At 50.5% G+C, this 69,106-nt stretch overlaps 4 protein-coding genes and 1 long non-coding RNA gene across 9 annotated transcripts in view; 3 read left to right on the forward strand and 2 right to left on the reverse strand.

Annotated features, from left to right (window-relative positions):
- Positions 1–3,552, forward strand: part of LOC139829416 (coiled-coil domain-containing protein 81-like) — a 6,050-nt gene extending 2,498 nt beyond the window's left edge. The window contains exons 2-6 of the mRNA XM_071816906.1: positions 122–545; positions 1,216–1,277; positions 1,777–1,933; positions 2,796–3,052; positions 3,457–3,552. Coding sequence (XP_071673007.1) covers positions 482–545; positions 1,216–1,277; positions 1,777–1,933; positions 2,796–3,052; positions 3,457–3,552 — 636 coding nt within the window. The 5' untranslated portion in view covers positions 122–481. The remainder of the gene's footprint in view (positions 1–121; positions 546–1,215; positions 1,278–1,776; positions 1,934–2,795; positions 3,053–3,456) is intronic.
- Positions 3,553–11,712: 8,160 nt separating this feature from the next.
- On the reverse strand, positions 11,713–19,862 carry LOC139829449 (S-adenosyl-L-methionine-dependent tRNA 4-demethylwyosine synthase TYW1-like). The gene is made up of 4 exons (XM_071816995.1): positions 19,511–19,862; positions 18,875–18,959; positions 17,894–18,088; positions 11,713–13,057 (listed from the first exon to the last, which is right to left on the reverse strand). Exons 1-4 carry the CDS (start codon positions 19,534–19,536, stop codon positions 12,995–12,997), a joined length of 369 nt encoding a protein of 122 aa, XP_071673096.1. The 5' UTR covers positions 19,537–19,862; the 3' UTR covers positions 11,713–12,994.
- A 9,760-nt stretch (positions 19,863–29,622) lies between these two features.
- LOC139829442 (coiled-coil domain-containing protein 81-like) lies at positions 29,623–42,435 on the forward strand. Of its 3 annotated transcripts, XM_071816974.1 has the most exons (7): positions 36,902–37,150; positions 37,821–37,882; positions 38,382–38,538; positions 39,401–39,657; positions 40,062–40,147; positions 40,619–41,585; positions 42,321–42,435. In XM_071816974.1, the coding sequence occupies exons 1-6, from the start codon at positions 37,087–37,089 to the stop codon at positions 40,779–40,781; spliced, it is 789 nt and encodes a 262-aa protein (XP_071673075.1). In that variant the 5' UTR covers positions 36,902–37,086; the 3' UTR covers positions 40,782–41,585; positions 42,321–42,435. The 3 variants fall into 3 exon arrangements, 1 of the variants encoding a protein (XP_071673075.1); XR_011741912.1 differs by lacking the exons at positions 36,902–37,150; positions 38,382–38,538; positions 39,401–39,657; ... (1 more) ...; positions 40,619–41,585; positions 42,321–42,435 and adding exons at positions 29,623–29,873; positions 30,429–30,593; positions 33,503–33,662; positions 34,748–34,916 and having other exon boundaries at positions 37,821–37,885; XR_011741911.1 differs by lacking the exons at positions 36,902–37,150; positions 37,821–37,882; positions 38,382–38,538; ... (2 more) ...; positions 40,619–41,585; positions 42,321–42,435 and adding exons at positions 29,658–29,873; positions 30,429–30,593; positions 33,503–33,662; positions 34,002–34,739.
- Positions 42,436–56,248: 13,813 nt separating this feature from the next.
- LOC139829477 (uncharacterized) lies at positions 56,249–58,210 on the reverse strand. Its single transcript, XR_011741953.1, has 3 exons — positions 57,859–58,210; positions 57,224–57,308; positions 56,249–56,437 (listed from the first exon to the last, which is right to left on the reverse strand). It is a non-coding gene; the product is annotated as an uncharacterized lncRNA (long non-coding RNA).
- A 7,339-nt stretch (positions 58,211–65,549) lies between these two features.
- The window catches only part of LOC139829440 (coiled-coil domain-containing protein 81-like), a 15,316-nt gene continuing 11,759 nt past the window's right edge, over positions 65,550–69,106 (forward strand). For 2 of the 3 annotated variants that reach the window (XM_071816967.1, XM_071816970.1), the window contains exons 1-2: positions 67,013–68,276; positions 68,832–68,996. The gene's annotated coding sequence lies outside the window, so the exon portion shown is untranslated. Of the gene's footprint in view, positions 65,706–67,012; positions 68,277–68,831; positions 68,997–69,106 lie in introns of those variants that run through there. The other variant, XM_071816969.1, reaches the window with a different exon arrangement.

Genomic DNA, 69,106 nt, shown 5'->3' on the forward strand with positions numbered 1-69,106 from the left:
AGAGCCCCTGGCAGGGCCTGGGGGGCAGGTGTGTGCAGCCCCTCTGTGACACGGTCCGAGGTCACAGTGGGACAGCCAGACGTCACAGTGGTGACAGTCCCCCTTTCCCTGTCGTGACCAGCATCTGCCCCACTCACCCCGGTGAGGCCGAGTCGACTCCAAGTGCTGAGAGCTGCTCTCGCCACCGCTCTGCTCTGGAGTAGCTGCTCTGCAGTGAGGAGGAGAAGGCGGAGAGAGGGAGCACGACAGCACCAAGGAGTGTGAAAGGTGGAGAAGGAGAAGGAGGAGGAGGAGGAGAAGGAGAAGGAGAAGGAGGAGGAGGAGGAGAAGGAGAAGGAGGAGGAGGAGGAGAAGAGAAAAAGAAGGAGGAGGAGGAGGAGGAGAAGGAGGAGGAGGAGAAGGAGGAGGACAAGGAGAAGCAGTAAAGCCATTGTCCAGCCACTTGCTGCAGTTGTTGACTTGAAGCAGCAGTGGAACTAAGATGGCAAGACAGCTCTTCTTGCAGCCTCACCTGAGCCCAACTATTGAGAAGCTCGAGCGTTATGGTAAGGCCTTCAGGCCCAATTTCACATGTGTGTCTGGGTCAAGGACATCTCTGAAATCAGGATGGAAACCCAAGGACTGTGGGGGGTGGTTGCTCAGGAGTGGTGACTGCAAGGAGGGACCTGCTTGACCATCCCAAAGGGCTGAGGGGCTGATGTGGCAGCCAGGGCTCCTGGTTCCCTTCCTGACGTGGCCCCTGCCTTCCTGGGGCAGCCCAGGCAGAAACCCCTGACCCCAAAGGGCTGCCCTTGCCTGGCGCTGGGCATTGCCCACGCTGAGCTCATGTCTGAATGGAAGAGCTGAAGGTGCTCGTGGGCCACGTGGGCTCTGTGTGTTCAGAGATGTGACCCGGCAAAACTGGCCCCTGCTGGGGAGACACCAGGGCCTGCCCTGAGCCTCCGAGAGCCGCGTGGAGCACAGCCCCGTGCCCCCGCGGGCATGGCAAAGCACTGCCGGCTTCCCGTGGGAGTGGGTCACACCCTGGAGAGCTGCACCTGCAAGGAAAGGAGCCCCTTGGAGGCAGCATGAGGTGTCCTTTGGTTCTTGCCGGGCTGGAGAGAGACCACCTGAAATGCCTGAGTGAAAGATGCATCGCTCCTTGGACAGGAGTGGGCCGAATGGTCTTGAGCTTGCTGCCTCAGAGCATGACAGGTCTTTCCCTTGTTTTTCCAGAGTTCGCTAAGATTTGGGCCAGCACATCGTATCACCTCAGCCTGCAGCTGGCTCTCCACCAGGTGGGCCTTACCTCCTTCTCCCCTCACACCCTGATGAACGCTGATCAAGTCCTGACAGCCCTTTGCCATGGGGTGCAGCTGTTCTTCCCCTGCGTTGAAAGCGGGAGCAACGCCCCAGCACGACACTGCAATGCACACAGTGACATGGACACCTTCTCTGTCCATTCAGATGTACAAGAAGGTCCCCCCGTCAGAGTTGCATGTGAAAACCTGGAAGCCTGGGACACATCTGGATTTATTCCAAGCGTGGGAATCCCCTGCCTTCTATCTGATTGAGCCAGAGGGTGTTTGTCAGCTTTCCCTCACCTATTTGGTTCTTCGTAGCTGAAGGGGGGTGAGAGGGAAAAGCGCAGCCCCTGTTTGTGTTCTCCCAAGGAGCCCATCTTGCTCCTTTGTGCCTCAGGCCAGGGCAGGGCACTAAACGCCATCAGCCTCCTCTGACAAGTCACCCGTCTGCCCCTCCAAGACTTCTTCCCATCCGCCATCTCCTCTGTTCCAGGCTGTCCGCATTCCCGGAATCGGGACTTTTGCGGTTGTCAGAAAGCGAGTAGCCCTCAGCGAGCAGGATCTGGTGATCGTGGAGAGACCCGTGTTTCGACCTGAAAAGGCTGTTGTGCAGGACCATGAGCTCCGCTATGGTTGCAAAGACTTCCCTGGTAAGCAGCGTGAAAGCGGCGCTGGCCCTTGAGCAGGGTGGGGAGGGGTGCTCTGCTCCCCAGAGGTGACTGAGGGGAGTACCAGCCACCCACCGCGGTCCTGCCAAGAGCTTCACTCGACAAAACCAGCCGGCTGTGAAAGGACCCTGCCTAGCTGTTTGTTTTAAAGAATCACCAGCGGACAATACAGCTAAGAGCGCACTCTCTTTGTCCTGCTTCAACAACAGGTTCCCTCACAGCTTCCTTGGTGTGGTGTCTTCTGGTTCCGTGATGCTTCAACTCTTGCTCCCCCTTTCCGCTGCACTAGACCTCCTCCAGGCAAATGCCGGGGCTCTTCCCAGCTCCCTCAGCCTCCTTGCACGGGGGAAAAGCAGGGGAAACCCAGGGGGGTAAGATGGTTCCTTCCAAAAGCCAGTGACGGCGACACCTGCGCCTTCTAGTCACTACTGCCTTTGGGGCAGCTGTTGTGGGACCCTGGGGAGCACCCAGAGCTTGGGGCTGTGTTTGGGGTGCGTTTCTCTCTAAAGACAAAGACAGCACCGAGTGTGGGCTGGCACCCTCCAGCTTGCCCTGGGACCTGGTGCCTATCTCCCCACTTTGTCCCGCAGTCACTCTTCTTCCCACCAAGTGCCTAAGACTCTTTGTTTCCCTTTCTGTATCAGAGAAACCACAGCTGTCTGCTCCGCACCTCACTGTCCACTTTAAGAGGAAAGGACAAGCCGAGCGTCTCCTCAGAGGCGCTGGCCCAGCCAGACAGCCCAGTACCAAAGTGTTGCCCGAGGGCCTGGAGGCTGCAGACCTTTGATTGTAGCCTGCCCAGCAGGTCTGCAAGCTCATGTGTTCCTCTTCTCTTGTCTTTCAGGCCATCAAGATTTCGAACAACTGCCGTATGCTGAGATAGCCTCAGAGAACGCTGTCTCTGAGGGCACCGTGCAGCTCTACATGGAAAGGACCACGCACCTTTTCCATGCCTGCCTAGAGAACAGGAAGAACGTTGCCATCATCTGGAGGGACGTGGGCATGCTGATTGCCGAGGGAAAAGAGATAAAAAAGAGATTTTACTTACACTTTTTGGAAAGGCTGAATGGCACTGGCAAGATGCTGCAAGCTCTTCTCGAGGTAGGATTTTCACTTTCCCAGCCCCACTCCTGCTGCTTCTGAAATGCTTTCTGGGGGCTGCTTTCCCCTGGCCGACCATGCCTTGTTCAGTCACCTGGGCTCCTGGAGCTCTAGAGCACAGCAGGCTCTCTGCAGAGCACCTCCCTGGCGTGCAATGGCCTGGCTTTGCAAGAGCCACCCCCAGAGGAGCTGCACTTTGCGAGAAAAGGCCGGCGTTGATGGCGCGGAGCGCTGCGTGCCCCACTCTGGGGGCCGGGAGCAGAGGCACAGGCAGAGCAAGGCTTGCTGAGCCCAGAGCCCTTGGGCGGCTCTGGCTCTTTGCTGGCGCTGGGCTGAGGCGGAGCGAGCAGCCGGCCCTTCCCAGTGTCCGCTCCTCCCGTCATCCGTCTCTGTCCTCGTTGCAGATGCCGGAGATGAGGGACTCAGTCATCTCACGCCATGACACCGCTGCTTCCCAGACCTCCTCTGGACGTGTTATCGTCCTGCCATGGTATGTTTGACTTCACTTGGAGGAACGTGGGACAGTGGCACGGCTTATGCATCTGTCCTACTGTGGAGCTAGAGACGCATTTAGGCAACATTTCCCACTACGTTTCTCCTGCTCCTTTTCTTTCCTCTGTGGGAGAGACTGCTCTTAGGTCCGGAAACGTTAATCTGCAAGGCTCTACAAGGAACTTGGAGGGCAAGATCAGAATTCGAAAGGGTGTTAGAAAATCAGAGCACTAGATAATATTCTGCTCTCCATGTGCACTGTGAGCAGGATCATTTCCCCAGAAGCAGCAAGGGGGTTTTGTGGGAGGACGGCCATTCTCACGGGAAGGATGGAAAAAAGTGGGCACAGGCTGACGGGGTCTCACCTAGCCCTCCCGGCACTGGAGTTTCTACTGCAGCCCTCCGGGTTGGGCTGCCTTGGGAAACAATGTGGTGTCCTTTCTTCAGCCTGGTACCTTCTTGCTCTTCCAGGTACCAACTTGAGACCGTGCCGAAAATGCCAGCGCTGATAGACCTGAAAGGATGTGTGAAGGGAAAAGGTGATGGCCTGTGGTGTGAACCTGCCCCAGCAGCAAATCTGTGTGCACGGGACCAGTGCAGAAACCCCAGAGCCGGATTCCCTTGAGATAAATGATTCCCCTCCCCAGAATGGCTCCTGGACAGCACGAGTATCTCCCATGGAACCCCCCGTTTCAGCACACCGATGAGAGAAAGCCATGCAAACAGTCTTCCCCAGGGAATAACGGTGCACTGTAGGCATGGGGCGTTGGATGTTAAAACAGTGTCAGAAAAGGCCTAAGACCTCCCAGGAAACATGGCTTTCCCCCAAAGGGATGAAAAGGACCACCTTCCCCAGTGTTACCACAGCCCTGAGCAGACCCGCACGTCACTCTCCTTGGAACTGGCACACAAGTGGCACCCGGTTCCCAGAACAACACCGAGATGCTGTTCTGAAGAACCGTCTCCTTTCCCGTTTCTAGAGGATGCTGCCGAGAAGCGCCTCCTCCGTCGAGCAAGGCTTCCTCCAAATCGGTTACCTGCCCTGACTGTGAAGCCGGAGCAGGGTCAGAAAGCTGAGGGGAGTGAGCCTCGCGCCAGGTGAGACACTCGCATAAATGGGTGAGCGTGACCCCCTGCTCCGGCCTCTGTGGGAGCGAGACGTTTCTCCTGGAAACACCCCAAGTGCGCTTTTCCCATGTCCCACTAACTCATGGTTTCTTGGTCATGGCAGTGTCTTGTAGCTTCTTGGCAGACTCTGCTGGCACCACTATTTCTTTCTTCCCTTCCGATGTGCAGATCTCTTGAGTAACCAAGTGCAAAGGTTGATTCCAGGAGCAGAAGGTCATTTTGGCTTTCCCTTCAGGTTGAAATGAGCCTGGCCTTTCTGTTTGCTGAGAACAGAGTTCTGCAGTTAGTTACTGCAGAGGATTGCCCTGAGCAACCAGGAGCCTCTTCTACGCTGACGCCTGTCTTACGCAGAGCCCAGTGGCAGGATGGCCCTTCTCGTGGGGTCGTGTCCTCCTCCCTTTGACACTGTGTCCCCAGCGCCCAACCTGCCCGTACAGGGCATAGCGCTATCTCCGGGCACAGGACCCTGTTCCTCTGGTTGCTCCAGCAAGAGAGGGCCGAGACCTGGGCATCCTGGGTTGCAGGGGGGGCTGTTGGGCACATCCGAGGCTGACAGCTTGGGGTCTTCTCTGTGCCTGGGGACTTGATCACAAGGATGTGAGCAGAGCACGTTCTGCTGCAGAAGCAGGTGCGCCACCTGGAAGCACAGGATGCAGAACCAGCTCCTCCTGCGCTCCTGCCAACACGCCCTGTTGTGTCTTTGCAGGCAGCTACCGGTCATCCAGAGGAGCTGCTTGAAGGAAAAGGAGGAGAAAGGAAAGCTACCGCCTCTGGTTGCACCCAGAGAAGTGGACTTCATAGCCAGAGCCATTGAGAGGAGAGAAAAGGTACCCGACACCGGATGCTGCAGGAGCACATCGTACTGGACTGTAGAGCAGCGTTGCTCCACACGTGCCAGTGCTCACAAGATTCTTCACTGGGTGTTCACGGGACCACTGACCAGTTGCTTTGGTGTTTGCTTGAAGGGAGGCGGGTCACTGTCAGTTGAGAATACACTTGTCACTTCCAGTAGCCTGGAAACACCCCCAGAGCCCTCACTTGAGGCCGTTTCTGTCGGCCAGGTGACTGCAGGGCTTGTCTGGGCTCGCCAGCTGCCGGCTGGTTTGTAGCCCAGTGGTGGCTTATCTCCCTGGTCATTCCAGACGGGCTCCTCGGTGGAGCCTGCGGGAACCTGGGAGCAAACCAGCGTGGACAGCAAGGCAGAAGAGAAGGGAGGGAGGGAGGGAAGGAAGGAGGGAGGGAGGGAGGGAGGGAGGGAGGGAGGCAGGCAGGCAGGCAGGCAGGCAGGCAGGCAGGAAGGAAGGAAGGAAGGAAGGAAGGAAGGAAAACAGCTCAGCCGTGGCAGGGAAGGCTAATGCTGCCTGCTATTGCATTTTGTTTGTCCCCCAGAATAAATGGGAGAAGAAGGAGGAGCAGCTTCCACCGTATATCCAGAAATACCTGGAAGAACAGGAAGAGAAGGAAACAGAGCTGGCAGAGGCCGAGGCAGAAGAGGAGATGCCCAATGTGGAAGGAAATGGAGAAAAGCCAAAGGAGATGCAGAGGAGCCAGGTACTTGGGATTCCTGCAGAAAAAGAGCACTTTCTCCCGTGGGGCGGCTGAGACTGCAAAGTACCCTGGTACCCAAGCCGTCATAGCAGCCTTGCTGCAGCAGAACCGGGCGGGTGATGCTGCCCTTCCTGAGCAAGAAGGGGGACACAGAGTTGCAGTGAAACCCTGGTGACACTCAGAGGTCACCCCAGGGCCTGCTGAGCTCCTTCTCCCGGCTCTCCCCGTCCCGTGTGGTCCATTCAGAAGTGTTCTGGGGTCTGCGTGCTGGGAAGCAGCACCCTCCGGGTGCAGGGCTGTTGTATGAGAGTCTCCTCCTGTGCAGGAATCCAGCTCCCCCGAGTGCTCCTCAGACAGCTCCTCGAGCAGCGTGGAGTCAGACGAGTCCAGCTGTGACCTGCTGGAGATGAACATGGAGGGCTGGGAAGAGGCCGGAGAAGAGCCCCCCAGCGTCCCTGAGGACAACAGCGTCCCCCAGAAGCGGTACGAGATCTACTCCACGTCGGCCAGTGCCAGGAGACCGTCTCAGGCGCTGAGGCTCGCGAGAGACACGTCCAGCAAGAGCCTCCTCCGGCGTGACGAGCGCCAGTGCCGGCCAGCCAGGCTGCTGACACCAGCTCTCCCTTCTGTTCAGTAAAGCCCCACCTGCAAACCGCTGGGTCTGACACTGTGGGTGTTTCCTTGGTGGCTGTGGAAGCTGCGCTGGGCAGTGGCGCAGGGAAAGGCCACTGCAGGGAAGAGGGCTGGAGCCTCAGCCTCAGCCCTGCTCCAAGGGCAGCCCTCCCCAAGGCTCTGCTGTACCGGCTCGGCTGCGGCCCTGCTCTTTGTGCCCCTGCACCCCGCGTCCCTGGCACGGAGCCTGCCGCAGCTGCACATCCCGGACAGGAGCGGGAGGAGAAGGAGGAGGAGGAGGAAGAGGAGGAGGAGGAAGAGCCTGGGCACCCTGGGGAGCCGAGCTGCAGGGGAAAGCATCCGGGGGCTCGCCCAGCCAGGGCACTGCGGGGCGCCCAGAGCTGTGCAGGAACCACCGTGTGCCACAGGGACAATGGCACCCCAGGCAGGAGCTGTGCCTGGGGAGAGGAAAGCCATGGCGGGCAGCTGGGCTCTGCCAAAGCTCTGCTGGGGCTCCCGACCCTTTTGTTCCACAGCCCCTGGCAGGAAAGGCAGGCTGGAGCCGAGGTGGGATGGGGACACCTCCGAAAGCTCCTCTGCGGAGCCCTGGGTTGGCATAAAGCGTGTCACAGGGGCCTGAGAGCGGCTGTGTGGCAGGAGGGAAGGAAGTTCGAAACTGCTGGCTGTTGGGCACCCTCACCCTGCCCGTGCTCTGTGGGGACTCCACGCAGCGGGTGTCAGCGATGCTGGCAGAGCCCAGGCAGGCTTAACCGCGCTACGAGAGATCGGGCCCATTTGTCAGACCTCTGTGGGATATTTTTTCCTGAAAAGCCCTGATTTTTGGGCATCCTGACTTTGCCTCCATAGGAGTAATTCCTACTGCCATTTACACTCTAAACAGCTGTGCCTTTCTCATGGCACCACGCGTGAGGTTGGCCAACGGTCAACAAGAATGGCTTGCCTCTTCTTAGGTGAATCTAAGCAGCTAAGGAATATATGGATATATATATGTATATATGAAGACTTATGTAGATAGGTGCCATGCAAACACCTGCCCCTGAGTTACCTACCTGCTTCCCCTCCTGCTCTAGTAGGCAGAAACGGGATTTCTTCCCTATGATGCCAGTGACTTCAGACACCCACTTTGCTTTATCTTGACGTGCCGCACACAGGATCACCTTTCTTTGCACTGGAAGAGAGTCTGGATCACTGAGAGACAGAAACCTGCAGTCGTTGCTACTCTGTAAATCAGGTCTTTTGCAGTCTTCAAGATGGATATAAAATGTAGCGAGAAGTCACTTGCAGAAATCATAGTCCTGTTTCTCCTGTAGTGTTCCTGCGCTTGCCCAAGGCGGGGGCTGGAGAAAGCGTAGGACAAGCTGAGGCACCATATGGAAGTACAAGAAAGTACAACTTTCACCCTTTGGCAAACAAGATTTGAGCAAATCAGATTGCAGTCTGGGTAATTCAGTGAGAAGGGAAACTGTGCGTGAATTTGGGGGTGGGAGGGGCTGTTTCTGTGAATAAAATGTCACACAGATGTGTTTGACATTCAAGAAGTTAACAGCAATCACTATCCTAAAAAATATAAACACCCCTTCCTTCCCCAAAGCGTTAGAGGCCTTCAGACAATACACACAGACTCACGGAGATTCCTAGATCCAAATCAGTTCACATTCCAGCAACTTTTAAATACAACCTCATACAATATCAAGTTCCCATCCATCATAGCATTTCGGGTTTGTTTTGGTTTTGGTTTTGTGGGGGGTTTTTGTGGATTTTTTTTTTCCCCCCAATCGGAATCAGAGTTTAACAATTTAAATTCTTTCCTGGTCTAAAAATTATTAGATAACAATAAGAGTAAATTAACTTAGAGTACCATACTTCATCCCATTTTTTCCAAAGTTCTGCAGAACAACATTAATTGCAATACAGCACTAAAACCCAGAATTCCACATTTAAGCCACATTTGAGTACAGTATCGTTTCAAGTTTCTTTTATCAGAATATTTCCCCAAAAGTTACTCTAATGCGTAAGGATGCATCCTAAGGGGGAGCAAGGTGGTATTTTAGCAGCGGAACCGGTTCCCATTTCGTAATTATCTCCCCAAACAAAATTCTTTTGGTACGAAATACATATATATATGCCAACTAAAATACTGAGCTCAGATATGACAACCAAGTACCAAGTTCAAATATGCAGTTGGATCACAGTTACTTATTCAAGACAATATCTCCATTTTAGCACTGCACCTCAAAATTATTTTAGCATTGATCTCAAAATTATTTGATAACAATAAGAGTAATATTTCCTTTTGGGGTCTTCTGGCTTCTCACTGGGTCTTTTCACTGATATCACGTGTGCCTTTGTTTAGTTCAGCTGTAGACACTGTTTATGGTCCATAGCCTTCCGGGTACTGTTTGTGTGAATAAATCCTTTTCTTCTCAGCAAAGTGCCAAACAGGCCCCGTTCTGCAGACGTCTGTGATGCCTCCACGTTAGCCTTGCATTGTTATTTTTTTCCCCAGTCAGTTCCGTTCTTCCCAGCAAAGTGTGAACCAGACCTTATCTTGCAAGTCTTCAGTGTAGTTTGTAGGTGCTTTTGGTAAATATGAGCAGAACTTTACAGCTCCAGATTTTAGCAAAGATTAGTTACAAAGTTTTCTTTTACAGCAAAGATTTTAGCTTCCTAAGTAACATGAAGCAGCAAGTATATTAAAAATCATGCAACCTTATACTTCCAGATAATTCGTTATTTCTAGTATGCATTTGCTTAAGCTAAACGATTGCTATGAAACATAAATTGGGCTCATCCACTGAGCTGTGAGCAGTAAAACCATGGCCATACGGCTGGTTATTCAGCAGAGCGAGCTCAAAGTAGGCTCATCCAGGCTGTCATATTTATAAAATAAAGTTGTTGGCTCATAGTCAAATTGCAGACAGTGGGAAAGGTCTGCACAAGACCCCCTGCACCCACAACCCATTGGTGTTCAGCTGCTGTTCTGCTTCCCTGTGGGTCTCCTGGAAGGAGCTCTTGGCCTGGCTGCAGCCCAGGCCTTTCCCTCCTCTGGAGTCTGAACCAAACTGCCGCTGGGCTGGCTGGAGGGGGTCAAGTGCATCCACCACACCTGGGAACCTGTATCGTTCCTCCTCGTGCACCACAGCTGCCCCGGTCCCTTCCCTGGAGCCAGCCCCAGGATGGACTCCATCCACCCCAGCAGCCTGATCACCACGTGGTCCTCTTGGGAGTCACAGAATCAGAGTGGTTGGGCTGCAGGAGCTCTGCAGATCCCCAGCCCAGCCCTGCTCACACAGGGTCACAGAGCAGATCACACAGGTGGGTCCAGGCGGCTTTGGATGTCTCAGAGAAGGAGACTCCACACCCGCTCTGGGCAGCCTGGGCCAGGCTCTGGCACCTCCCAGCAAACAAGTTTCTGCTCATGTTCACATGGAGCCTCCTGTGTCACGGTTGAGACGGACAAATGGCATAGACCAAGTTCTCTGAGGATAAAAGCAGCAGATGCCATTTATTGCCACAAGTGCATTTTTATACAGTTTTACCAATTCAAGTGTCTCTTCACTATTGGTTACAAGTTACAGCAGTAACATCTCTTTGGCTATTTTTGCTGTCATCAATGTTACTCTTTTACTCCCTTCTCCCTCCCGGGTACATCCTTAACATCTCCGGATACTCCATCACTCCCATCTTTCTCATGGGTAGGCCTTCATATCTTCAAGGCTAATTTTTGTTCCCATGCCCTCCGTCAGGGAATCCACAGACCCACCATAGTCCCACATAACTGTGCACAATATTCCTGCCCTTCCAAAAATAAGCAAAAAATCTCACTCAAAACCCCCCACACCACAAAGATTTTTATTAGAGAAGTCTCACGATCGTAAGCCCGTATTTTATTAGAGACTTGTCCCAGCTGCCCGCAGAATATTTCATTTTTAGTAGAGATGCAGCGCATCCCCCTCCCCACTCCCCTGGGTATTATTTTTATCAGCTTTTGCTTTATCCCCTCCTATAATGGTTGCTCTGTTCCTTGAGCAATGCTTAGTGCTGTGGAGTCTTGGAAGAAACTTTGAGGGAAAATGCAGCACAGGTATAAAGTATCATTGACTCCAGTGATGTAGTGATTGACGTGGATACCTGCTGGGGACCAAGAAGGTGGGGAGATGCTGGTGGTGGTGACCACGAAAGGAGAAGAAGAACAATGAACATGAAAACTCAAGAAATGAGACCTCCCTGAACCACAGGTGAGATCCCAGAGGAGGAGAGTTGAAGGGCAAAGGAGTTCAGGACAACTGGCAGTTTTTCAAACCCTATTCAGTGCAAACGGTGCCAATAATAAAGCGAAGATCGCAAGCGTAACAAGAAACCAATCTGGCAGAATCACAGGCTCTTCTGCACCCTTGTGATCCTCCAGCTGAAAATAAAAGGAAAAGCACAAGAAGACAGGGTCATAATCAGAAAGGTCAAGGCAGAAAATCAGATAAAACTAACAAAGGACATCCAAAAGGGCTAACAAGGAAGAGCCCAGACAGGAGTAGGGAGAGGACAGGTCAGAGATATTTAATCTAAATGCAATGTTTTCACTTGGATGGTTAAACCCACACACATACACACCCGGCTGAGCCGCTCACCAGGGTCCGCACCCATCTCACCCCACCGACCACCTTCACATTTCCTCCTAGAAAAGCCTCAGGTTGTTACAGTGCTGGCAGAGCAGCACAGAAAGGCACCAAGACTTCACTTTTACCATTCACAGGGGCATGAATTAGGTGTATTCTCTCATGTCCTGTCCCTCACCCCATCTAGAGGGTTATTTCAAGAGCTCCTGGAAGACAGGCAGGCCCAAAGGTCAAGAAACCAGCAAATAATCTAATCGGAAGGAAACAAGGAAGCTTGGGTCACAATGTATTAATTCTGGAAACAAAAAATAAGCAGATTGAAACACTGGGAGAAGAGATTATTAACTCAGCAGAACAAGGACTGGTGGCTGGAGATGGACAGAGACTCTGAACTTTCAGGCTCAGGTCCTGAGTTTCACAAACCTGCAGTGTCCACTCCTTTAATATCATAAAATTTATATTTCCCTGAAGAATTTAGGCCCTTGAGTCAAGTTACTTAATGAGAAGAAACTTTTGTTTTAATCTATGTTTTCAGTTTCTTCTTCATTTTTTTTTAAAAGACCTCTTTAATTAGCCCTCCTGTTACTCATCTCTTCATTTTGCAGGGCTTACTGTGATTGCTGGCTTTTGGCCACACACTTATTCAGCTCATCCGAACAGAACTTCAGCTGTTGCCTGTAAGTTAGAGCTGAACATCCAAGTACAGGTATAAACACCAGAAAGTTACAGAAGAAGAAATATGAACCAATTTCTTTACAGGATATCTCACTCTGTCTGGTTTGCCGCCTCCTCAGGCGCAAAAATAATAAACCCTATTAATTTAAGTCTTATTTAGCTGTTCCATCTCTCTGCAATAATTGATTGGGCTTTAGACACTCAGCCAGAAAACACAATCAAATCAGGTTTGCCTGGTGACTGCGCCATAGCAGTGCCAGAAACCCCCAGTCCCCACACTTGCTCTAATTGATTAAAACATTTGGTCACTCGCACATTTCTATACAGACAATTAAGCTAAAGAGACACTACAAACGCAGCAAGACCAGCTGAGAGCAATAATGGATCTTTTCAGTCTATTTTTCTAGGGAGAATTAGGACTTAGCGATGTTGCAGTAACTAAAGCGGGTTTTGTCTCCCCTTTGCTCCCGATGCAGCAGCCTCAGGAGCTCAACGCTGCACAATCGCTGCCTTGCAGGGAACCACACCAACGAATTATCTGCTTTTCCTGCCCTCCAAAAAAGCTGCCACGTGCTAAATCTGCATCTGTTTGGCATCTATCAGGGCTGTAGCACTTCCAGGAATGAGGGGGAAGGGCTCCAGTGCAGAGTCAAGCCACATTTTTTACAAATACCCCCAATTTTCTGAGTCTGTTTGGATGCTGGCTCCGCACGTGCCGGCTGGCACGGGGCCAAAATGTGTCAGTCACAACCAGGCAAACACAACGATACCCAGTTCCCAGGAAAGTGGCTGAACTGCAGCATTTCTTGCCAAAGTGATGCACAGAGAACAAACAGGCTCCTCGGACTCTTCCTCAGAGATCTTGGGGGAGCTGCAGCGGTCGGAAACATTGGCAGAATCCACAAGTGTCAAAAGCCTAAAAGAAGAGATCCAGAAAAAGAAAAAGAATTGCAGCCGCCTTATCTGCAACTTTGTGCACACGAGACAAGAACGGTGAGGCATGACATTTGTATTAAAAACATTTTGCCAACAGTAGATCCAGACTATCACTTCATACGTCTCCAATGGCACAGGTGGTACCTGCTAATAGAAGGTAACGTTTATCCTACCCAGTCACTGGTCCCTGCAGTTCTACATTCAGTCTTGCGTGACTAAGAATCTGCAAACGTGGTTTAAAGCAGAAAGCGTACAGCTAGTCCTGGCTGGAGGATTAGTAAGCTGTGCTGACATGCAACCAGTAGAGAGGAGCGTGGGTATGGAATTCCTGTCTCCCTGCACCAAATCAAATGACCAGCACAGCTCACAGCCACACAGAGGCTGTAACACCCCAACCACAGGGTCTAAAAAAGAAACAACAAGCAGAGAAAGCTTCAGTTCTGCTTTACATCAAGCTTAAGGTGTGCATGATGTGAGACTTGAGATGAGTGTCAAAATTAACCTTTAAGTCTTCCTCCTCAGTAGAGATCTGAGAAGACAGGCAGCTGCAGTGCATATGGAAAATCCAGCAGCTGAAAACCCATTTCACCTGCAGCAGGTCAATAGTCATAGAATCATTTTGGTTGGAAAAGCCCCTCAAGATCAGGGAGTCCAACCATAACCCACGCCTGGCACTGCCCCATGTCCCTGAGAACCTCATTTAAACACCTTTTAAACCCCTCCAGGGATGGTGACTCCAGCACTGCCCTGGGCAGCCTGCTCCAATGCCCCACAGCCCTTTGGGGAAGAAATTGTTCCCCACATCCAACCTCAGCCTCCCCGGTGCAACTTGAGGCCGTTTCCTCTGCTCCTGGCGCTTGTTCCTGGGGAGCAGAGCCCGACCCCCCTGCCTCCAAGCTCCTTTCAGGCAGTTCAGAGATCAGAAGGTCTCCCCTCAGCTCCTGTTCTCCAGCTGAACCCCCCCAGGTCCCTCGTGAAGTGGTTTGGGATGGAAGGGACCTTAAAAATCACCTAGTGTCCACCCCCCAGCCATGGGCAGGGACACCTTCCACTGGACCAGGTTGCTGAGCATCCCAACATGGCAAAAAGTCCAGAAGAAAACCCAAAGACACCTTCCGGCACAGATCTCTACACCACCAAAAACTCATTGCAAGAAAAGGCTTGGAAAGCATACACAAAAAGGCATAATTACAAAGGAATGAAGTAGAGCAGTGGTTGAAAAATGCCCAGAAGTCACAAGAAAGACTCAGCCATCCTCCTCCAAAAATGCAGCCACCATGAGCTCGGTTATAGCCCATCTGATGTCACATTGTGCTTCACAAACTCCTCAACGACCTCCAGAGGGCTTTTCTTCTGAGGAGGGAAATACACAGCTGGCAAATCAGTGTGGGTCTACCAAGCAACCTCCACAAAAGCCCTGGGGTTGGAAGCAATGATTGTCTGTTAAAGCTGAAACATTTCGGTGCAGAAAAGGGAGCTTCACAGCAGGAGATCTTTACAGGGGGAAAAAACGTCCCAGTTTCCCGCTGTTTTACAGGAGTGTGCCGGAGCCGAAGGTCAGACACAGCGGCAAATCCATCACCACCGACTTCAGGAGCATTGGCTGGAACACAATTGCTGCACTTGAGCCACCACCCAAAAGAATGTTCTGACTAAAGCGAGAAAATGTCACTGTTGGTGAAAGGAACCTGTTCAAATTATTTCAGCGTTTTATACCAGAATAGAAGTGGAATCCGGGCAGCGGAATTTTTCAGTTTGCCCAAGTGCGACAGGAGAAAACTCCAGTTTCATTCCTAGGGCTGCTCAGTCTTTGAGAAACCCTTGAAAGGCCACCAAGAGCTATTCTTTAGGCTTCCTCTTTCCCTTAAAAGAAAAGAAAGCGCTGTTGAAAAGTATAAAAGGCTTGAGATTTGTGGAAGGGTTTGCTTCCGTGAACTGAAAGCAGGAGTGAGAACATGAGAGGGGATATTACAGGGCTCTACTTGACACGCAAAAATACTGCAGTCGCAAAATGGATGGAAAGCTTGGTCTTTCCGTGATGCTGCTTCAGATCCTTCTCGTCATACAGGAAACTAAGAACACCTTGGACATTTTTAACACGTAGTAAAAGCCTGCTAAGGTCAGTGAAAAATGCAGCTGCTTCAGCAGGCAAGCCAAGCCGAACCTGGTGTCAAGAAAACGAGACTGGCAGAGTTCAGGGCTGGGAATGCCAGGAGCTGTAAGAAATACCAACCTCACCAGCTGAGCAGAAAAGAGCTAAAAGATTGTTAGGATCTGGCTTTTTGCCTAAACCCAGATGCCCATTTTAATCCAAGAGCCCCTTCTGCTTTGCAGCAGGGGACAACAGGAATAACAAAAATTTCCAATACATAAGCGCATAATTTCTTGTCAAACTAAGCCTATGATGGGGTGTCGAACATTTTCACCGGAGGCCACAGCAGCCCCGCAGTTGCATTCAAAGGGCCGAATGTAATTTGAGGATTTGGCCCACAGGGCTTGTGTTTGTTATGTGCATCGTGCTCCTTTATCGCCGACTCTGTCTCGTAACACAAAAGACATACTGGCTTTTCCTCCCTGAAACACAAACATGTATTTGCTTTCCCATCTATCAATAAATCGCCTTCCTTCCACATCAATCTTCCTCTTACTGGACATTCTGGGATTCAAATTGCTCCACCAAAGACGGTAAGATGTGTCACCTAAGTAAAAGATCTAGATGATACTTTCACCTCCATCAGCTAGTACTGAAGAAAAACCAAAATCCTGGACCTTTCACAATAAGCCCCGTGGTAAGTCAGAACGCTTGCTGAGCCTGTCGCAAAACATCTGCCATGAAGATCTCACATTGGTGACCTCCACTAGTGGCAACCACGGCAAACCGTGTCTTACGGAAGTGAGGCCATGGGTATCGACCACACGGCAGCTCATCCCATTTCAATCCCTCCCCCAAATCTACCTGCAAGTTCTTGAGAGCTCCTCTCACCCAGGTGAGATGGAGAAGAGACATCCGTCCCTCAGCCCAAGTAGATTCACTAATTCCTACATTGGCTTCGCCATCCCAGGCTGCTCCCTTGAATTCTTGAATTAGATTCTGGAGGAACTGTTACTCTTTTAGCAACTAATTTGAATGAAAAATACCTATTGCTATAATAAAAGCATTCTGAAACTAATAGACACTGGCAGATCATCTTCTCAGGCCATTTTGTCCATTAACAGCAGCTGTGTCACGCACCTGTGCTGTTAGATTGCCCACAGAAGAATTCGGAAGACCTATGAAGATGTCACATATTTCCTTATTTGCAGAACAGAATCTACAATGATTATTGAAGTGTATCACCACTATCCATATAAAATAAATGAGAGATACTCCATAGATAGTGTGAGGACATCACTATCATCTGTATCACACTTGACTGATGAGTTCTCTGCCCTTACCTGAAGTTTGAGGCCAAACTTTTGCCAAGAGATTTTAGATTTAAAACCCATCACCATCCGCCAGAACAATCCTAAGAAAACAGAACTAACCAGCCACCTCCAAAAACCATCTTCCAACTGCTCTTGGACACTGCACCCAAGAAAAAGACCAGCAAGACAAAATCCCCTCAAAGGGTCCCCACGGGGAGGTTGGGAAGACACAAGAGCGCACGCAGTTCACGTTTGGGCTGCAAAGCAAGCAGAAAAGAAAAATCCAAATAAAACCACAGGATGGGACTCGAGAACAGGTTGTGTCACAGAAGAACCAGTTTCCCGGTCCCAGCTCCCCTGCCAGGGCCAGAGCAACGGGACCCTGGGCTTTCCCCTCACACCCATCTACTCTCCCCACGAAAGGACATCTGGGTTCCTCCAGCGCCCACCACAGCCCAGCCTCATATCCAGCTATCGCTCCCAATAAATCATTTGGCAAATCAAGGAGCGGTTAAAACTAACGATGGTGAACAACCCACCAGAGCACAGGTCTGTGCTGACTTTACAGCAGCAGGGAAGTCTAAAAGACAATCAATATTTTTGTACCCATAAAATAAGAGGACACTGAAGGAATATCTGTGGAGTCACACTGGGGGTTTGTTTGGGGTTTTTGCTGCTCTTGGTTTTAGTTTGGTTTTTTTTTTTGGTTGTTTTGTTTGTTTGGGCCCATTTTGGTTTTGGTTGAGTGCCTTTTTTTCCCCCAGTCATCTTTCCTATGAGAACAGCAGCTTGAGCCTCCCTCTAAGGCTGAAGAAAGATTTAAATGTACTTCCTGGGAAAAAGAAAACCACACAAAAAACCCACCACCCAAACTTTGAGCCCAGCAGGAACTGTTTCAAGCAGCTACAAGCAACTGCAGAAACAAATAAGAACGTGTTAGGCTGTACCTACTAATCACCACAGGAGACACTAATATGAAAAGTGCTTCTATCTGCATTTTAGTTCCTGACACCTACCTGAACAGATTAAATTACTAAAGCGTTCACACAGCAAAATGGAAGCACTGCAAATAGAACCCAGCCAAATACCTGAACCATCAGCCTCTCTCCAGCTCTGTGTTGCTTGCAGGCACTTAGTTTGTGCTGTATTTGTATTTTTATGCAAGACTGAACACTGATGGAAAGGGAATCAGCATTTTCTCAGGCTGCAAGATTGGCTAACAACCTCCTTTCCCATTTCAAGGGGCAGCACACTTGCTTCAAAACTGCACTGCCTGTGCCCTAAACCCAGTCCACACAAAGGCTGCAAATCTCACACAAGCTACCAGTTATCATTCAGTTTTGGAGCATTTTGGGAAGCTCAGCCTTTCAGCGGAGCAGAAACTTCAGAAAGGTGCAGAGCAGATACTTACAGTGTTGTAATGATCGACATAAACCGCATTTCCCAAGCCAAACACAGCGTATCTCAGGCCTTTCAGATACGTTTTCCCAAAGCGAAAGTCACGCGCTGCCTCTTCTAACCCCTTGCAGAACCACGCTGCACTCTCGGTTGGCTGCCCGTCAGTGTACGTAGCTACCAAGAACACACAAACGTTCCTGCCGGTTGTCTAATAATATCAAGAGAATAGAAGAGATCGGTGCATTTCTCAGAACGCTTCCCATTAGTAAGACAACTGGAACACATGGGGAGTTGGAAGAAGTTAAAAGATGAGGTTTTTTCTAAGTGGGATTTTGGTGTGGGATGCTGCAGGTGATAACCCCAACAGTGGCGAACGGCCATCCCCCCTGCAGAGACGCCTTAAATTAGCCAGGAGAGATCAAACTGTCTGTCTGCTGCTTCACAGAGGTGGTACAAGAGAACAGAACATCTCCCTTCCCCACCCCAATCGACAGCTTCTTGAGCAGACTCTTGCAGCAATCAAGTTTCTCACTGATTCAAAAAAACAACTATCAATATTCACAGAAGAAAAATGCCTCAAGGATTACTCCATCTAAATATGACCAGCAAGGAGTTTTTAGCTTATGAGCCTGTGAAGGCTGCAAATTGTCACCATCTGCTTGTTCTGGCTTTGAACCCTTCCCTGGGGATACAGAGACAGAACAGAGGGACCTGGTGCAACCGCTCTCACTGAACTCACACCTGAGTTACAGAACCAGCTCATACCAAGTCACTGTCACCATCAAAATACTCTAGGCAATCCTCTCCTAGGAATATTCAAAATTTAGGTGTTTTCTGCTGAGGGTTGATGGGCTACACTTATACAGAAGGGAAGCGATTTTTAACACACAGCATGGGAATTTCCAGAATAATAGGAGAGAAATACAAGGGGAAAAGAGCCTTCGCAACACAAGGAAAAGCTTTTCTTTATTAGTCATATTTATAAGGTACTTACCTCCTCTGGATCATAATCTCCCATGCTGATGACTTCCACAGGCAAACAAAGTGAAATAACGGCTTCAGCCAGACCTCTGGCAAACCTCCAAAAAAAAAAAAAAATAGGAATTTATCAATTGCTTCAACCCAAGCATGGTAGCGACCAAACAACCCCCCACACGCCCAGTCACAAGACACCTCCCACAACAGAAAGAACAAAGACATCCGAGAACTGGACACTGGACCTAGAATTCCTCATGTTAAGAAAAAAAAAATCAAGTATATTGGCTGCAAGAAGAGAGTGACATGAATTTTAATGACTAATGATTTCACATTTACACACACCATTTTTTTCAAAAGCACCTAAACCAGTACTTGTCTCTGAGAAGACCCGCTCGCAACTACGGGTACGGCAAGAGTAAACTTTAAACTTCATCATCAATGTCTCTACTGCATGCGCCATTTAAAGCAAGTAGAAAAAAATGTTATTTTTACATAATTTTACGTTATCTTTCATGTTGGGCAATGACTTCTCATGAGCTAATGAACTTTCTGATGTTTACACTGTGCAATACTTCTAAGGCAAGCAACAGACTTGAGTCTCAATATTTCAAATTACTTCACGTAGGTGGGGAAAAAAAAAAGTAACTGATACCTTTGCTGTGCCAGTCTGAGACCCATAGAAAATCTTTACTTTGCCTCCAGGGTGGCTGATCCATTTACGAGTTTGTCTTCTATTCCTTCAGAAGAAGCTGGATTCCCATTGGATTTTTCACCCTAAGAAACAAGCACCACTTCTCATTCAATCCCTTTTCAAAGTGATGTTAACCCCATTCTCCCAAAACCACTTAAAACACCTATCCTGTGAACAGACTCTCAGCACTAATTAAATGAGGCTATCAAAGCATTTTAGCTTCTCACACCCAGAGAAAGACACAACCACGTCTCTGAACTAGGCCACGCTCCAATAAACTCAGGTCACACGCAGCCGGATCCAGCTGAACGCAGGAACCTCCCAACTCGCGCAGCAGAACTTTGCTCACCTGCGCAAGGAGCTTTTACCATCCTGAACAGCCTAATCCCACTCCCGTCCTAAAACCAGCCCAACCTCATCAGTAACATCAATGGAAAGAGGAACCCGAGAACTCCAGCACAAGTAGAGTGATTGATTTGCAGTGACAGAGCAACCCAGGCTGACACGATCTCTCAGTAACGACGGGAGAAGCGTTCAGCAGAGAGCTGCTCCAACATCAGAGCAACGAGGGCACCGAGTCACCCACAAACATGAGACCGTCCAGGCTGCGGATTATAACCCTCAGGTGCACTGAACTGTAAGGAACGTTCAAGGAAGAAACGTTGTTTTCACAAAACTGGGGAGCTGGCACCTGACCCCAGCGAGGGAAGGGACCGAGACACATCAGACTGTGAATCCTGAATGTAAAACAAAATCTCTTCAAACTAATCCCAGAATGCAAACTGACACCTGTATTTACAAGTTAATCTAGAGGGAAGGACGGCCAAAGAGCCAGGAACCCATTTTTAAATAGATCAATAAGGGAAAGGGTGTTGTTCGGATTAGATGAATGAAATACGTAAACTGAGGCAGGTGTCGGGTGCTCTGTAAACCCTGAAGAACCGACCAGTGGGCAACAGGGGAGGGAAATTGCACCCAGGGTTTGGGGGGATATAAACGGGGGCTTTTTGCCCTATTATGCGTGCCTGCCTTTAGGGAGAACACCCGGTCTTGCAAAATCATTAACAAAATGTGCTTTGCTGAGAGATCCTGCCTGGGCCTGTTCTATTGGCAAGGTGATCGTTTCCTACACGACCACACCTGGGCTCCGCAGTGACCCACGGGGGGGCCCACAGTGGGGCAGCACGTGTCACTGCACCAGTGGGGACCGTCACCCGGCAGCCACTCGCCTCCACACGCAGATTTCGGGGCCTTCTTGGACAAAAGCACTTCCATCTTCCCTTGCCTTCTTTCTGGTTTTGGTGGTGAGGAACTGAACGATGATCCAAATGCTGATCCCAATGATACAGGGAATTGACCTTCTCCCCTGGAGAAGTTGTAGAAACTGAGGGCAACAGAAAGTAGAAATTTGGAAAGGTTGTTAGATGAAGCTTGGAGAGTATTCAGTAACAGGGACAAGGAAGATTCTTGAAAGGATAAGTAAGTATGGAACTGAAGAGGTTGGAAGGCTTTGAAAGCCTTTAGAGAGAGGTCAGTATATATGTTGGGAAAATGAACGTTGGGGAAGGTACAGAGGAAGTAGGCAGAGAGAGAAACAGACAGTAGCAAGTTTTGAAAAAGACTGATGGGAACCTGGAATGAACAGAAACAAGTGGAATTTTTGGTGGATTGACAACAAGTAACAATTACATAGTAGGTAAAGGGAGTCACTGGCCAAAGTGAACGGGCATATTTTTGTGAACCTTTGAAATACAAATTGGGTAAACAAGTAGGTATTGATAAATTTCTATATATGTCCAATTCCTTCCAACCTTTTTGGGAGAAGGAATTTGGCCAGTAATAGAGAAATTAATACAAGTCAGGTTATAAACAGAATAATAAAGGACCTCTACCCAGTGGTAGCAAACACCTTTCTGACTGTATTAACTCTAATTTGATTTGGCTTACTGTTTTAGATTTGAAAGATGCCTTTTTGCCTCTCTCTCCGTGAAGCCAGCCAGACAATATTTATGTAAAACCCAGCTCACCTGGATGGTGTTGCCACAAGGATTTAAAAACAGCCCAACAGTACTAGGAAATCAGCTCGCTAAAGATCTTGAATCTTGGGAAGCCCCATCTGATGAAGGACAGATGCAACAATATGTGGATGATCGCTACCAGGACACAGAAGACATGCATAACCTGAACTGTAAGCTTATTGAACTTTGGGGGCTCCAAGGATACCAGGTATCACAGAAGACAGCCCAGATGATACAGCAACTCATGAGTAACTCATTTGGGCTATGAAATCAGCGTAGGGCAGAGGACCCTGGGCCAGGCTCGAAAGGAGGCCGTATGCCAAACATCAAAGCCTCAAACTGTAAAAGAATTACGGACCCTTCTTGGGCATGACAGAGTGGTGCCGGTTGTGGATTTATAATTATGGATTGTTTGTCAAGCCACTGTATGTGCCAGCAGCCACAGATCAGGAACACCTGCAATGGAATAAAGGAGCTACACGAGCCTTTGAAGAACTTGGTAAGGCTTTGACAGCGCCTGCTCTAGGACTCCCAGGTGTGAGTAAACCATTTTTTCTATTCTCTCACGAGAAGCAGGGAATAGCCTTGGGTACACTGGCACAGGATCTTGGCCCGTACCGACGAGCAGCGGCCTATTTCTCCAGACAATTAGATGCAACTGCAAAAGGGTGGCCGGGATGCCCGCGGGCAGTTGCTGCAGCGGTACTGAACATACAGGAGGCCCGGAAATTTACCAGGGGTCAGAAAATGGTTGTGCTGGTATCCCACACGGTGCCTACAGTTCTAAAAGAAAAAGGGGGACGTTGGCTTTCCCCACAAAGATTTCTCAAATATCAAGCTAAATCATCCTCACTAACACTGTCAAGCCAGCTTCTTTCCTCAGTGACAACATTGGAAAACCAGTTCATCATAATTGCCTGGAAACCATTGAAACAACATAATCCAGCCAAGCAGATCTAAAGGACATAGGATTATGGAGAACACTGAGAACTGCCTTACGGACGAAAGCAGCAATATCCTGAACGGTGAAAGGCACGCTGGTTATGCTATAACTACTAGCCATGAAGTGATGGAATCTGGGCCTCTGTCTGAAAGTACTTCAGCACAAAAGGCAGAAATAATCGCCCTTACCTGTGCTCTGGAACTAGCCGAAGGTAAAACTGTGAACGTTTATATGGACTCTAAGTATGCTTTCAGGGTCGTGCACGGAACAATTTGGAAAGAAGAAGGACTCTTGAACTCTCAAGGCACACATATCAAACGTGCAGGAGAAATATCGGCAGCTCAACTTCCTAAGAAGGTGGCAATCATGCATATCCAGGCGCACCAGAAAGCGAGCTCGGAATTGGAAAAAAGGAAATGAGCTGGTGGACAGGGAGGCAAAACTGGTGCCTAAGCAAAAGGTAAAAGTGGAAAGTGCCCTAGTCCCCGACGGGCAGGTTATTTCAGAAGGTAAGCCAGAATATACTAAGGAAGACCAGAAACTTAGTATAGATTTAGAGGAATCATATCATGAGGAAGGGTGGGCTCACGCCCCACAAGAGAAAACTTATTGTTACCTCCTATTTAGTTTGCCCTTTAGTAGCAGAAACATTATACGAACATTTGATCAAAAATAGTAACTACAAATTGGTACACTACTGTAAGACAGGTGACACAGCAACGCGCTCTTTGCCTCCAGACTAATCCTAAGAATATACCTAAGCTAGAAATGGGTCAAATTGGGAAAGGAAACGGACCTGGGCAATAATGGTAAATTGATTTTTCGGAACTCCCAAGAAAAGGGGGGTGCTGATATTGGTTGGTACTAACTGATACCTTTTCAGGTTGGCCAGAAGCACTCCCTACCAGAACAGCAAAAGCTCGGGAGGTAACTAAAACATGAGCACAAGAAACAATACCAAGGCTTGGTGTTCCAGCTGATATATCCTCTGATAAAGGGCCACATTTTAAATCAAAAATTGTACAGCAAATCAGTCAGCACTTGAGAATAGACTGGCAACTACATACACCTTATCATTCTTCCTCCAGTGGCCAGGTAGAAAGAAAAAAAAAAAGATGAAGTGAGTCATCTAATTGAACAACAAATTGTAAATCTGGGGCAGGAGGCAAATTTGGCTTGGTCTCAATCTTCACCTTTGTCCCTCTTGCATATGAACAAGGCCAAGGGCAAAGAAGGGTTAAATCCTTTTGAAATCCTGGATGGGAGACCCTATAGTGTACAGAAGGGGATGTCTGCACAAGAAGGGGATGAAATTATGACTTTTTATATGGTTATATTGCGTAAACAACTTAACAAAATTGGGAAGAGTGTTTGGAACTTGGAGTAGGGGTCTGGATGGGCCAGTACATAACATCCAATTGGGCGATTATGTGTCTGTGAAGTCTCTTGCAGAAAAGGACTTTGGAATCACAACAGGAAGCCCATTTCAAGTCCTCCTGGCATCCTTCACTGCTACCAAGATTAAAGAACGGAATGCCCGAATCCATCATTCTAGAGTGAAGAAAGTCTGCAAAGCACCACGAAGGGTAACCCAGGCGCAACCTGGAAAATGCCGTTTCTTACGGTCATAACCCTAGCACACGGATGGGACGAAAATTGCCATGAGCAAGATCTGAATAAAACCATGGGGGAACGCTTTAAATTGGTGCTTTGGAATCAAAACCATCAGAGTGTATATATTACATTGCCCACTTCCGCAGAAGAAAGCTTTACATTTGTAGTAATTAACCAAAACCTTTCTGAAATTCTATCAAAGAAATTAGGTTATGTCCACCCTGACATGTTTTGGTCCTTCTGGACCTTCTGGGTAACCTTTTGGTCCCTTTGGTCCTTCTGGGTGACCAACCCAAACGGCACTTCCTACCTCAGCAAGAAGAAACCCGAAAGAGAAGACAAATGCTACAGCTGCAGTGAGCGGGGTCACCACGCCAAAGAACGCAAGCTCCCGTCGCAGCCCAGAAGATGCCATTCCTGCCGGAGCACCAGCCACATGGCTGTCAGCTGCCCCCAAAGAGCTCAGCAGCGCAGAAGACAAACACCAGGAGCCTGACTTTTGCATTAACATTAAAAATCTGTTGAAGGATAGAGATGGGTTTTCTCAGGTAGAAGTAGCCTTCTTACCTGCGGCCAGAGAAAACATAGACAATCATCACATTAGTAAAAGAATTTACTAACCTCTTAGCAAAGGGGGGAATGATACAGGGAACTGACAATTAACTAATTAACACTTGACACTTAAGGAACTAACCCTACCCCACATCACTAAAGACACTTAGAGAGCTAACCCTTTAACCCACATCACTATTGCCTAGCCTTGTTTAACTCTGTGTAACTTATTGTACGAAAAACAGGACTTCACTGACGCCTTGCAAAGATCACAATCCTCGGGTGCATCCTTGGGTGAACTAGATTACAGAAACTTGGACACAGTTTTAACCAACTCAGCAGTCTGAGACCCAACCAACTCATCACACTGGACCAAAGGTGATCGGGTACAGAGAAGAGGACCCGGGGTCACGATCACTGCGCAGCTGCAACCAGGAGGAGCCGGAGACTCTGGAAATGGTCTCCTGAACTCATTGCAATAAGAACCGCCTTCTCGGGGACAGGTTATGAATATGTACAGGTGTTCCTAAAACTTCCGTGAATATGTAACGCTTTACTGCATTTAACCAAGCTCACAGCTACTGTAATTTTACACACGTATTAGGTGAAATGATTCCCCGTGTGTCCGGCATCGTACCTAAATACATACCTTCCTTATAACCTCAAGGGTTGTAAGGTCATTCCACGCCTCACCAACAGCAACAACAGAATCAACGTAAAGTCTGTGCAGCCATAAGGACACCAGGGAAGTATAGAAGAAGTTCCACGTATCCATTGAGACATCTAGATCTGGAATAAATAACAGATTTAGCGAAAGCAGATTCCTACAGGATGAATTCAGTGTAAGCACACAAGAAAAATAATCATACAGGTTCTGTTCTAAGGAAAGGCAGAAAATACTTTTGTGCTGTGCAAGTGCCTGAAAGTAAAGAGTCCTTGCAAAACGTTCGCTGGCCTTAGTTTTGCGCGGACCTGACACAGGCAGATCTCTGGAGCTAAAAAGCTCCATGTCAGGGGAGAAATCACTGCCACAGAGGCTGCTGCCGAACACAGCCCTTGCTTGTGTACATGAGACACCACACTGGTTACAACAACAGCTTCGACCCAGACTTTCAAGGCCAGACTAAAACCTGGAAACCTTCAAAGTACTTTTTCAGAATTCTATCATGTGGGTGACGGTTGGTTCAGAACAACCCACACTGTTCTGAACCAACTTAAAAATTCAGGGTACATAACGCTGCAGCCAGGAGTGCACCTGTGCAGTCACCGACACTACCTAGCTCAGAAAAAAAAAAAGCATTTAAGAGTTTAAATAAGGTTTGTTTGCAACACTGATGGACTGAGGAACGCAGATGACACCCTCCTGCTGTTATCCACAGTCCTCTTGGATCTTGTTTCTGCAGACGTAAGACGAGCTCAGAAACCGAGCATTTCCAAGAGGCTGGAAGCTTTGCTAACTTATTTTTCCCCTGGGCTGTTACTAATGCTAAAAAAGCTTCTTTCCCCCTCACCCCTCCACAATTAATACTGAACCCCAAAAAAGAAAAGAGCCGAGGGGCTCCCAGGCCCGTTCAGCAGCTCATCCTGTGCCTCCAGCACGACCGGTTTATGTGGGCAGCCCACAGGGGTGGGTTTTACCCCTCCAGGGGGCTCCAGAAACCTGCAGCAGCCCAAGTACCCCACACCCTGTGCCCACCCCAGCACGCGCCATCCTGCACCCCCAGCCCATCCCTCCCGTGTTCACCCACCCCTCTAACCCCCCATACAAACCCCTCACACTGACCCCCACATCCCACACCCCAGTAACTGCCTCAGAACCACCCCCCCCAGTTATTACCCCTTCACATACCCCCAGATATCACCCCCCCCACACACACACACACATTTTCCCGCCCCGTGGTTATTACCCTTCCCCCCTCACACACACACACTCCCAGTTATTACCCCCCCACACACACACTCTCCCCACCTCAACATCATTACACCCCCAGTTATCACCCCCCACCCTACAGCTATCACCCACCCCCCCATGGCTATTATTCACACACACAGTTATTGCCCCCTCCATAGTTATTACCCACACCCACCCCTCACAGCCCCCCCAGTTATTACCCCCACACACTTCTCCCCTCCCCACAATTACTGCCCCCAAGGGTTATTACTCTTCCCTCCCTCACACCCCCCGCCCCCCCAGCCCAGTTATTACCTTCACACACAGTTATTACCCCACACACACGCCTCCGGGGTTATCACTCACCCCGCCGCTATCAACCCCCCACACCCACCCTCCTCTCATGGTCATTACTCCGCCCCTCACACACACCCCTTCCCCCGCCCCGTTATTACCACTGGCCCTCAGAGTTATTTAGCCCAAACCCTACGGTCACCCCCCACAGTCCTCACAGGTTCACGCCCCTCACGGTTATTCCTCCCCCCATACACCGCAAGCTCCCCAGACCCCCGCCCCTTCCGGCCACCGTTTCCCGCCGGACGGTTCTTGCTGGCGCTCCTGGGGGCGGCGGCCACCAATGGGAAGGCAGCGTGAGGCGGCCCCTCGGCCGTGGCGCAGCGGCGGCCGCCGCCGTGTCCGTCTTCACCCCCACCAACCAGGGGGAAAGCGCCGGGAAGCGCTTCGGGATCGCCTGTTACCGCAACAAGGCCATGGGATGGCGCAGCGGAGCGTGAGTGCCGGCCCGGGGCCTGCCCGAGGGCGGGAGGGAGGCCGGCCGGCCGACCCGTGTGGGGCGCAGGCCCGTGTGGGGCGCAGGCCCGTGTGGGGCGCAGGCCCGTGTGGGGCCCGGCTGGGGGGGGCTTGTGTGGACCTCCCTTGGACACTCTGAAGAGCAGAGGGGCCCTGCAGAGGGACCGGGACAAATTGCAGAGCTGGGCAATCACCAAGCACATGAAGTTCAACAAGAGCAAGTGCCGGATCCTGCACCTGAGCCAACCCCGGCTGTACAGGCAGACTGGGGGACGAGCTGCTGGAGAGCAGCTCCATGGAGAGGGATCGGGGGTTCTGGTGGACGGCAAGTTGAACGTGAGCCACCGGTGTCCCTGGAGCCAAGAGGGCCCCGTGTCCTGGTGCACCCAGCACAGCACGGCCAGGCGGGCAGGGGGTGATTGTCCCGCTCTACTCTGCGCTGGGGCGGCCTCACCTGGAGCATCCACTGTGTGCAAGGCTGGGGACAAAGGAGACAAAGCTACTGCAGCGTGTCCAGAGGAGGCTGCGAAGCTGGTGAAGGTTTGGAGGGGAAGCCGGATGAGCAGCGGCTGAAGTCCCTGGGTTTGTTCAGCTGGAGCAGAGCAGACTGAGGGCAGAGCTCATGGGCTGCAGGTTCCTCAGCAGGAGCAGGAGGGGCAGGGCTGAGCTCTTCTCTGTGACAGTGACAGAGCCCGGGGAATGGCAGAAGATGTGCCAGGGAGGGTCAGTGGGACATGAGGAAAAGGTTCTTCACCCAGACGTGCTGGACACTGAACAGGCTCCCAGGGATGTGTCACGGCCCCAAGCCTGGCAGTGTTCAAGGAGAGACTGGACAATGTCCTCAGGCACACGAGGTGACCTGTGGGGTTTCCTGTGCAGGGACGGGAGTTGGACTCCGTGATCCTGGTGGCATTGGGGGAGCTGGGAAGGCCCCTTTCAAGCCAAACTATTCTGTGATCCGTGTAGGTGCCTTCCAAGTCAGCACATTCTGTGATTCTATGACCCAGTTTTGTGGGGCAGCCCCGTGTGGGCACCCAGCTGTGGCAGGGGAGAGGCCCAGGTGGGGCCTGGCTGTGGAGCCGGGGAGCTTTTGTGGTACGCGGCTCTCCAGCCCAGGAAGGTGGTGGGATCTGTGTGAATCCGGGTACGCGGAGCGCCCTTGGGCACAGGGCAGTGCCCTGCGCTTTCCTGGGGAGTTACATCTCAGGAGTAGAAGTTTCCAGGCTCGTTGGCAGCACAGGTTGTTCCTCCTTGCTAAAAACTCATGTTCTTTTTTATATTGTTGACTTCACAAATTTTCTAACCGTGCCCTAATCTCTAGGGAGAAAGATTTTGATGAGGTCCTGCAGACACACAGAGTGTTTGTCAACATTTTCAAAGGCCAGGTGGCAAAGAAAGATGATCTTGTTAAAGCATTTGTGACGGATGACCAAACAGAAATCTGTAAGATGGTAGGTTTCAACCACTTCGCGGTTAGCAGCTTTATAAAAGCTTGGAGAAGACTTTCCCCTCCAGGGCTGGTGACTCCAGCACTGCCCTGGGCAGCCTGTTCCAATGCCCCACAGCCCTTTGGGGAAGAAATTGTTCCAAGATCCAACCTCAGCCTCCCCTGGGGCAACTTGAGGCCGTTTCCTCTGCTCCTGGCACTTGTTCCTGGGGAGCAGAGCCCGACCCCCCCTGGCTCCAAGCTCCTTTCAGGCAGTTCAGAGATCAGAAGGTCTCCCCTCAGCTCCTGTTCTCCAGCTGAACCCCCCCAGGTCCCTCAGCTGCTCCCATCACACTTGTGCTCCAAGTCTTGAATATTTTATATGTATTTAGCTGAAAAGAGTTCTGAATACTCTGTAGAATATACAGCTTTTATACACTGATGTCTGTGGACACAGAAAAAAAAAGAATTACCAGTGCTGAAGAGTTTCTCACCTAAGGTATATTTTTAAGGCTGCAGGGGATGCAAAGGGGACAGTTGCTCACTTGGGGAAGTCCAATGAAATGTTAAGAACAGATCTAATTTCTTAGTCCTTCTTGGTAGGATATGAACTGTGGGCTTGTTGTGAATTCAAGGAAATCTGTGCATCTTTTTTTGTAGTTTTTCTGTGGTGAGTTTTTTCTTTGAAATCTCTCCGTGCTGTCTGTCATAATGACGTACATTATTAATACTGTTATTTTTTTATCCACTTCACATCTGACCAAACCATTCAAGCAATTGTTAAATTTAACAGAGTTACTAGATTTTTCACTCTGTAGTCAAACCCATGACATTTATTAACTGGGTTTTTTTAGTTATTTACTGTCCAGATTTTAACAGAAGGAGAGCTGCAGGTATCGGACAAAGAACGGCACACGCAGCTGGAGTAGATGTTTAGAGACATCGCGACCATTGTCGCTGACAAATGCGTGAATCCCAAAACAAAGAGGCCGTACACAGTGATCGTCATAGAAAGAGCCGTGAAGGACATTCACTACTCTGTCAAACCAAACTAGAGCACGAAGCAGCAGGTCTGTTTTCTTGCAAAATCGGTTTCAGGTCAGAGGTGGTGGCTTCAAGTGTAATTTCTCTGTTTGCAGCCACAGAGGGATCAGCAAAGCCCTGGGGGCTGAATTCTGCAGAGTGATTCTTCATCCAGCCGGTGGTTGAATGCTGGATGCAAACAGCTGCTGAAACTCGTGCAGTTTGTTTTCTAACAATTCAGGGAAGGGAGAAAGAAAGAAAGAAACTAATTAAAGCAGCAACAGTGATACGCCTGGAACAGAAAGAAAAGTTTTGTCCTTTAGTTTGATTGAGGTAATAAATCGGGCCTTGCATCTGAGCCACATGTTGGTTTGTAGTATAAGTGCTATTTAAGATTTCAGACGGGTTTTTTAAGCGTTGGAGGGATCACGAATAACAAGAACTCTGCCTTTCCTTGTTAATCTACCAAAGCAGCGTTCGAGCAAACTCCCTGCAGCGCTGACAAAAGTGTCAGAAGCTGATGCGAAGGATTTGAGGTTTTGGTCTGTGTGATGGTTTTCAAGCAGGTGTGTAAATGCTCTTTGTTTTTAACACCTTTGTAGGCACTGGAAGTGATCAGACCGTTAAAGGAGACCATGCAAATCAAACGTGCTCACATGAGGCTGCGATTTATTCTTCCAGCAAGGGAGGGGAAGAAACTGAAAGAGAAGCTCAAGGTGCTGATTAAAGTGATTGAGAATGAAGATTTCCACCAACAGTTAGAAATTGTAAGCGATAAAGCCTGGCAACTGTGTGGGGGTGTTATTTTTCTCTGCTAAAGTGGCTGAAGCATTTCAAAGGGTTTCCCCAGCTGTGCTTGGCAGAGAGCTAAAGCCAGATGCCTTTCTCTGATGTCTGCATCACCCAAGACACTTCACTTTTGGTTTTCCACCAAGCTGAGTGGTGCAGTCGATGCACTGGAGGGAAGGGGTGACATCCAGAGGGACCTGGACAGGCTGGGGGGTCCATGTGAATCTTGTGAAATTCATCCAGGCCAAGTGCGAGGTCCTGCACCTGGGTCAGGGCAATACCCAGTACCAGCACAGACTGGGGGAGGGAGGGAGGGTCAGACGGATGGGCAGCAACCCTGTGGAGAAGGGCTGGTGGGTAACAAAAGGGCCATAAGCTGGCAGTGTGCTCTTGCAGCCCAGAAAGCCAAGTGTGTCCTGGGCCACATCACCAGCAGGTGGAGGGAGGGGATGCTTCCCCCTCTGCTCTGCTCTCCTGGGGCCCCCCAGAGAACTGAGTCCAGCTCTGGGGTCCCCAGCGCAAGACAGACATGGACCCCAGGGGGTCTGTCCCTCTGTCACCAGTGCTGCCTCAGGCCCTCCAGCATTTTAGAACGATGCTAAAACCCAACCTGTGGCTGGCAATGCCAACGCAGGCGATGTGATGGTGAGTTTTGACCCACACATATATTAACCCTCCTAAAACCAACCTGGAAATGGCAGATGTTTGTGCCTCCTTGTGTGGAAGCAGCTCTGGCTGCCTCGTCCCACATCCCACCCTTGCAGCTCCAGGACAGACCCCACACTGGTGGCCCTGCCTGCATCTCCCGTCCCAGAACAGCCAAAGGAGCTGCTTGTTTTGGCCTCCAGCTGGCTGATTTAGCCTGGTTCCCTTTCTCCATGAGCGATAAAACCCGGTGCTGAGGCTCCGGTGTCAGTCCCAGCCTGTGCCTATCCTTCGTTGTGTGTCATTTCATGTGATTTTGATCACATCCTTGAAAACAAAAACAAACCTCCAACGCACTCAACCTCAGCCCTCCCAGGGCAGAGAGATTTCCGCGTGGTGAACGCTCCCGTGCAAATTCTCCCATGTCCTATTTTAGGTTTCTCATCGGCAGCGGCTGCAGACAACTGCGCTGGAGCTCCTGTCAAGCCTTTGGCAGTGGTTGTTGTGGAAGGAATAAGGGTCTCTCAGGGCAGAAGAGGAAATCTCTCCTTTCCTTCCCTGGGCTGTGTCACCCCCCCCCACCTGCCACCTAATGAAACCCCAATGGCATCAGCCCTTTCCCTCCCCTGCATTTCTTAATTTATTCCTTACATTATTAATTTTCCTATATTGGAGGGCACCGTGCAACCTTTCTTTTTCCAGTGTTTGGGAATGTGTGTGCTCCCCTGCGCACTGGTGGCGTCACCATCATTGGAGGGGTTGGACAGATGCAGAGATGAGGTTCTCAGGGACATGGGTTAGTGCTAGGGGTGGGTTATGGTTGGATTCCATGATCTTGAGGGTCTCTTCCAGCCAAAATAATTCAATGATTTTATGACCTCCATCATGGGGACGCCCCGACATGGGCTCTACTGCCCCATGGCCCCCATGGGGTGGGGACAGTGCCCTACTGTGCCCCATGCAGCTCCCCTGCCCAGTGCAGGCAGGCTGTCCCAGGCAGGGCTGTCCTGTGTGGCCCAGGGGTCACTTTGGCAGAGGGATGCTCCTGACCCTGCCACTGCCTTCCTGGTTGGTTGTATTTTGGTGTTTTCTTACTCTAGAAACCCAGGCATTGCCTCTGGTGTCTTCCCACTCGCTCCTGTACCTTTTTGCCACTTGTCACATCCATTTCCACGGGCGCCTCTCCCGGGCCAGGCTAAGACAGCGGCAGTCAGTCCGATTGCACCCAGTGTTGTCTCCCGGGCAGGAGCTCGCTGGTGGGGTGACGTCTTCTCCTCGCCTCACAGACATGGTGAGGAGTTGGGATGCGGTGTCTGAACACATTCAGGGAATGCTCATGATAAAGCAGTTGGCCTTTATCTTCTGCTCACAACTTAACAGTTTCAGGAGACCTGAAATTCCTGTGTTGCTGCATGTCGTTGCTCTTCCCCTCCTTTCAAGGCAGCTAAAGCATCTCAGTGTTCCCTTGCGTCTGGCAAACAGGCCACAGACCGGATTCTCCAAAAACTGAGATGGAAAAATGGAGTCCAGCTTTGTCAGAGAGAAGTCTTCAACACGTTTTGTGGCTTCTCTGTTGGCCAGAGTGCAAAGACCAGACCAAGAGCCTGAAACAACTGGCACCAGGGGAGGTTTTAGGTGGGATATAGGGGACAATTTCTTCCTGAAAAGGGCTGTCGGGCATTGGAACAGGCTGCCCATGGCAGTGGTGGAGTCACCATCCCTGTGTGTCCCTTGGGACAGCCATGTCATAGAATCACAGACTCATTTTGGTTGGGAAAGACCCTCAAGATCATTGAGTCCAACCGTTAACCCAGCCCTGGCACTAACCCACGTCCCTGAGAACCTCATCTCCGTCTGTCCAACCCTCCAGGGATGGTGACCCCACCACTGCCCTGGGCAGCCTGTTCCAATGCCTGACAGCCGTTTGGGGAAGAAATTGTTCCCCAGATCCAACCTCAACTTCCCCCGGCGCAACTTGAGGCCATTTCTGTTTGTCTTATCGCTTGTTACGCTTAGGGTGGTGAGAGCCTGGCCCAGGTTGGCCAGAGAGGTGGTGGATGCCCCGTCCCTGGAGACATCCCAGGCCAGGCTGGACGGGGCTCTGAGCAACCTCAGCTGGTGACGATGTCCCTACTCATGGCAGGGGGTGTGGTGGGTTGCAACTTGGGCAGCTTTTGTAACGGATTTGTGGTGTCTCTGCACCCCTGTGCAGTTGTATGGATGTGACTGTGCTTGGCTGCAGGATGCTGGAGGAGGAGCTGAGGGCAAAACGGCAGTCCGAAGAGGCCCGGCGAGACCGGTCGCGAGCCCAGCTGCTGAAGAACGAGGAGCTTCTCCTTGAATTTGAAAACAGAATCGACCGCCTCCTCTTCCATCTGCATGGCATCACCGTGCCTGGCCAGGTATTCACCCCAAGTGGCTCATTTTGCCCACCAAGGTGGTTCTCTCCGTCTCCAGGATGACTCTCTCCTGTCCCGGGGGGTGGAGGAGAAGCTCCAGTACCTGGGCCAGAAGCTGCAGTACCTGGCACAGCGGGCGGCCCACCTGCCCCCTGAGTGCAAGATCCTGGATAAGAGCAACGAGATACGTGGGATGTCCATCCCTGCTGGGGTCTTCGGGGACCCGCAGCAGGCTCCTCCTGATGGCCCATCCCAAGTGTCCCCCAGGGGGACATCAAGGGCATCCCTTGGGTTGTAACACCCACCTCCCCTTCAGCAATTAACCCAGAGTGTCTTTCACAGATTTTTGTGAAGGCCAGGGATTTTCTGGAGAAAAAAATGTCGAGTGATCCTCAGAACGTGGTGGTTTCCTTTGAGGAGAGAGACAGCAGCGATGACGGTAGGAGAGCTTAGCGGGGACGTGTCCCACGGCGACTGTCCCTGCCCCTGCCTGTTGGGATTTGTGACCATCCTCGCCTGTCTCTCCCTGTCCCAGCAGAGCCCAGCCCATGAGTTCTCTCCAGACCTTGGGGCTGTCTCCAAGGCTTTGAGCATGGGTGGTGCTTTTAGGTGGGGATGTGGGAGCATGAAGGCAGCTGGCGGGGTGGTGAGCATCGAACCACAGAAGGAACAAGAAAAGATGCTGTGGGGCAAGGAGGGAGAGCCTTGTCTTCGAAATCACCTGGTTGTGAAGAACAACCAGTGCTGGGGTCTGTCTGTGGCCTCTTCCCATTGGATACTCTTGGAGGAGCCACTGAGTTTCTGAGCTTGCCACCTGTTTTGAATGAAGCTGGAGCTGCATCCAGCACCGCGTGGCTCCAGACCTTTCTGGGAAGCCCCAGCAGCTGGGGATGGGCCACAGCAGCGGCACTGCCAGGCCCTGCAGGTCAGCCTGGGATGCTGGGCAGGAAGAGCCAGGGCTTGGCAGGAAAGCTCCCTGTGATGTCACCAGCCCTCCAAAACGTGCTGGCTCTCCCTGGTGACATGGGCACAGCAGAAGTGGCCCTGCAGACCCTCCCCAGCCCGTTTCTCTCTGTTCCCTCCTCCAGAATCCTCTAAATCTGATGACGAAGATGACGAGCACGTCCCCACCCGGGAAGACATCAAGAGGGAGGGGCAGCTGCTGATCCAAAGCAAGAAGAAAGCCAGCGTGTCACGGAATGCACCCCGAGATTAGTTTAAGGGACAAGAGGGTCCAAAACAACTTTTATTAAACCGGTGAGAAACAGGGTTTTAGAACTCCAAAAGTGACTTAAATATAGGTTCGGGTATCAGTTGAGGAAAATTATGAAGGGGCAGCAACTAGTACAACAGGAGGTCCACAGTGTGCATGCACGTGGCTTCACCCAAAACAATGCCGGAACCGCCCCTGAGGCCCAGAGGAGTACACGCTTGCCTGAACACGGTGCGGGATTATTCTTAAAGGGATATAGGTACTCGTAGTGAGTACGGAAAGTGTACGCTCGCGATTCCGCGAGGGTAAATTTATAATACACTCGCAATCCTGCGAGGGTTAATTTACTTACACGTGCAAATGTGCACGGAATACTACACGTGCTTATATGGAAGCACGGGAGGAAAATACACTCGCGATTATGCGAGGAAATAATTTTATACGTGTGCCAATGTGCACAGAAGGTTACTCGTGCATATGTGCACGGAAAGTATAAATACACTCGCGCTTATGCAAGCAAATAATTTTATACATGCTTATATTAAGCACGGGAAGTTACAGGTGCAAATGTGCACGGAAAGTATAAATATACTCGCAATCCTGCGAGCCGTTTTACTCACACCCGTGGCGGCAAGGCAAGCGGAGTCTCCATCCCGGGGAGGAGGGCTCTCGGCGGCAGCATCTCGCTCGTGCTCCGAGAGACCCGCGACAATGGGCGGAGTCTCGACGAGAGTCCCGTTTTTTATAGGCTGATCAGACCTGACTCTAGGCATTCTAGAAGCTTCTCTGCACCCCCACACCGGTTGTGGGGTGCCCCTGAAGCCTCCAAACATCCCCCACACTGGCCGCGGGCACCCAGCGGCTCACTGGCGCCTCGGCACTCCCGTCTCCTAATGACCCTGAGCCCTTCTCTCTGTCAGCCTCTTCCCGAATGTTCTGCAGGGTACGCTAAATTAGGCTTTTACACATATCTGTGGAACAGTTTTTTTCTACAAAGACTACATACAGGTTGCATTGTTTAATGGCAGCATGTACTAATATTATATGCTCAGGTTTCACAGCCACTGATAACATATCCATTTAGACCAGTTTGATTAACAAATATATCGTTAAGTCTATTACAGTCTCTAACCCCAGGAAAAATACACCCACGTGTTTAGTGAGAAATTATATTACGGATATACGCTTGCCTGAATCTGGCAAGGAATTATTCAAGAAAATCCACGGGTTTATAATGAGGAAAACACCTGCCCAAGCGGCGAGGAATTGTTTAATACACTCGCTGATCTGGTGAGGAAATAGCTCAGTTCTACCTAGTAAGTTATCGCTCACCCCAGCGAGGCGACGAGGCTGACCCAATCCCGGGAGGCTACTTTAGGTGGCGATCCTGCCTAAGGGGAGGCTTCAGGCAGACAGACCCGCAGCTCCGAGAAGACCACAAACGGCCATTCAACGGGACCCCGTTTATATCCGTGTCAGATCTGACTGTGGGCGGTCTAGAAGCTTCACGTCTTCTCTGCACGCCCCTACTGTGGCAGGGCAGCCGCGCTCCCCGCTGCAGACACATTGGGTGAGAGAGGCAGGAAGAAGCGGGGAAGGGTAGAAGGAAGCCCATCGGCGCTTGCAGCCCTGTGTCCCCATGTGGGGACATGGCAGGGGCGGCCTGGGGAAACCCCTCCCACTCAGGAGACAGTGGGGTGGGGGCAGCTCCCAGAAACCCCTGCCCACTGCAGAGCCCCTGGCAGGGCCTGGGGGGCAGGTGTGTGCAGCCCCTCTGTGACACGGTCCGAGGTCACAGTGGGACAGCCAGACGTCACAGTGGTGACAGTCCCCCTTTCCCTGTCGTGACCAGCATCTGCCCCACTCACCCCGGTGAGGCCGAGTCGACTCCAAGTGCTGAGAGCTGCTCTCGCCACCGCTCTGCTCTGGAGTAGCTGCTCTGCAGTGAGGAGGAGAAGGTGGAGAGAGGGAGCACGACAGCACCAAGGAGTGTGAAAGGTGGAGAAGGAGAAGGAGGAGGAGGAGGAGAAGGAGGAGGAGGAGGAGAAGAGAAAAAGAAGGAGGAGGAGGAGGAGGAGAAGAGAAAAAGAAGGAGGAGAAGGAGGAGAAGAAGGAGAAGAAGGAGGAGGACAAGGAGGAGGACAAGGAGAAGCAGTAAAGCCATTGTCCAGCCACTTGCTGCTGTTGTTGACTTGAAGCAGCAGTGGAACTAAGATGGCAAGACAGCTCTTCTTGCAGCCTCACCTGAGCCCAACTATTGAGAAGCTCGAGCGTTATGGTAAGGCCTTCAGGCCCAATTTCACATGTGTGTCTGGGTCAAGGACATCTCTGAAATCAGGATGGAAACCCGAGGACTGTGGGGGGTGGTTGCTCAGGAGTGGTGACTGCAAGGAGGGACCTGCTTGACCATCCCAAAGGGCTGAGGGGCTGATGTGGCAGCCAGGGCTCCTGGTTCCCTTCCTGACGTGGCCCCTGCCTTCCTGGGGCAGCCCAGGCAGAAACCCCTGACCCCAAAGGGCTGCCCTTGCCTGGCGCTGGGCATTACCCACGCTGAGCTCATGTCTGAATGGAAGAGCTGAAGGTGCTCGTGGGCCACGTGGGCTCTGTGTGTTCAGAGATGTGACCCGGCAAAACTGGCCCCTGCTGGGGAGACACCAGGGCCTGCCCTGAGCCTCCGAGAGCCGCGTGGAGCACAGCCCCGTGCCCCCGCGGGCATGGCAAAGCACTGCCGGCTTCCCGTGGGAGTGGGTCACACCCTGGAGAGCTGCACCTGCAAGGAAAGGAGCCCCTTGGAGGCAGCATGAGGTGTCCTTTGGTTCTTGCCGGGCTGGAGAGAGACCACCTGAAATGCCTGAGTGAAAGATGCATCGCTCCTTGGACAGGAGTGGGCCGAATGGTCTTGAGCTTGCTGCCTCAGAGCATGACAGGTCTTTCCCTTGTTTTTCCAGAGTTCGCTAAGATTTGGGCCAGCACATCGTATCACCTCAGCCTGCAGCTGGCTCTCCACCAGGTGGGCCTTACCTCCTTCTCCCCTCACACCCTGATGAACGCTGATCAAGTCCTGACAGCCCTTTGCCATGGGGTGCAGCTGTTCTTCCCCTGCGTTGAAAGCAGGAGCAACGCCCCAGCACGACACTGCAATGCACACAGTGACATGGACACCTTCTCTGTCCATTCAGATGTACAAGAAGGTCCCCCCGTCAGAGTTGCATGTGAAAACCTGGAAGCCTGGGACACATCTGGATTTATTCCAAGTGTGGGAACCCCCTGCCTTCTATCTGATTGAGCCAGAGGGTGTTTGTCAGCTTTCCCTCACCTATTTGGTTCTTCGTAGCTGAAGGGGGGTGAGAGGGAAAAGCGCAGCCCCTGTTTGTGTTCTCCCAAGGAGCCCATCTTGCTCCTTTGTGCCTCAGGCCAGGGCAGGGCACTAAACACCATCAGCCTCCTCTGACAAGTCACCCGTCTGCCCCTCCAAGACTTCTTCCCATCCGCCATCTCCTCTGTTCCAGGCTGTCCGCATTCCCGGAATCGGGACTTTTGCGGTTGTCAGAAAGCGAGTAGCCCTCAGCGAGCAGGATCTGGTGATCGTGGAGAGACCCGTGTTTCGACCTGACAAGGCTGTTGTGCAGGACTATGAGCTCCGCTATGGTTGCAAAGACTTCCCTGGTAAGCAGCGTGAAAGCGGCGCTGGCCCTTGAGCAGGGTGGGGAGGGGTGCTCTGCTCCCCAGAGGTGACTGAGGGGAGTACCAGCCACCCACCGCGGTCCTGCCAAGAGCTTCACTCGACAAAACCAGCCGGCTGTGAAAGGACCCTGCCTAGCTGTTTGTTTTAAAGAATCACCAGAGGACAATACAGCTAAGAGCGCACTCTCTTTGTCCTGCTTCAACAACAGGTTCCCTCACAGCTTCCTTGGTGTGGTGTCTTCTGGTTCTGTGATGCTTCAACTCTTGCTCCCCCTTTCCGCTGCACTAGACCTCCTCCAGGCAAATGCCAGGGCTCTTCCCAGCTCCCTCAGCCTCCTTGCACAGGGGAAAAGCAGGGGAAACCCAGGGGGGTAAGACGGTTCCTTCCAAAAGCCAGTGACGGCGACACCTGCGCCTTCTAGTCACTACTGCCTTTGGGGCAGCTGTTGTGGGACCCTGGGGAGCACCCAGAGCTTGGGGCTGTGTTTGGGGTGCGTTTCTCTCTAAAGACAAAGACAGCACCGAGTGTGGGCTGGCACCCTCCAGCTTGCCCTGGGACCTGGTGCCTATCTCCCCACTTTGTCCCGCAGTCACTCTTCTTCCCACCAAGTGCCTAAGACTCTTTGTTTCCCTTTCTGTATCAGAGAAGCCACAGCTGTCTGCTCCGCACCTCACTGTCCACTTTAAGAGGAAGGGACAAGCCGAGCGTCTCCTCAGAGGCGCTGGCCCAGCCAGGCAGCCCAGTACCAAAGTGTTGCCTGAGGGCCTGGAGGCTGCAGACCTTTGATTGTAGCCTGCCCAGCAGGTCTGCAAGCTCATGTGTTCCTCTTCTCTTGTCTTTCAGGCCATCAAGATTTCGAACAACTGCCGTATGCTGAGATAGCCTCAGAGAACGCTGTCTCTGAGGGCACCGTGCAGCTCTACATGGAAAGGACCACGCACCTTTTCCATGCCTACCTAGAGAACAGGAAGAACGTTGCCATCATCTGGAGGGACGTGGGCATGCTGATTGCCGAGGGAAAAGAGATAAAAAAGAGATTTTACTTACACTTTTTGGAAAGGCTGAATGGCACTGGCAAGATGCTGCAAGCTCTTCTCGAGGTAGGATTTTCACTTTCCCAGCCCCACTCCTGCTGCTTCTGAAATGCTTTCTGGGGGCTGCTTTCCCCTGGCCGACCATGCCTTGTTCAGTCACCTGGGCTCCTGGAGCTCTAGAGCACAGCAGGCTCTCTGCAGAGCACCTCCCTGGCGTGCAATGGCCTGGCTTTGCAAGAGCCACCCCCAGAGGAGCTGCACTTTGCAAGAAAAGGCCGGCGTTGATGGCGGGGAGCGCTGCGTGCCCCACTCTGGGGGCCGGGAGCAGAGGCACAGGCAGAGCAAGGCTTGCTGAGCCCAGAGCCCTTGGGCGGCTCTGGCTCTTTGCTGGCGCTGGGCTGAGGCGGAGCGAGCAGCCGGCCCTTCCCAGTGTCCGCTCCTCCCGTCATCCGTCTCTGTCCTCGTTGCAGATGCCGGAGATGAGGGACTCAGTCATCTCACGCCATGACACCGCTGCTTCCCAGACCTCCTCTGGACGTGTTATCGTCCTGCCATGGTATGTTTGACTTCACTTGGAGGAACGTGGGACAGTGGCACGGCTTATGCATCTGTCCTACTGTGGAGCTAGAGACGCATTTAGGCAACATTTCCCACTACGTTTCTCCTGCTCCTTTTCTTTCCTCTGTGGGAGAGACTGCTCTTAGGTCCGGAAACGTTAATCTGCAAGGCTCTACAGGAACTTGGAGGGCAAGATCAGAATTCAAAAGGGTGTTAGAAAATCAGAGCACTAGATAATATTCTGCTCTCCATGTGCACTATGAGCAGGATCATTTCCCCAGAAGCAGCAAGGGGGTTTTGTGGGAGGACGACCATTCTCACGGGAAGGATGGAAAAAAGTGGGCACAGGCTGACGGGGTCTCACCTAGCCCTCCCGGCACTGGAGTTTCTACTGCAGCCCTCCGGGTTGGGCTGCCTTGGGAAACAATGTGGTGTCCTTTCTTCAGCCTGGTACCTTCTTGCTCTTCAGGTGCCAACTTGAGACCGTGCCTAAGATGCCAACGCTGATAGACCTGACGGGACGTGTGCAGGGAAAAGGTGATGGCAGTGGAAAGAAAGGTCGGGGACCAGTGGGTTGCTGGCAGGGGGCTGCAGGGTTTCCTTCCACGGCACATGGAGGGGATCAGAACTGAGGTTACCCCAGGAGGCCTGGAAGAGGGAGAGGCTCCTCCTGTGACTCTCTGGACCCATCATGGTAATGCTCCGGTGCCCCATCATGGGACAAGGTCTCAGGACAGTCCTGCACCACAAAGGGCCTCTTGGACTGCTGAAGGACACCTTTCCAGTGGCCTCCACTCCCTGCTTGGGCTGCAAACAGTGCAAAGCTCTAAGCCTGCTTCTTTCCATCATGTGCTCAGATGTCTCAGAGGCAATGCCTGTGGTGTGAACCTGCTCCAGCAGCAAATGTGTGTACACAGGACCAATGCAGAAATCCCAGAGCTGGGTTCCCTTGAGCAAAATGATTCCCCTTCCCAGAATGACTCCCGGAGACCACCGGCTCTGCCAGGGAACCCCCTGTTTCAGCACAAGGATGAGAGAAAGCCATCCAGATAGTTTTCCCCAGGGAACCCCAGGGAATAATAGTGCACTGTAGGCACGAGGAGCTGGACCAGAAAAACAGTGTCAGAAAAGGCCTAAGACCTCCCAGGAAACATGGCTTTCCCCCAAAGGGATGAAAAGGACCACCTTCCCCAGTGTTACCACAGCCCTGAGCAGACCCGCACGTCACTCTCCTTGGAACTGGCACACAAGTGGCACCCGGTTCCCAGAACAACACCGAGATGCTGTTCTGAAGAACCGTCTCCTTTCCCCTTTCTAGAGGATGCTGCCGAGAAGCGCCTCCTCCGTCGAACCAGGCTTCCTCCAAATCGGTTACCTGCACCGACTGTGAAGCCGGAGCAGGGTCAGAAAGCTGAGGGGAGTGAGCCTCGCGCCAGGTGAGACACTCGCATAAATGGGTGAGCGTGACCCCCTGCTCCGGGCTCTGTGGGAGCGAGACGTTTCTCCTGGAAACACCCCAAGTGCGCTTTTCCCACGTCCCACTAACTCATGGTTTCTTGCTCATGGCAGTGTCTTGTAGCTTCTTGGCAGACTCTGCTGGCACCACTATTTCTTTCTTCCCTTCCGATGTGCAGAACTCTTGAGTAGCCAAGTGCAAAGGCTCGTTCCAGGAGCAGAAGGTCATTTTGGCTTTCCCTTCAGGTTGAAATGAGCCTGGCCTTTCTGTTTGCTGAGAACAGAGTTCTGCAGTTAGTTACTGCAGAGGATTGCCCTGAGCAACCAGGAGCCTCTTCTACGCTGACGCCTGTCTTACGGAGAGCCCAGTGGCAGGATGGCCCTTCTCGTGGGGTCGTGTCCTCCTCCCTTTGACACTGTGTCCCCAGCGCCCAACCTGCCCGTACAGGGCGTAGCGCTATCTCCGGGCACAGGACCCTGTTCCTCTGGTTGCTCCAGCAAGAGAGGGCCGAGACCTGGGCATCCTGAGTTGCAGGGGGGCTGTTGGGCCCATCCGAGGCTGACAGCTTGGGGTCTTCTCTGTGTCTGGGGACTTGATCACAAGGATGTGAGCAGAGCACGTTCTGCTGCAGAAGCAGGTGCGCCACCTGGAAGCACAGGATGCAGAACCAGCTCCTCCTGCGCTCCTGCCAACACGCCCTGTTGTGTCTTTGCAGGCAGCTACCGGTCATCCAGAGGAGCTGCTTGAAGGAAAAGGAGGAGAAAGGAAAGCTACCGCCTCTGCTTGCACCCAGAGAAGTGGACTTCATAGCCAGAGCCATTGAGAGGAGAGAAAAGGTACCCGACACCGGATGCTGCAGGAGCACATCCTACTGGACTGTAGAGCAGCGTTGCTCCACACGTGCCAGTGCTCACAAGATTCTTCACTGGGTGTTCACGGGACCACTGACCAGTTGCTTTGGTGTTTGCTTGAAGGGAGGCGGGTCACTGTCAGTTGAGAATATACTTGTCACTTCCAGTAGCCTGGAAACACCCCCAGAGCCCTCACTTGAGGCCGTTTCTGTCGGCCAGGTGACTGCAGGGCTTGTCTGGGCTCGCCAGCTGCCGGCTGGTTTGTAGCCCGGTGGTGGCTTATCTCCCTGGTCATTCCAGACGGGCTCCTCGGTGGAGCCTGCGGGAACCTGGGAGCAAACCAGCGTGGACAGCAAGGCAGAAGAGGAGGGAGGGAGGGAAGGAAGGAAGGAAGGAAGGAAGGGAGGAAGGAAGGAAGGGAGGAAGGAAGGAAGGAAGGAAGGGAGGGAGGAAGGGAGGAAGGAAGGAAGGGAGGGAGGAAGGAAGGAAAACAGCTCAGCCGTGGCAGGGAAGGCTAATGCTGCCTGCTATTGCATTTTGTTTGTCCCCCAGAATAAATGGGAGAAGAAGGAGGAGCAGCTTCCACCGTATATCCAGAAATACCTGGAAGAACAGGAAGAGAAGGAAACAGAGCTGGCAGAGGCCGAGGCAGAAGAGGAGATGCCCAATGTGGAAGGAAATGGAGAAAAGCCAAAGGAGATGCAGAGGAGCCAGGTACTTGGGATTCCTGCAGAAAAAGAGCACTTTCTCCCGTGGGGCGGCTGAGACTGCAAAGTACCCTGGTACCCAAGCCGTCATAGCAGCCTTGCTGCAGCAGAACCGGGCGGGTGATGCTGCCCTTCCTGAGCAAGAAGGGGGACACAGAGTTGCAGTGAAACCCTGGTGACACTCAGAGGTCACCCCAGGGCCTGCTGAGCTCCTTCTCCCGGCTCTCCCCGTCCCGTGTGGTCCATTCAGAAGTGTTCTGGGGTCTGCGTGCTGGGAAGCAGCACCCTCCGGGTGCAGGGCTGTTGTATGAGAGTCTCCTCCTGTGCAGGAATCCAGCTCCCCCGAGTGCTCCTCAGACAGCTCCTCGAGCAGCGTGGAGTCAGACGAGTCCAGCTGTGACCTGCTGGAGATGAACATGGAGGGCTGGGAAGAGGCCGGAGAAGAGCCCCCCAGCGTCCCTGAGGACAACAGCGTCCCCCAGAAGCGGTACGAGTGTGCCCGCTCCAGCCGAGCCCCGGGGGCGGTGGGGCGTGAGCCGGTGGTGGTGGGTACGGGGAGCCAAACCCTGAGCCACGGGGCTGCACAGGACGCCCCGGGATTTCTGCAGCCACGGGAACGGGCTGGGTTAGACCCCACGGCAGGGGCCAAAGCAGGTGTGGGGCTGAGTGTGGGAAGAGGCAGGACGGTCCCAGCTGCAGAGTCAGGGAGACTTTGTCCTTGCTGTTGCAGGAGCCTTTCCCCACGGACAGACCGGGCCCTGCGGGAGGTGGTGACCTGCATCCTGGGGCAGGTGGCCCGCAAGAGAAGAGGGGAGAGGGATGAGCAGCTGGATCTGCAGGACAAGCTCCAGTGGTAAATCTCTCCGGACACGGGCAGTGCTTCCTCTCCCGCAGTCCCTTCCTCCTGCTCCCCGCAGCCCCGCGGGAGAGAGCCGCTTCTCCTGGCACCGGCCTCTCGGCAGAGCCGCTCCTGCGGCCGCGGCTGGCGCCCAGCTGGGAGCCCGGCTGGAGCGCTCTCCTGTGCTCACACCACCTCTTCCCGCTGTGTGTCTGCAGCGAGCTGGCAGTGCTGCGGTGGGAACGGTCGGGGAAAGAGGCAGGCAGCAGCCAACACCTGCGGGAAGCTGCACCCCAAGCTGCACCCCCTGCCAAGGCGGGGAAGAGGAGGGCAGGACCGGTACGTCCCCAAGGCTTGATGTGGTGGCGTTTGTAATGGCGACGGCGCAACGGTGCGGCCAGGCTGGTCTGGGACAGCAAGCAGCCGGGTTGCTTTCAGCCCCGCGCTCCCTTGGCTCAGGGGTCGTTGCAGAAAGGCTCTGCAGTCAGGACCGTGAGCAAAGCAGGGCTGATGGAGAGGCTGAAAAGAAGGGGCAGGAGGGAGGGGGAGCGCTGAAATCCCCCCAGCCCTTGCCAGGGACACTAACACTGCCTGCTGCTGCATTGCCGTGGTCCTGCAGGCGCAGCCCCGCGTGTGCACGGAGGAGGAAACACGCAAGCTCTGGGAGTCCTTGTGCAGCAAGATAGAGCAGAAGCGCAGCAGTGGCACCGCCAAAGGCCTGGAAAAAAGAGCCAGAGCAATGGGAGGCCCAGGTACCGCAGGCAGTGAAAAACAACTGGGGAAAGAGCATTCCCAGTTGAGTGTTTGCCTTTTGGAGTGCTCGCCTCTGAAAAAGGGGGTGTGGGCCAGCTTCAGGCCAGAGCTGGGCAAAGAGGGTGTTTTCCTGACAGCCCTGGGGGCACGGAGAGCAGCAGGGTGGGACTGCATCCCAGGGACCTGGACCTGCTCTCTCCAGACAGCAGCAGATCCCACCACATGTGTCCTGACCAGACTTGTTGCTCTGCACCTCTCTGTGCATACAAGACTACAGAGCTTTGTATTCAACTCCTCAGTTCTGGAGAACAGATCTACTCCACGTCGGCCAGTGCCAGGAGACCGTCTCAGGCGCTGAGGCTCGCGAGAGACACGTCCAGCAAGAGCCTCCTCCGGCGTGACGAGCGCCAGTGCCGGCCAGCCAGGCTGCTGACACCAGCTCTCCCTTCTGTTCAGTAAAGCCCCACCTGCAAACCGCTGGGTCTGACACTGTGGGTGTTTCCTTGGCGGCTGTGGAAGCTGCGCTGGGCAGTGGCGCAGGGAAAGGCCACTGCAGGGAAGAGGGCTGGAGCCTCAGCCTCAGCCCTGCTCCAAGGGCAGCCCTCCCCAAGGCTCTGCTGTACCGGCTCGGCTGCGGCCCTGCTCTTTGTGCCCCTGCACCCCGCGTCCCTGGCACGGAGCCTGCCGCAGCTGCACATCCCGGACAGGAGCGGGAGGAGAAGGAGGAGGAGGAGGAAGAGGAGGAGGAGGAAGAGCCTGGGCACCCTGGGGAGCCGAGCTGCAGGGGAAAGCATCCGGGGGCTCGCCCAGCCAGGGCACTGCGGGGCGCCCAGAGCTGTGCAGGAACCACCGTGTGCCACAGGGACAATGGCACCCCAGGCAGGAGCCGTGCCTGGGGAGAGGAAAGCCATGGCGGGCAGCTGGGCTCTGCCAAAGCTCTGCTGGGGCTCCCGACCCTTTTGTTCCACAGCCCCTGGCAGGAAAGGCAGGCTGGAGCCGAGGTGGGATGGGGACACCTCCGAAAGCTCCTCTGCGGAGCCCTGGGTTGGCATAAAGCGTGTCACAGGGGCCTGAGAGCGGCTGTGTGGCAGGAGGGAAGGAAGTTCGAAACTGCTGGCTGTTGGGCACCCTCACCCTGCCCGTGCTCTGTGGGGACTCCACGCAGCGGGTGTCAGCGATGCTGGCAGAGCCCAGGCAGGCTTAACCGCGCTACGAGAGATCGGGCCCATTTGTCAGACCTCTGTGGGATATTTTTTCCTGAAAAGCCCTGATTTTTGGGCATCCTGACTTTGCCTCCATAGGAGTAATTCCTACTGCCATTTACACTCTAAACAGCTGTGCCTTTCTCATGGCACCACGCGTGAGGTTGGCCAACGGTCAACAAGAATGGCTTGCCTCTTCTTAGGTGAATCTAAGCAGCTAAGGAATATATGGATATATATATGTATATATGAAGACTTATGTAGATAGGTGCCATGCAAACACCTGCCCCTGAGTTACCTACCTGCTTCCCCTCCTGCTCTAGTAGGCAGAAACGGGATTTCTTCCATATGATGCCAGTGACTTCAGACACCCACTTTGCTTTATCTTGACGTGCCGCACACAGGATCACCTTTCTTTGCACTGGAAGAGAGTCTGGATCACTGAGAGACAGAAACCTGCAGTCGTTGCTACTCTGTAAATCAGGTCTTTTGCAGTCTTCAAGATGGATATAAAATGTAGCGAGAAGTCACTTGCAGAAATCATAGTCCTGTTTCTCCTGTAGTGTTCCTGCGCTTGCCCAAGGCGGGGGCTGGAGAAAGCGTAGGACAAGCTGAGGCACCATATGGAAGTACAAGAAAGTACAACTTTCACCCTTTGGCAAACAAGATTTGAGCAAATCAGATTGCAGTCTGGGTAATTCAGTGAGAAGGGAAACTGTGCGTGAATTTGGGGGTGGGAGGGGCTGTTTCTGTGAATAAAATGTCACACAGATGTGTTTGACATTCAAGAAGTTAACAGCAATCACTATCCTAAAAAATATAAACACCCCTTCCTTCCCCAAAGCGTTAGAGGCCTTCAGACAATACACACAGACTCACGGAGATTCCTAGATCCAAATCAGTTCACATTCCAGCAACTTTTAAATACAACCTCATACAATATCAAGTTCCCATCCATCATAGCATTTCGGGTTTGTTTTGGTTTTGGTTTTGTGGGGGGTTTTTGTGGATTTTTTTTTCCCCCCAATCGGAATCAGAGTTTAACAATTTAAATTCTTTCCTGGTCTAAAAATTATTAGATAACAATAAGAGTAAATTACCTTAGAGTACCATACTTCATCCCATTTTTTCCAAAGTTCTGCAGAACAACATTAATTGCAATACAGCACTAAAACCCAGAATTCCACATTTAAGCCACATTTGAGTACAGTATCGTTTCAAGTTTCTTTTATCAGAATATTTCCCCAAAAGTTACTCTAATGCGTAAGGATGCATCCTAAGGGGGAGCAAGGTGGTATTTTAGCAGCGGAACCGGTTCCCATTTCGTAATTATCTCCCCAAACAAAATTCTTTTGGTACGAAATACATATATATATATATATATGCCAACTAAAATACTGAGCTCAGATATGACAACCAAGTACCAAGTTCAAATATGCAGTTGGATCACAGTTACTTATTCAAGACAATATCTCCATTTTAGCACTGCACCTCAAAATTATTTTAGCATTGATCTCAAAATTATTTGATAACAATAAGAGTAATATTTCCCTTTGGGGTCTTCTGGCTTCTCGCTGGGTCTTTTCACTGATATCACGTGTGCCTTTGTTTAGTTCAGCTGTAGACACTGTTTATGGTCCATAGCCTTCCGGGTACTGTTTGTGTGAATAAATCCTTTTCTTCTCAGCAAAGTGCCAAACAGGCCCCGTTCTGCAGACGTCTGTGATGCCTCCACGTTAGCCTTGCATTGTTATTTTTTTCCCCAGTCAGTTCCGTTCTTCCCAGCAAAGTGTGAACCAGACCTTATCTTGCAAGTCTTCAGTGTAGTTTGTAGGTGCTTTTGGTAAATATGAGCAGAACTTTACAGCTCCAGATTTTAGCAAAGATTAGTTACAAAGTTTTCTTTTACAGCAAAGATTTTAGCTTCCTAAGTAACATGAAGCAGCAAGTATATTAAAAATCATGCAACCTTATACTTCCAGATAATTCGTTATTTCTAGTATGCATTTGCTTAAGCTAAACGATTGCTATGAAACATAAATTGGGCTCATCCACTGAGCTGTGAGCAGTAAAACCATGGCCATACGGCTGGTTATTCAGCAGAGCAAGCTCAAAGTAGGCTCATCCAGGCTGTCATATTTATAAAATAAAGTTGTTGGCTCATAGTCAAATTGCAGACAGTGGGAAAGGTCTGCACAAGACCCCCTGCACCCACAACCCATTGGTGTTCAGCTGCTGTTCTGCTTCCCTGTGGGTCTCCTGGAAGGAGCTCTTGGCCTGGCTGCAGCCCAGGCCTTTCCCTCCTCTGGAGTCTGAACCAAACTGCCGCTGGGCTGGCTGGAGGGGGTCAAGTGCATCCACCACACCTGGGAACCTGTATCGTTCCTCCTCGTGCACCACAGCTGCCCCGGTCCCTTCCCTGGAGCCAGCCCCAGGATGGACTCCATCCACCCCAGCAGCCTGATCACCACGTGGTCCTCTTGGGAGTCACAGAATCAGAGTGGTTGGGCTGCAGGAGCTCTGCAGATCCCCAGCCCAGCCCTGCTCACACAGGGTCACAGAGCAGATCACACAGGTGGGTCCAGGCGGCTTTGGATGTCTCAGAGAAGGAGACTCCACACCCGCTCTGGGCAGCCTGGGCCAGGCTCTGGCACCTCCCAGCAAACAAGTTTCTGCTCATGTTCACATGGAGCCTCCTGTGTCACGGTTGAGACGGACAAATGGCATAGACCAAGTTCTCTGAGGATAAAAGCAGCAGATGCCATTTATTGCCACAAGTGCATTTTTATACAGTTTTACCAATTCAAGTGTCTCTTCACTATTGGTTACAAGTTACAGCAGTAACATCTCTTTGGCTATTTTTGCTGTCATCAATGTTACTCTTTTACTCCCTTCTCCCTCCCGGGTACATCCTTAACATCTCCGGATACTCCATCACTCCCATCTTTCTCATGGGTAGGCCTTCATATCTTCAAGGCTAATTTTTGTTCCCATGCCCTCCGTCAGGGAATCCACAGACCCACCATAGTCCCACATAACTGTGCACAATATTCCTGCCCTTCCAAAAATAAGCAAAAAATCTCACTCAAAACCCCCCACACCACAAAGATTTTTATTAGAGAAGTCTCACGATCGTAAGCCCGTATTTTATTAGAGACTTGTCCCAGCTGCCCGCAGAATATTTCATTTTTAGTAGAGATGCAGCGCATCCCCCTCCCCACTCCCCTGGGTATTATTTTTATCAGCTTTTGCTTTATCCCCTCCTATAATGGTTGCTCTGTTCCTTGAGCAATGCTTAGTGCTGTGGAGTCTTGGAAGAAACTTTGAGGGAAAATGCAGCACAGGTATAAAGTATCATTGACTCCAGTGATGTAGTGATTGACGTGGATACCTGCTGGGGACCAAGAAGGTGGGGAGATGCTGGTGGTGGTGACCACGAAAGGAGAAGAAGAACAATGAACATGAAAACTCAAGAAATGAGACCTCCCTGAACCACAGGTGAGATCCCAGAGGAGGAGAGTTGAAGGGCAAAGGAGTTCAGGACAACTGGCAGTTTTTCAAACCCTGTTCAGTGCAAACGGTGCCAATAATAAAGCGAAGATCGCAAGCGTAACAAGAAACCAATCTGGCAGAATCACAGGCTCTTCTGCACCCTTGTGATCCTCCAGCTGAAAATAAAAGGAAAAGCACAAGAAGAGAGGGTCATAATCAGAAAGGTCAAGGCAGAAAATCAGATAAAACTAACAAAGGACATCCAAAAGGGCTAACAAGGAAGAGCCCAGACAGGAGTAGGGAGAGGACAGGTCAGAGATATTTAATCTAAATGCAATGTTTTCACTTGGATGGTTAAACCCACACACATACACACCCGGCTGAGCCGCTCACCAGGGTCCGCACCCATCTCACCCCACCGACCACCTTCACATTTCCTCCTAGAAAAGCCTCAGGTTGTTACAGTGCTGGCAGAGCAGCACAGAAAGGCACCAAGACTTCACTTTTACCATTCACAGGGGCATGAATTAGGTGTATTCTCTCATGTCCTGTCCCTCACCCCATCTAGAGGGTTATTTCAAGAGCTCCTGGAAGACAGGCAGGCCCAAAGGTCAAGAAACCAGCAAATAATCTAATCGGAAGGAAACAAGGAAGCTTGGGTCACAATGTATTAATTCTGGAAACAAAAAATAAGCAGATTGAAACACTGGGAGAAGAGATTATTAACTCAGCAGAACAAGGACTGGTGGCTGGAGATGGACAGAGACTCTGAACTTTCAGGCTCAGGTCCTGAGTTTCACAAACCTGCAGTGTCCACTCCTTTAATATCATAAAATTTATATTTCCCTGAAGAATTTAGGCCCTTGAGTCAAGTTACTTAATGAGAAGAAACTTTTGTTTTAATCTATGTTTTCAGTTTCTTCTTAATTTTTTTTTAAAAGACCTCTTTAATTAGCCCTCCTGTTACTCATCTCTTCATTTTGCAGGGCTTACTGTGATTGCTGGCTTTTGGCCGCACACTTATTCAGCTCATCCGAACAGAACTTCAGCTGTTGCCTGTAAGTTAGAGCTGAACATCCAAGTACAGGTATAAACACCAGAAAGTTACAGAAGAAGAAATATGAACCAATTTCTTTACAGGATATCTCACTCTGTCTGGTTTGCCGCCTCCTCAGGCGCAAAAATAATAAACCCTATTAATTTAAGTCTTATTTAGCTGTTCCATCTCTCTGCAATAATTGATTGGGCTTTAGACACTCAGCCAGAAAACACAATCAAATCAGGTTTGCCTGGTGACTGCGCCATAGCAGTGCCAGAAACCCCCAGTCCCCACACTTGCTCTAATTGATTAAAACATTTGGTCACTCGCACATTTCTATATAGACAATTAAGCTAAAGAGACACTACAAACGCAGCAAGACCAGCTGAGAGCAATAATGGATCTTTTCAGTCTATTTTTCTAGGGAGAATTACGACTTAGCGATGTTGCAGTAACTAAAGCGGGTTTTGTCTCCCCTTTGCTCTGGATGCAGCAGCCTCAGGAGCTCAACGCTGCACAATCGCTGCCTTGCAGGGAACCACACCAACGAATTATCTGCTTTTCCTGCCCTCCAAAAAAGCTGCCACGTGCTAAATCTGCATCTGTTTGGCATCTATCAGGGCTGTAGCACTTCCAGGAATGAGGGGGAAGGGCTCCAGTGCAGAGTCAAGCCACATTTTTTACAAATACCCCCAATTTTCTGAGTCTGTTTGGATGCTGGCTCCGCACGTGCCGGCTGGCACGGGGCCAAAATGTGTCAGTCACAACCAGGCAAACACAACGATACCCAGTTCCCAGGAAAGTGGCTGAACTGCAGCATTTCTTGCCAAAGTGATGCACAGAGAACAAACAGGCTCCTCGGACTCTTCCTCAGAGATCTTGGGGGAGCTGCAGCGGTCGGAAACATTGGCAGAATCTACAAGTGTCAAAAGCCTAAAAGAAGAGATCCAGAAAAAGAAAAAGAATTGCAGCCGCCTTATCTGCAACTTTGTGCACACGAGACAAGAACGGTGAGGCATGACATTTGTATTAAAAACATTTTGCCAACAGTAGATCCAGACTATCACTTCATACGTCTCCAATGGCACAGGTGGTACCTGCTAATAGAAGGTAACGTTTATCCTACCCAGTCACTGGTCCCTGCAGTTCTACATTCAGTCTTGCGTGACTAAGAATCTGCAAACGTGGTTTAAAGCAGAAAGCGTACAGCTAGTCCTGGCTGGAGGATTAGTAAGCTGTGCTGACATGCAACCAGTAGAGAGGAGCGTGGGTATGGAATTCCTGTCTCCCTGCACCAAATCAAATGACCAGCACAGCTCACAGCCACACAGAGGCTGTAACACCCCAACCACAGGGTCTAAAAAAGAAACAACAAGCAGAGAAAGCTTCAGTTCTGCTTTACATCAAGCTTAAGGTGTGCATGATGTGAGACTTGAGATGAGTGTCAAAATTAACCTTTAAGTCTTCCTCCTCAGTAGAGATCTGAGAAGACAGGCAGCTGCAGTGCATATGGAAAATCCAGCAGCTGAAAACCCATTTCACCTGCAGCAGGTCAATAGTCATAGAATCATTTTGGTTGGAAAAGCCCCTCAAGATCAGGGAGTCCAACCATAACCCACGCCTGGCACTGCCCCATGTCCCTGAGAACCTCATTTAAACACCTTTTAAACCCCTCCAGGGATGGTGACTCCAGCACTGCCCTGGGCAGCCTGCTCCAATGCCCCACAGCCCTTTGGGGAAGAAATTGTTCCCCACATCCAACCTCAGCCTCCCCGGTGCAACTTGAGGCCGTTTCCTCTGCTCCTGGCGCTTGTTCCTGGGGAGCAGAGCCCGACCCCCCTGGCTCCAAGCTCCTTTCAGGCAGTTCAGAGATCAGAAGGTCTCCCCTCAGCTCCTGTTCTCCAGCTGAACCCCCCCAGGTCCCTCATGAAGTGGTTTGGGATGGAAGGGACCTTAAAAATCATCTAGTGTCCACCCCCCAGCCATGGGCAGGGACACCTTCCACTGGACCAGGTTGCTGAGCATCCCAACATGGCAAAAAGTCCAGAAGAAAACCCAAAGACACCTTCCGGCACAGATCTCTACACCACCAAAAACTCATTGCAAGAAAAGGCTTGGAAAGCATACACAAAAAGGCATAATTACAAAGGAATGAAGTAGAGCAGTGGTTGAAAAATGCCCAGAAGTCACAAGAAAGACTCAGCCATCCTCCTCCAAAAATGCAGCCACCATGAGCTCGGTTATAGCCCATCTGATGTCACATTGTGCTTCACAAACTCCTCAACGACCTCCAGAGGGCTTTTCTTCTGAGGAGGGAAATACACAGCTGGCAAATCAGTGTGGGTCTACCAAGCAACCTCCACAAAAGCCCTGGGGTTGGAAGCAATGATTGTCTGTTAAAGCTGAAACATTTCGGTGCAGAAAAGGGAGCTTCACAGCAGGAGATCTTTACAGGGGGAAAAAACGTCCCAGTTTCCCGCTGTTTTACAGGAGTGTGCCGGAGCCGAAGGTCAGACACAGCGGCAAATCCATCACCACCGACTTCAGGAGCATTGGCTGGAACACAATTGCTGCACTTGAGCCACCACCCAAAAGAATGTTCTGACTAAAGCGAGAAAATGTCACTGTTGGTGAAAGGAACCTGTTCAAATTATTTCAGCTTTTTATACCAGAATAGAAGTGGAATCCGGGCAGCGGAATTTTTCAGTTTGCCCAAGTGCGACAGGAGAAAACTCCAGTTTCATTCCTAGGGCTGCTCAGTCTTTGAGAAACCCTTGAAAGGCCACCAAGAGCTATTCTTTAGGCTTCCTCTTTCCCTTAAAAGAAAAGAAAGCGCTGTTGAAAAGTATAAAAGGCTTGAGATTTGTGGAAGGGTTTGCTTCCGTGAACTGAAAGCAGGAGTGAGAACACGAGAGGGGATATTACAGGGCTCTACTTGACACGCAAAAATACTGCAGTCGCAAAATGGATGGAAAGCTTGGTCTTTCCGTGATGCTGCTTCAGATCCTTCTCGTCATACAGGAAACTAAGAACACCTTGGACATTTTTAACACGTAGTAAAAGCCTGCTAAGGTCAGTGAAAAATGCAGCTGCTTCAGCAGGCAAGCCAAGCCGAACCTGGTGTCAAGAAAACGAGACTGGCAGAGTTCAGGGCTGGGAATGCCAGGAGCTGTAAGAAATACCAACCTCAACAGCTGAGCAGAAAAGAGCTAAAAGATTGTTAGGATCTGGCTTTTTGCCTAAACCCAGATGCCCATTTTAATCCAAGAGCCCCTTCTGCTTTGCAGCAGGGGACAACAGGAATAACAAAAATTTCCAATACATAAGCGCATAATTTCTTGTCAAACTAAGCCTATGATGGGGTGTCGAACATTTTCACCGGAGGCCACAGCAGCCCCGCAGTTGCATTCAAATTGAGGATTTGGCCCACAGGGCTTGTGTTTGTTATGTGCATCGTGCTCCTGTATCGCCGACTCTGTCTCGTAACACAAAAGACATACTGGCTTTTCCTCCCTGAAACACAAACACGTATTTGCTTTCCCATCTATCAATAAATCGCCTTCCTTCCACATCAATCTTCCTCTTACTGGACATTCTGGGATTCAAATTGCTCCACCAAAGACGGTAAGATGTGTCACCTAAGTAAAAGATCTAGATGATACTTTCACCTCCATCAACTAGTACTGAAGAAAAACCAAAATCCTGGACCTTTCACAATAAGCCCCGTGGTAAGTCAGAACGCTTGCTGAGCCTGTCGCAAAACATCTGCCATGAAGATCTCACATGGGTGACCTCCACTAGTGGCAACCACGGCAAACCGTGTCTTACGGAAGTGAGGCCATGGGTATCGACCACACGGCAGCTCATCCCATTTCAATCCCTCCCCCAAATCTACCTGCAAGTTCTTGAGAGCTCCTCTCACCCAGGTGAGATGGAGAAGAGACATCCGTCCCTCAGCCCAAGTAGATTCACTAATTCCTACATTGGCTTCGCCATCCCAGGCTGCTCCCTTGAATTCTTGAATTAGATTCTGGAGGAACTGTTACTCTTTTAGCAACTAATTTGAATGAAAAATACCTATTGCTATAATAAAAGCATTCTGAAACTAATAGACACTGGCAGATCATCTTCTCAGGCCATTTTGTCCATTAACAGCAGCTGTGTCACGCACCTGTGCTGTTAGATTGCCCACAGAAGAATTCGGAAGACCTATGAAGATGTCACATATTTCCTTATTTGCAGAACAGAATCTACAATGATTATTGAAGTGTATCACCACTATCCATATAAAATAAATGAGAGATACTCCATAGATAGTGTGAGGACATCACTATCATCTGTATCACACTTGACTGATGAGTTCTCTGCCCTTACCTGAAGTTTGAGGCCAAACTTTTGCCAAGAGATTTTAGATTTAAAACCCATCACCATCCGCCAGAACAATCCTAAGAAAACAGAACTAACCAGCCACCTCCAAAAACCATCTTCCAACTGCTCTTGGACACTGCACCCAAGAAAAAGACCAGCAAGACAAAATCCCCTCAAAGGGTCCCCACGGGGAGGTTGGGAAGACACAAGAGCGCACGCAGTTCACGTTTGGGCTGCAAAGCAAGCAGAAAAGAAAAATCCAAATAAAACCACAGGATGGGACTCGAGAACAGGTTGTGTCACAGAAGAACCAGTTTCCCGGTCCCAGCTCCCCTGCCAGGGCCAGAGCAACGGGACCCTGGGCTTTCCCCTCACACCCATCTACTCTCCCCACGAAAGGACATCTGGGTTCCTCCAGCGCCCACCACAGCCCAGCCTCATATCCAGCTATCGCTCCCAATAAATCATTTGGCAAATCAAGGAGCGGTTAAAACTAACGATGGTGAACAACCCACCAGAGCACAGGTCTGTGCTGACTTTACAGCAGCAGGGAAGTCTAAAAGACAATCAATATTTTTGTACCCATAAAATAAGAGGACACTGAAGGAATATCTGTGGAGTCACACTGGGGGTTTGTTTGGGGTTTTTGCTGCTCTTGGTTTTAGTTTGGTTTTTTTTTTTGGTTGTTTTGTTTGTTTGGGCCCATTTTGGTTTTGGTTGAGTGCCTTTTTTTCCCCCAGTCATCTTTCCTATGAGAACAGCAGCTTGAGCCTCCCTCTAAGGCTGAAGAAAGATTTAAATGTACTTCCTGGGAAAAAGAAAACCACACAAAAAACCCACCACCCAAACTTTGAGCCCAGCAGGAACTGTTTCAAGCAGCTACAAGCAACTGCAGAAACAAATAAGAACGTGTTAGGCTGTACCTACTAATCACCACAGGAGACACTAATATGAAAAGTGCTTCTATCTGCATTTTAGTTCCTGACACCTACCTGAACAGATTAAATTACTAAAGCGTTCACACAGCAAAATGGAAGCACTGCAAATAGAACCCAGCCAAATACCTGAACCATCAGCCTCTCTCCAGCTCTGTGTTGCTTGCAGGCACTTAGTTTGTGCTGTATTTGTATTTTTATGCAAGACTGAACACTGATGGAAAGGGAATCAGCATTTTCTCAGGCTGCAAGATTGGCTAACAACCTCCTTTCCCATTTCAAGGGGCAGCACACTTGCTTCAAAACTGCACTGCCTGTGCCCTAAACCCAGTCCACACAAAGGCTGCAAATCTCACACAAGCTACCAGTTATCATTCAGTTTTGGAGCATTTTGGGAAGCTCAGCCTTTCAGCGGAGCAGAAACTTCAGAAAGGTGCAGAGCAGATACTTACAGTGTTGTAATGATCGACATAAACCGCATTTCCCAAGCCAAACACAGCGTATCTCAGGCCTTTCAGATACGTTTTCCCAAAGCGAAAGTCACGCGCTGCCTCTTCTAACCCCTTGCAGAACCACGCTGCACTCTCGGTTGGCTGCCCGTCAGTGTACGTAGCTACCAAGAACACACAAACGTTCCTGCCGGTTGTCTAATAATATCAAGAGAATAGAAGAGATCGGTGCATTTCTCAGAACGCTTCCCATTAGTAAGACAACTGGAACACATGGGGAGTTGGAAGAAGTTAAAAGATGAGGTTTTTTCTAAGTGGGATTTTGGTGTGGGATGCTGCAGGTGATAACCCCAACAGTGGCGAACGGCCATCCCCCCTGCAGAGACGCCTTAAATTAGCCAGGAGAGATCAAACTGTCTGTCTGCTGCTTCACAGAGGTGGTACAAGAGAACAGAACATCTCCCTTCCCCACCCCAATCGACAGCTTCTTGAGCAGACTCTTGCAGCAATCAAGTTTCTCACTGATTCAAAAAAACAACTATCAATATTCACAGAAGAAAAATGCCTCAAGGATTACTCCATCTAAATATGACCAGCAAGGAGTTTTTAGCTTATGAGCCTGTGAAGGCTGCAAATTGTCACCATCTGCTTGTTCTGGCTTTGAACCCTTCCCTGGGGATACAGAGACAGAACAGAGGGACCTGGTGCAACCGCTCTCACTGAACTCACACCTGAGTTACAGAACCAGCTCATACCAAGTCACTGTCACCATCAAAATACTCTAGGCAATCCTCTCCTAGGAATATTCAAAATTTAGGTGTTTTCTGCTGAGGGTTGATGGGCTACACTTATACAGAAGGGAAGCGATTTTTAACACACAGCATGGGAATTTCCAGAATAATAGGAGAGAAATACAAGGGGAAAAGAGCCTTCGCAACACAAGGAAAAGCTTTTCTTTATTAGTCATATTTATAAGGTACTTACCTCCTCTGGATCATAATCTCCCATGCTGATGACTTCCACAGGCAAACAAAGTGAAATAACGGCTTCAGCCAGACCTCTGGCAAACCTCCAAAAAAAAAAAAAATAGGAATTTATCAATTGCTTCAACCCAAGCATGGTAGCGACCAAACAACCCCCACACGCCCAGTCACAAGACACCTCCCACAACAGAAAGAACAAAGACATCCGAGAACTGGACACTGGACCTAGAATTCCTCATGTTAAGAAAAAAAAAAATCAAGTATATTGGCTGCAAGAAGAGAGTGACATGAATTTTAATGACTAATGATTTCACATTTACACACACCATTTTTTTCAAAAGCACCTAAACCAGTACTTGTCTCTGAGAAGACCCGCTCGCAACTACGGGTACGGCAAGAGTAAACTTTAAACTTCATCATCAATGTCTCTACTGCATGCGCCATTTAAAGCAAGTAGAAAAAAATGTTATTTTTACATAATTTTACGTTATCTTTCATGTTGGGCAATGACTTCTCATGAGCTAATGAACTTTCTGATGTTTACACTGTGCAATACTTCTAAGGCAAGCAACAGACTTGAGTCTCAATATTTCAAATTACTTCATGTAGGTGGGGAAAAAAAAAAGTAACTGATACCTTTGCTGTGCCAGTCTGAGACCCATAGAAAATCTTTACTTTGCCTCCAGGGTGGCTGATCCATTTACGAGTTTGTCTTCTATTCCTTCAGAAGAAGCTGGATTCCCATTGGATTTTTCACCCTAAGAAACAAGCACCACTTCTCATTCAATCCCTTTTCAAAGTGATGTTAACCCCATTCTCCCAAAACCACTTAAAACACCTATCCTGTGAACAGACTCTCAGCACTAATTAAATGAGGCTATCAAAGCATTTTAGCTTCTCACACCCAGAGAAAGACACAACCACGTCTCTGAACTAGGCCACGCTCCAATAAACTCAGGTCACACGCAGCCGGATCCAGCTGAACGCAGGAACCTCCCAACTCGCGCAGCAGAACTTTGCTCACCTGCGCAAGGAGCTTTTACCATCCTGAACAGCCTAATCCCACTCCCGTCCTAAAACCAGCCCAACCTCATCAGTAACATCAATGGAAAGAGGAACCCGAGAACTCCAGCACAAGTAGAGTGATTGATTTGCAGTGACAGAGCAACCCAGGCTGACACGATCTCTCAGTAACGACGGGAGAAGCGTTCAGCAGAGAGCTGCTCCAACATCAGAGCAACGAGGGCACCGAGTCACCCACAAACATGAGACCGTCCAGGCTGCGGATTATAACCCTCAGGTGCACTGAACTGTAAGGAACGTTCAAGGAAGAAACGTTGTTTTCACAAAACTGGGGAGCTGGCACCTGACCCCAGCGAGGGAAGGGACCGAGACACATCAGACTGTGAATCCTGAATGTAAAACAAAATCTCTTCAAACTAATCCCAGAATGCAAACTGACACCTGTATTTACAAGTTAATCTAGAGGGAAGGACGGCCAAAGAGCCAGGAACCCATTTTTAAATAGATCAATAAGGGAAAGGGTGTTGTTCGGATTAGATGAATGAAATACGTAAACTGAGGCAGGTGTCGGGTGCTCTGTAAACCCTGAAGAACCGACCAGTGGGCAACAGGGGAGGGAAATTGCACCCAGGGTTTGGGGGGATATAAACGGGGGCTTTTTGCCCTATTATGCGTGCCTGCCTTTAGGGAGAACACCCGGTCTTGCAAAATCATTAACAAAATGTGCTTTGCTGAGAGATCCTGCCTGGGCCTGTTCTATTGGCAAGGTGATCGTTTCCTACACGACCACACCTGGGCTCCGCAGTGACCCACGGGGGGGCCCACAGTGGGGCAGCACGTGTCACTGCACCAGTGGGGACCGTCACCCGGCAGCCACTCGCCTCCACACGCAGATTTCGGGGCCTTCTTGGACAAAAGCACTTCCATCTTCCCTTGCCTTCTTTCTGGTTTTGGTGGTGAGGAACTGAACGATGATCCAAATGCTGATCCCAATGATACAGGGAATTGACCTTCTCCCCTGGAGAAGTTGTAGAAACTGAGGGCAACAGAAAGTAGAAATTTGGAAAGGTTGTTAGATGAAGCTTGGAGAGTATTCAGTAACAGGGACAAGGAAGATTCTTGAAAGGATAAGTAAGTATGGAACTGAAGAGGTTGGAAGGCTTTGAAAGCCTTTAGAGAGAGGTCAGTATATATGTTGGGAAAATGAACGTTGGGGAAGGTACAGAGGAAGTAGGCAGAGAGAGAAACAGACAGTAGCAAGTTTTGAAAAAGACTGATGGGAACCTGGAATGAACAGAAACAAGTGGAATTTTTGGTGGATTGACAACAAGTAACAATTACATAGTAGGTAAAGGGAGTCACTGGCCAAAGTGAACGGGCATATTTTTGTGAACCTTTGAAATACAAATTGGGTAAACAAGTAGGTATTGATAAATTTCTATATATGTCCAATTCCTTCCAACCTTTTTGGGAGAAGGAATTTGGCCAGTAATAGAGAAATTAATACAAGTCAGGTTATAAACAGAATAATAAAGGACCTCTACCCAGTGGTAGCAAACACCTTTCTGACTGTATTAACTCTAATTTGATTTGGCTTACTGTTTTAGATTTGAAAGATGCCTTTTTGCCTCTCTCTCCGTGAAGCCAGCCAGACAATATTTATGTAAAACCCAGCTCACCTGGATGGTGTTGCCACAAGGATTTAAAAACAGCCCAACAGTACTAGGAAATCAGCTCGCTAAAGATCTTGAATCTTGGGAAGCCCCATCTGATGAAGGACAGATGCAACAATATGTGGATGATCGCTACCAGGACACAGAAGACATGCATAACCTGAACTGTAAGCTTATTGAACTTTGGGGGCTCCAAGGATACCAGGTATCACAGAAGACAGCCCAGATGATACAGCAACTCATGAGTAACTCATTTGGGCTATGAAATCAGCGTAGGGCAGAGGACCCTGGGCCAGGCTCGAAAGGAGGCCGTATGCCAAACATCAAAGCCTCAAACTGTAAAAGAATTACGGACCCTTCTTGGGCATGACAGAGTGGTGCCGGTTGTGGATTTATAATTATGGATTGTTTGTCAAGCCACTGTATGTGCCAGCAGCCACAGATCAGGAACACCTGCAATGGAATAAAGGAGCTACACGAGCCTTTGAAGAACTTGGTAAGGCTTTGACAGCGCCTGCTCTAGGACTCCCAGGTGTGAGTAAACCATTTTTTCTATTCTCTCACGAGAAGCAGGGAATAGCCTTGGGTACACTGGCACAGGATCTTGGCCCGTACCGACGAGCAGCGGCCTATTTCTCCAGACAATTAGATGCAACTGCAAAAGGGTGGCCGGGATGCCCGCGGGCAGTTGCTGCAGCGGTACTGAACATACAGGAGGCCCGGAAATTTACCAGGGGTCAGAAAATGGTTGTGCTGGTATCCCACACGGTGCCTACAGTTCTAAAAGAAAAAGGGGGACGTTGGCTTTCCCCACAAAGATTTCTCAAATATCAAGCTAAATCATCCTCACTAACACTGTCAAGCCAGCTTCTTTCCTCAGTGACAACATTGGAAAACCAGTTCATCATAATTGCCTGGAAACCATTGAAACAACATAATCCAGCCAAGCAGATCTAAAGGACATAGGATTATGGAGAACACTGAGAACTGCCTTACGGACGAAAGCAGCAATATCCTGAACGGTGAAAGGCACGCTGGTTATGCTATAACTACTAGCCATGAAGTGATGGAATCTGGACCTCTGTCTGAAAGTACTTCAGCACAAAAGGCAGAAATAATCGCCCTTACCTGTGCTCTGGAACTAGCCGAAGGTAAAACTGTGAACGTTTATATGGACTCTAAGTATGCTTTCAGGGTCGTGCACGGAACAATTTGGAAAGAAGAAGGACTCTTGAACTCTCAAGGCACACATATCAAACGTGCAGGAGAAATATCGGCAGCTCAACTTCCTAAGAAGGTGGCAATCATGCATATCCAGGCGCACCAGAAAGCGAGCTCGGAATTGGAAAAAAGGAAATGAGCTGGTGGACAGGGAGGCAAAACTGGTGCCTAAGCAAAAGGTAAAAGTGGAAAGTGCCCTAGTCCCCGACGGGCAGGTTATTTCAGAAGGTAAGCCAGAATATACTAAGGAAGACCAGAAACTTAGTATAGATTTAGAGGAATCATATCATGAGGAAGGGTGGGCTCACGCCCCACAAGAGAAAACTTATTGTTACCTCCTATTTAGTTTGCCCTTTAGTAGCAGAAACATTATACGAACATTTGATCAAAAATAGTAACTACAAATTGGTACACTACTGTAAGACAGGTGACACAGCAACGCGCTCTTTGCCTCCAGACTAATCCTAAGAATATACCTAAGCTAGAAATGGGTCAAATTGGGAAAGGAAACGGACCTGGGCAATAATGGTAAATTGATTTTTCGGAACTCCCAAGAAAAGGGGGGTGCTGATATTGGTTGGTACTAACTGATACCTTTTCAGGTTGGCCAGAAGCACTCCCTACCAGAACAGCAAAAGCTCGGGAGGTAACTAAAACATGAGCACAAGAAACAATACCAAGGCTTGGTGTTCCAGCTGATATATCCTCTGATAAAGGGCCACATTTTAAATCAAAAATTGTACAGCAAATCAGTCAGCACTTGAGAATAGACTGGCAACTACATACACCTTATCATTCTTCCTCCAGTGGCCAGGTAGAAAGAAAAAAAAAAAGATGAAGTGAGTCATCTAATTGAACAACAAATTGTAAATCTGGGGCAGGAGGCAAATTTGGCTTGGTCTCAATCTTCACCTTTGTCCCTCTTGCATATGAACAAGGCCAAGGGCAAAGAAGGGTTAAATCCTTTTGAAATCCTGGATGGGAGACCCTATAGTGTACAGAAGGGGATGTCTGCACAAGAAGGGGATGAAATTATGACTTTTTATATGGTTATATTGCGTAAACAACTTAACAAAATTGGGAAGAGTGTTTGGAACTTGGAGTAGGGGTCTGGATGGGCCAGTACATAACATCCAATTGGGCGATTATGTGTCTGTGAAGTCTCTTGCAGAAAAGGACTTTGGAATCACAACAGGAAGCCCATTTCAAGTCCTCCTGGCATCCTTCACTGCTACCAAGATTAAAGAACGGAATGCCCGAATCCATCATTCTAGAGTGAAGAAAGTCTGCAAAGCACCACGAAGGGTAACCCAGGCGCAACCTGGAAAATGCCGTTTCTTACGGTCATAACCCTAGCACACGGATGGGATGAAAATTGCCATGAGCAAGATCTGAATAAAATCATGGGGGAACGCTTTAAATTGGTGCTTTGGAATCAAAATCATCAGAGTGTATATATTACATTGCCCACTTCCGCAGAAGAAAGCTTTACATTTGTAGTAATTAACCAAAACCTTTCTGAAATTCTATCAAAGAAATTAGGTTATGTCCACCCTGACATGTTTTGGTCCTTCTGGACCTTCTGGGTAACCTTTTGGTCCCTTTGGTCCTTCTGGGTGACCAACCCAAACGGCACTTCCTACCTCAGCAAGAAGAAACCCAAAAGAGAAGACAAATGCTACAGCTGCAGTGAGCGGGGTCACCACGCCAAAGAACGCAAGCTCCCGTCGCAGCCCAGAAGATGCCATTCCTGCCGGAGCACCAGCCACATGGCTGTCAGCTGCCCCCAAAGAGCTCAGCAGCGCAGAAGACAAACACCAGGAGCCTGACTTTTGCATTAACATTAAAAATCTGTTGAAGGATAGAGATGGGTTTTCTCAGGTAGAAGTAGCCTTCTTACCTGCGGCCAGAGAAAACATAGACAATCATCACATTAGTAAAAGAATTTACTAACCTCTTAGCAAAGGGGGGAATGATACAGGGAACTGACAATTAACTAATTAACACTTGACACTTAAGGAACTAACCCTACCCCACATCACTAAAGACACTTAGAGAGCTAACCCTTTAACCCACATCACTATTGCCTAGCCTTGCTTAACTCTGTGTAACTTATTGTACGAAAAACAGGACTTCACTGACGCCTTGCAAAGATCACAATCCTCGGGTGCATCCTTGGGTGAACTAGATTACAGAAACTTGGACACAGTTTTAACCAACTCAGCAGTCTGAGACCCAACCAACTCATCACACTGGACCAAAGGTGATCGGGTACAGAGAAGAGGACCCGGGGTCACGATCACTGCGCAGCTGCAACCAGGAGGAGCCGGAGACTCTGGAAATGGTCTCCTGAACTCATTGCAATAAGAACCGCCTTCTCGGGGACAGGTTATGAATATGTACAGGTGTTCCTAAAACTTCCGTGAATATGTAACGCTTTACTGCATTTAACCAAGCTCACAGCTACTGTAATTTTACACACGTATTAGGTGAAATGATTCCCCGTGTGTCCGGCATCGTACCTAAATACATACCTTCCTTATAACCTCAAGGGTTGTAAGGTCATTCCACGCCTCACCAACAGCAACAACAGAATCAACGTAAAGTCTGTGCAGCCATAAGGACACCAGGGAAGTATAGAAGAAGTTCCACGTATCCATTGAGACATCTAGATCTGGAATAAATAACAGATTTAGCGAAAGCAGATTCCTACAGGATGAATTCAGTGTAAGCACACAAGAAAAATAATCATACAGGTTCTGTTCTAAGGAAAGGCAGAAAATACTTTTGTGCTGTGCAAGTGCCTGAAAGTAAAGAGTCCTTGCAAAACGTTCGCTGGCCTTAGTTTTGCGCGGACCTGACACAGGCAGATCTCTGGAGCTAAAAAGCTCCATGTCAGGGGAGAAATCACTGCCACAGAGGCTGCTGCCGAACACAGCCCTTGCTTGTGTACATGAGACACCACACTGGTTACAACAACAGCTTCGACCCAGACTTTCAAGGCCAGACTAAAACCTGGAAACCTTCAAAGTACTTTTTCAGAATTCTATCATGTGGGTGACGGTTGGTTCAGAACAACCCACACTGTTCTGAACCAACTTAAAAATTCAGGGTACATAACGCTGCAGCCAGGAGTGCACCTGTGCAGTCACCGACACTACCTAGCTCAGAAAAAAAAAAAGCATTTAAGAGTTTAAATAAGGTTTGTTTGCAACACTGATGGACTGAGGAACGCAGATGACAGCCTCCTGCTGTTATCCACAGTCCTCTTGGATCTTGTTTCTGCAGACGTGAGACGAGCTCAGAAACCGAGCATTTCCAAGAGGCTGGAAGCTTTGCTAACTTATTTTTCCCCTGGGCTGTTACTAATGCTAAAAAAGCTTCTTTCCCCCTCACCCCTCCACAATTAATACTGAACCCCAAAAAAGAAAAGAGCCGAGGGGCTCCCAGGCCCGTTCAGCAGCTCATCCTGTGCCTCCAGCACGACTGGTTTATGTGGGCAGCCCACAGGGGTGGGTTTTACCCCTCCAGGGGGCTCCAGAAACCTGCAGCAGCCCAAGTACCCCACACCCTGTGCCCACCCCAGCACGCGCCATCCTGCACCCCCAGCCCATCCCTCCCGTGTTCACCCACCCCTCTAACCCCCCATACAAACCCCTCACACTGACCCCCACATCCCACACCCCAGTAACTGCCTCAGAACCACCCCCCCCAGTTATTACCCCTTCACATACCCCCAGATATCACCCCCCCCCCACACACACACACATTTTCCCGCCCCGTGGTTATTACCCTTCCCCCCTCACACACACACACTCCCAGTTATTACCCCCCCACACACACACTCTCCCCACCTCAACATCATTACACCCCCAGTTATCACCCCCCACCCTACAGCTATCACCCACCCCCCCATGGCTATTATTCACACACACAGTTATTGCCCCCTCCATAGTTATTACCCACACCCACCCCTCACAGCCCCCCCAGTTATTACCCCCACACACTTCTCCCCTCCCCACAATTATTGCCCCCAAGGGTTATTACTCTTCCCTCCCTCACACCCCCCGCCCCCCCAGCCCAGTTATTACCTTCACACACAGTTATTACCCCACACACACGCCTCCGGGGTTATCACTCACCCCGCCGCTATCAACCCCCCACACCCACCCTCCTCTCATGGTCATTACTCCGCCCCTCACACACACCCCTTCCCCCGCCCCGTTATTACCACTGGCCCTCAGAGTTATTTAGCCCAAACCCTACGGTCACCCCTTAGAGTCCTCACAGGTTCACGTCCCTCACGGTTATTCCTCCCCCCATACACCGCAAGCTCCCCAGACCCCCGCCCCTTCCGGCCACCGTTTCCCGCCGGACGGTTCTTGCTGGCGCTCCTGGGGGCGGCGGCCACCAATGGGAAGGCAGCGTGAGGCGGCCCCTCGGCCGTGGCGCAGCGGCGGCCGCCGCCGTGTCCGTCTTCACCCCCACCAACCAGGGGGAAAGCGCCGGGAAGCGCTTCGGGATCGCCTGTTACCGCAACAAGGCCATGGGATGGCGCAGCGGAGCGTGAGTGCCGGCCCGGGGCCTGCCCGAGGGCGGGAGGGAGGCCGGCCGGCCGGCCGGCCCGTGCGGGGCGCAGGCCCGTGCGGGGCGCAGGCCCGTGCGGGGCGCAGGCCCGTGCGGGGCGCAGGCCCGTGCGGGGCGCAGGCCCGTGCGGGGCGCAGGCCCGTGTGGGGCCCGGCTGGGGGGGGCTTGTGTGGACCTCCCTTGGACACTCTGAAGAGCAGAGGGGCCCTGCAGAGGGACCGGGACAAATTGCAGAGCTGGGCAATCACCAAGCACATGAAGTTCAACAAGAGCAAGTGCCGGATCCTGCACCTGAGCCAACCCCGGCTGTACAGACAGACTGGGGGACAAGGTGCTGGAGAGCAGCTCCATGGAGAGGGATCGGGGGTTCTGGTGGACGGCAAGTTGAACGTGAGCCACCGGTGTCCCTGGAGCCAAGAGGGCCCCGTGTCCTGGTGCACCCAGCACAGCACGGCCAGGCGGGCAGGGGGTGATTGTCCCGCTCTACTCTGCGCTGGGGCGGCCTCACCTGGAGCATCCACTGTGTGCAAGGCTGGGGACAAAGGAGACAAAGCTACTGCAGCGTGTCCAGAGGAGGCTGCGAAGCTGGTGAAGGTTTGGAGGGGAAGCCGGATGAGCAGCGGCTGAAGTCCCTGGGTTTGTTCAGCTGGAGCAGAGCAGACTGAGGGCAGAGCTCATGGGCTGCAGGTTCCTCAGCAGGAGCAGGAGGGGCAGGGCTGAGCTCTTCTCTGTGACAGTGACAGAGCCCGGGGAATGGCAGAAGATGTGCCAGGGAGGGTCAGTGGGACATGAGGAAAAGGTTCTTCACCCAGACGTGCTGGACACTGAACAGGCTCCCAGGGATGTGTCACGGCCCCAAGCCTGGCAGTGTTCAAGGAGAGACTGGACAATGTCCTCAGGCACACGAGGTGACCTGTGGGGTTTCCTGTGCAGGGACGGGAGTTGGACTCCGTGATCCTGGTGGCATTGGGGGAGCTGGGAAGGCCCCTTTCAAGCCAAACTATTCTGTGATCCGTGTAGGTGCCTTCCAAGTCAGCACATTCTGTGATTCTATGACCCAGTTTTGTGGGGCAGCCCCGTGTGGGCACCCAGCTGTGGCAGGGGAGAGGCCCAGGTGGGGCCTGGCTGTGGAGCCGGGGAGCTTTTGTGGTACGCGGCTCTCCAGCCCAGGAAGGTGGTGGGATCTGTGTGAATCCGGGTACGCGGAGCGCCCTTGGGCACAGGGCAGTGCCCTGCGCTTTCCTGGGGAGTTACATCTCAGGAGTAGAAGTTTCCAGGCTCGTTGGCAGCACAGGTTGTTCCTCCTTGCTAAAAACTCATGTTCTTTTTTATATTGTTGACTTCACAAATTTTCTAACCGTGCCCTAATCTCTAGGGAGAAAGATTTTGATGAGGTCCTGCAGACACACAGAGTGTTTGTCAACATTTTCAAAGGCCAGGTGGCAAAGAAAGATGATCTTGTTAAAGCATTTGTGACGGATGACCAAACAGAAATCTGTAAGATGGTAGGTTTCAACCACTTCGCGGTTAGCAGCTTTATAAAAGCTTGGAGAAGACTTTCCCCTCCAGGGCTGGTGACTCCAGCACTGCCCTGGGCAGCCTGTTCCAATGCCCCACAGCCCTTTGGGGAAGAAATTGTTCCAAGATCCAACCTCAGCCTCCCCTGGGGCAACTTGAGGCCGTTTCCTCTGCTCCTGGCGCTTGTTCCTGGGGAGCAGAGCCCGACCCCCCCTGGCTCCAAGCTCCTTTCAGGCAGTTCAGAGATCAGAAGGTCTCCCCTCAGCTCCTGTTCTCCAGCTGAACCCCCCCAGGTCCCTCAGCTGCTCCCATCACACTTGTGCTCCAAGTCTTGAATATTTTATATGTATTTAGCTGAAAAGAGTTCTGAATACTCTGTAGAATATACAGCTTTTATACACTGATGTCTGTGGACACAGAAAAAAAAAGAATTACCAGTGCTGAAGAGTTTCTCACCTAAGGTATATTTTTAAGGATGCAGGGGATGCAAAGGGGACAGTTGCTCACTTGGGGAAGTCCAATGAAATGTTAAGAACAGATCTAATTTCTTAGTCCTTCTTGGTAGGATATGAACTGTGGGCTTGTTGTGAATTCAAGGAAATCTGTGCATCTTTTTTTGTAGTTTTTCTGTGGTGAGTTTTTTCTTTGAAATCTCTCCGTGCTGTCTGTCATAATGACGTACATTATTAATACTGTTATTTTTTTATCCACTTCACATCTGACCAAACCATTCAAGCAATTGTTAAATTTAACAGAGTTACTAGATTTTTCACTCTGTAGTCAAACCCATGACATTTATTAACTGGGTTTTTTTAGTTATTTACTGTCCAGATTTTAACAGAAGGAGAGCTGCAGGTATCGGACAAAGAACGGCACACGCAGCTGGAGTAGATGTTTAGAGACATCGCGACCATTGTCGCTGACAAATGCGTGAATCCCAAAACAAAGAGGCCGTACACAGTGATCGTCATAGAAAGAGCCGTGAAGGACATTCACTACTCCGTCAAACCAAACAAGAGCACGAAGCAGCAGGTCTGTTTTCTTGCAAAATCGGTTTCAGGTCAGAGGTGGTGGCTTCAAGTGTAATTTCTCTGTTTGCAGCCACAGAGGGATCAGCAAAGCCCTGGGGGCTGAATTCTGCAGAGTGATTCTTCATCCAGCCGGTGGTTGAATGCTGGATGCAAACAGCTGCTGAAACTCGTGCAGTTTGTTTTCTAACAATTCAGGGAAGGGAGAAAGAAAGAAAGAAACTAATTAAAGCAGCAACAGTGATACGCCTGGAACAGAAAGAAAAGTTTTGTCCTTTAGTTTGATTGAGGTAATAAATCGGGCCTTGCATCTGAGCCACATGTTGGTTTGTAGTATAAGTGCTATTTAAGATTTCAGAGGGGTTTTTTAAGCGTTGGAGGGATCACGAATAACAAGAACTCTGCCTTTCCTTGTTAATCTACCAAAGCAGCGTTCGAGCAAACTCCCTGCAGCGCTGACAAAAGTGTCAGAAGCTGATGCGAAGGATTTGAGGTTTTGGTCTGTGTGATGGTTTTCAAGCAGGTGTGTAAATGCTCTTTGTTTTTAACACCTTTGTAGGCACTGGAAGTGATCAGACCGTTAAAGGAGACCATGCAAATCAAACGTGCTCACATGAGGCTGCGATTTATTCTTCCAGCAAGGGAGGGGAAGAAACTGAAAGAGAAGCTCAAGGTGCTGATTAAAGTGATTGAGAATGAAGATTTCCACCAACAGTTAGAAATTGTAAGCGATAAAGCCTGGCAACTGTGTGGGGGTGTTATTTTTCTCTGCTAAAGTGGCTGAAGCATTTCAAAGGGTTTCCCCAGCTGTGCTTGGCAGAGAGCTAAAGCCAG

This window comes from Patagioenas fasciata, chromosome 19, assembly GCF_037038585.1.
Source record: "Patagioenas fasciata isolate bPatFas1 chromosome 19, bPatFas1.hap1, whole genome shotgun sequence".
Classification (NCBI taxonomy): domain Eukaryota; kingdom Metazoa; phylum Chordata; class Aves; order Columbiformes; family Columbidae; genus Patagioenas; species Patagioenas fasciata.

What these genes read in the sequence shown, in the direction of transcription:
- LOC139829449 (XM_071816995.1), bottom strand. Translation starts at nt 19,536, where the DNA reads ATGGGTCTCAGACTGGCACAGCAAAG. An exon ending in CTCAGACTGGCACAGCAAAG is followed by an intron (nt 18,960 to 19,510) that starts GTATCAGTTACT and finishes TTTTTTTTGGAG; the next exon opens with GTTTGCCAGAGGTCTGGCTG. An exon ending in ATGTCGATCATTACAACACT is followed by an intron (nt 13,058 to 17,893) that starts GTAAGTATCTGC and finishes CTCTTCTTTTAG; the next exon opens with GCTTTTGACACTTGTGGATT.
- LOC139829442 (XM_071816974.1), top strand. Translation starts at nt 37,087, where the DNA reads ATGGCAAGACAGCTCTTCTTGCAGCCTCACCTGAGCCCAACTATTGAG. An exon ending in TGCAGCTGGCTCTCCACCAG is followed by an intron (nt 37,883 to 38,381) that starts GTGGGCCTTACC and finishes CCTCTGTTCCAG; the next exon opens with GCTGTCCGCATTCCCGGAAT. An exon ending in TGCTGCAAGCTCTTCTCGAG is followed by an intron (nt 39,658 to 40,061) that starts GTAGGATTTTCA and finishes TCCTCGTTGCAG; the next exon opens with ATGCCGGAGATGAGGGACTC.